The sequence below is a fragment of the Ischnura elegans genome, chromosome 2 (genome assembly GCF_921293095.1).
Source record: "Ischnura elegans chromosome 2, ioIscEleg1.1, whole genome shotgun sequence".
Taxonomy (NCBI): domain Eukaryota; kingdom Metazoa; phylum Arthropoda; class Insecta; order Odonata; family Coenagrionidae; genus Ischnura; species Ischnura elegans.
The window spans coordinates 112,653,518-112,721,390 of record NC_060247.1 but is presented as its reverse complement, the minus strand read 5'-3'; the positions used below and the strand labels follow the sequence as shown (position 1 = coordinate 112,721,390).

Below are 67,873 nucleotides of genomic sequence, written 5' to 3'. Positions count from 1 at the left end.
ATACGTACGAGTTGACGACCAAATGTCAGTATAGGCAACCCACATACCGCACAAACTCCCTACGAAGTAAACTTCGGGGTAGGTGACTATGAGATGGTAGGAACTGGGATGTGTCATGATTGTAGAAATGAATTTTAAAGTCAGGTTAGAGTCTAACCATTAGACTCAGGGTAAAATGAGGACGGATTAAACCGTACAAGTTCATTTAAAATTTTGTTCCCTCAGGGTTTCTTTGTGATTAAATTTCGTTTTTTTCTCAAAAACATCAAGCATTGTACGTACCTTTGATATTATTGTTTTGTCGGGATTAAATTAAGGTTTATAGGCTTACAACTTTTTCTCATATCACCATTCGAAAAAGTGATATTAATAAAAATTGTAAACAAATGGAGTACCAAAAAGTAGAAGAACTAGTGAGTAATATAGATAAAATTTCTACTTCAAAATTGTACGAATGGTTTAATCCAGATGGGTGGGATGAAAGTGCTAACTTTTTGTCACCGCGTGTAAAAGAATAAAAATTCTCTTAACGCTTAAAATTCTACTCGTCTCACAACCAGGCCAGTGGCGGGCCGCCGGGACACCGGGACGCATCCCGGTGCGCCCTCCGGCCTGGAAATCTTTGGCGACCTCCTGTTCCGAAACTGACAAATTTCACCGTCAGAATACCAAAATTGAGCAGTTGCCTTGATTTCAATGTATCATTAATTATTTTTTTCTTCCTCATAGGAAAATCCACTAAAATCGTTGGCACATTAATGGCTTTGCCTGGTTTCGCTAATTAGTAGTGCCCTCTTCGCTTCTATAGCGTTGGGGTGTTTTTCCCTCGTCCCGTCCCTTCCGCACCTATCCTACCCCAGAGGCGTCGACGGACTCCTATCGCGGCGGCGCCTCTTTTCCTTTTCCCTTCCTCTCCTCCCCCTCCCCGGGTGATCGGGCGTATAAGCCACTGGCTTGGTTCCCGGCCCCGGTGTGTTGTACCCTCGAAGGGTTCGCCCAGAACCCTCATACTTTCTTTCTGTCTCATTAAATAACACCGTCTTGAGTAAAAATAATAATTTAAATTAATATATTTAAATCTGGCCAGATTCAATTCAATCTCAAGAGGGTAAGGATTAAAATTTAAAAATTTATTTATTATATGCCCCACCCCCAGATCCGGTAGTCCTATCCCTCCGTATTTTTGGCGCCCTCTGGCCACGGCCGTCCACCGTAGGAAGGGGTCCAACCATGACCACCTAGATACTCATATGCTCAGTCAGTACGAGTATCATCTAGGTGGTCATGGCATTGATACATGAGTATCTAGGTGGTCATGGTTCAGCACGAGCCTACTCACAATGGGACAGAATCTCAAAAATCTGACTAAAAAATGTAAGTGCTCGCTTGGTAAGACACTTATTGTTAGTATTCTTTTTCGTAAATATAGATCATATTAGGCACGTATAGTGAAATGATGATGGCATCTCGTATTAGAGGTCCTTCCTCAGTATGGAAAGCATTTCTGCTGCCATAGCGAGTGTGAATAAAGATTTGACTTACAGTTTCTCAGTATTTTGTAAGCCATTCCATGTAAATAGTGGAAGCTTCAATCCTTGCGTTTCACTGTTCGTAATTAAATCGAAAAAAAAGTTACTGTGCTGAATAAACACCCTTAAATGAGGCCAAAATCCTTTTATAGTGCTCATAATTGTAATTTATATTTGTATCAGACTCCACACTGGAGCCGACTGAATGCCAATAGCTTGAACAGATTATCAAATTACCTAGAATCAAACATTTCGCACGGAAATCGGAAAGGTGGCTCCTCCTACTTGCTAAGTTATTTTGTTAGATATAACAACCAGAGTTACTTTCATAAGAACACTATGCGGAACTGATAAATATTTTAAGTATTTTTAACATTTTAAATAATGTCAAATTTCTATAAAATTATCACCTTGGATATTTTTGGAACTTTTGATTTTCTTTCTTTTTACATAATACTTAATTATTACAGAAAATTTCCATTTTAATAATCTAAAAAATTTAATGAATGTGTAAGGTTCCGCGTGGATTCAAAATTACTTAAAACGATAAAAAATGATCCACCAAAACTAATTTTGCACTGCATAATTGAACACTTTTCCGGCGAATGGAATGAATAAACAATTTTCTCGGATATCCGCGCGGATAAGAAAATATAACACAATAGGGTAATTTCCTTCATCAAAGAAAACGAAAGGCATCGATTGCGACTCGTTACCCACCATTAGTGTAGTCATAATAAACAAATTATTTGGCTTAAGAAATCCCAGTTTAGACGAATGGCAATGGCCAATTTTAACCGCATTCGAAAAAGGCCAGATTGGCGCCCATGCGATACCACTCCACGTGACGTCAGAGGGACCTAGTTTCTATACGAGTAGATAGGAGTTTTAAATCGTCTGAGATTACCAATGCATGCATGAGGCACAGAGCTCAGGGAAACATGTCTTAATAATCACCTATCAAAATTACCTATGGTCGGAAAGTTTCCATCGTTTGATAGGGTATTAATAATCCTTATCGCTACCTGCTAACAGGGTACTCTGCTACCTACTTGCAGCCTGCGTCGCAGCGGCGCACATGTCCTAGCCCCAAGGTCACCTCACTTTGCGGCAGCGGGAACCAGAATGACATCACACGGGCTTTTCCCAGCATTCATACTTACCCGTCGCGATTTCGCGCGCTTGAAATTTTTCACTTTACATTTAATCGCGAGAAATAGATATCGTCATTTAAAAATCTAAGTGCGTGAAATACGTACTCCAGGAGTAGTAATCTTTCCATTTAGGCAATAAGAAATAATAGGAAACCACCCTATTTGATCAGCAGCTCCACGGTCCTCCGCCATAAGAATCGGGACTCGACGAATCCCGGCCCTCCTGATGCCGGGCATCAACGGTCGCTTCAAATTTTTTTATCAGTAGCCTTGAGAATGGGTAACGAGACGGAACTCACGGCTATCTTAGATTTTCTTTTCCGCGGGGGAACCCTTGCAAAGTTTATTAATTTCGTACTCCTTAAAAGTAGCTGCAATTTCTACAAAGGCTTTCGCCCTCCGTCTTTCTTGCGAGTGTTTCATTCCTGGAATGATGCAGAAAGGTGAGTTTTCGTAAATATCTACCTCCGTTATTAGAACTGTTTAGGTACTTTGAACATCCTATTATCAAAGTAAATGTTCAAATTAAGGTGATCCTTTAAGAATTGATTTGGTGAAATAACGGAATTTAAACAATGATAAAACTGGAAACTTTCCACAAATAAAAATCTAGTACACTTTTACATTTCATTTTGTACAAATTTATATCTCTGGATTTAAAAAAATTGCTATTTTTATTCTGAATTACCGACACATAATTTTCATTTTTTCACTTTTTGGTCGCGTCCTACCGTCATGCGCAGTGGCGCCGACGCCATGGGGCCTGAGGAGGACCGTGCCCCCTCAAAAATTCGTTATGGGCGTGAGGAAAAAATGTTTTAGGCTTGTCAATTTTCCTCGGATTGTTCAAATATCGAGATTTGAGTTATCAGGGCTCTAATGTTGATCATATATATCTTCTAAAATGTCTAAAAAACTACAAACTCACTACTTGTAAAATTTCCTGGGGCAAGATCCCCGGTTACGGCCCCCCAATATTTCTTGTAAGTCGGCATCCCTGGTCATGCGTAAAAACAATTTCAAACACGCCGAAATGAATGATTACGCTCCACTTTTCTCTACAGTACTAAACATTCCTTTGCTATTATGGGGTAAATTTCCAAACTGTCTACAAGGTCTTAGAGAGCGGGGAGGGTTCAAAACTCCGCAATATATTTTGGCGATACAGTCGTAACCCCTCCAACTAAAAAGTCTCCCCCGCCAATCCCCTCGAACTCTCTCGTAGTAATCCCCATTTTTCCTCATTTTTTTCTGTCCATGGGTGTTGTGGAGAAATACGTACTTACTTGGAGTCTTACGATGCGTCAATTTCCCGCACTGTACTCAAGCATTTAGGAACTGCATTAAATTGCTTACGAAAAACCTGATAAGGTAGGGCCGAATTTCTGGTGCGAATGTTTTCTTGTTACCAATTATTAAAATGCTTAGAATCAGGGGCTGAGTAAGAGGGGGGGCGGGACGGTCGCCCTCATACATTCGTAATTTTTGGATAAATTGAAAAGATGGTAATCGTTAAGGTTGGCCATCCAGAGTAAAAGATTTAATTTCACCAGATGAAGAAACTATATTTACAAGTAAGTGATGAATTTTTAAAGCTACTTGCCTATGCGAAGCAGACCTCAGACACGGTGCAGATGAAAGGTGTTGCAAACCACCAAGGCGCTGCGGAAAGTAATGAACCAGGGTCCTCCGGATTGCAACATGATAACTTACGACTGCGGGATTCGTGTTGAGAGTAAAATCCAGAGGACTCTGAAAAGATCCGCGCTATCGCACTCCCCAAAACAAAGAGCTTAATCTGCCCCAGCTTAGAATGTACTCCATTTCCCACCGTTCCCTCGTGAGTTAGTGTTTGCGCTTATTGATAAAACTAAACATATCTCTAGAAAGTAATTGTTTACAAAAGAATTCATTTAGAGAAAAATCATTACTTTGCACTCTGTCAACATTAGTGATAAGAAGGCGAACATTTTAACAAAAGCCTTGAGCAAGAGGAAACAAAAGTTTCTATGCAAGAAAATAGGATTTGGTGAAGTTCAGTGACCCGACATTAAGGAGGGGTGTTGGTTTTTGTAATCCCGACCCATTTCATCTCCGGTTACCAGCAGGGTGTTTCAGAGTCTCCGTTTCCGAGCGGATCGGGAGACTTAACGCGGATTCTGCGTCACTTACCTACTATCGGCCAGGCAATCCGTGCGTTTCAGACTGGCTTCCTATCGACTCAAGGCCGGCTTTCCTATCGGATAGAAGTCGAGTGGGCTAGAGGTGACGGAAACTCATTCCGGTTGCGAGTGAAGATATGTTATAATGCTGTTTTTTATTAAGTATTTGGCTATAATAAAATCATACAACATTATTTCATGAGTGCTGATATACGTGGATATTCTGATAGAGTAATATAAGTGTAAGTGACTTTAATTCTCGTGTATATTAGGCGATAAATAGGCAGACTGTATCATTGACGGTACAAGTTCGTTTGCGTTGTTATTTGGACGAGTAATTTGGCAAAAAGAACGTGAAACAAGTTGGAATGCATGGCGTAATGACTTACAAATATGCAGGTAGCATAACGCATTGAATACGTGTCCGTGGGTTTGGAAGCATAACAATTTGTCTAGTTTGAAATGATTGTGTGTGTGACTTGGCATCGTAGTTACATCGAAATTAATTTCATTTTACCGTTTACGTTTATGTATATATTTTCTATATTCGTTTCTTAAAAAAAAGGAAAAGGAGAACCTTTATTCTGTCAAATGGAGGTTGTTTTCTTATTGCCCTAAAAACCTATTCCACCCAGTCAAATAAAATCACCAAAACATTTGAGGTGATTCAGCTACGGTAGTGTTCCCTTCGGCGCTTAAAAAATACGTTCAATCCATCTTTGAAAAACCGTCTTTAACATAAATCTCAGCTCATTTGAAATAACATAATAAATAACCGAAGTCGTGCTAAATTGCTCGCTCGAAATTTTGTTTGTTGGTTAGTTACTGACGCAGAGGATTCAATAACCTTCAGTAAAAAATATTGAGTACCTCGAAATGTAGAGCACGCCGCCGTACTTATAGTTTTTAAAAACTATACCACTCAGCCAGAATTGAGATGAAAATGTTGCTAAAGGTGGAAGGTATATAGCTCTTCCGTTGTATGTGTATGCATATTTGCATAAGGACTGAAAATGGATCAATTTCAAATCTATACATTCATTAAATCAAATTCACAGTATCAAAATTGAATGCCCCATAGCATGAAGACATATGTTTACGATTCGATAAAAAAAAATTAGGTACCATTAATCCTGCGTTCGCGTTTGCATACGCGTGGAAAATATCGACGCTTTCGTTGCCGATGGAGCCACTGAACTTGAGTTCAGTGACAGGAGCGAGTGTTTACACCTCGAGAAAGAGCGATTCATTATCGTTTCTCAAGAAGAATATTTGAGAGCGCGCCAACCGGTGTGTCATCATTACCATTTGAATGAATTCTCTATGTCGGTGGGCGGATATTAGAAGCGTGCGTCGCAACTAAATACGTATGACACACTTAATGCTACCTGCGAACAGGGGCGGATTAAGGGGGGGGGGCGGAGTTCCAGAAGTTACGGAGGAGAGGGCCGCCCTCTTCCCATACCTTCTGGAAAAATTGAAAAGAGGTAGGTAGTCTTTAAGGTCACTTTCTAAAGAAAGTTTTTAATTCACCAGATTGTCAAAATGCGTTGAAAATATTTTTAATGCATATATAAAAGCCACTTTTCTGCGCATATCAGACATCGAACGCATTCTCCAAGAGAGGGTTTGCAAACCACCAAGGCACAGCGGAAAGTAATGAACTGCCCCCCCAAAATAACGAACGTAATACGCCCCTGCCTCCGTGACTCCATAATGGGCATGAAATGAACCACAGAGCGGTGGACGGATGATCAATTGTATCCAAAAAAGCACAAAGATATCCATTGGACATAAAATGAATATTCATGGTAGATATCCGTGACATTCATTGGATATCCATAGATGTCTTATGTATATAAAGTGGATATACAAATGTCCTCCTTCTGGACATACTGTGGATACACATGTGACATCGTATAGAAACCAATTACCCATCGAGACAATGGGCATCGAATGGATATGCATCGAGAATCCGGTGGACATATTGTAGGTATTGGATATCATGTGGACATCACGGGATGTCCAGTAAATATCCATTGGATTTCCACAATACTAATTCGTCGGATTTCCAGTATTGGATATCCAATGTATATACATAGGAACAGTAAATTCTTCTAGGGATTTCATGAGGGTAATCTCCTCAATCTCCATCGCTGCCGACGCTTCAACGAAATCCTTTCCCATCGTCATCAGGGCCGACACATTTACATAAGATATCTTCCATGGATATTGATACGTGGTGGGCATTATGGATATCCATTAGAATTCCGAAGGATATTTTTTGGTGTGTGGGAGAATATTAAGAGTCATTTTATGATTGATTTTGGAAGAGAACCTACTCTAGTACAGCACTAATTGGACTGACTATGCAAAAAGAATGAGGAAGGAGAAATGCTGTTGTGCGAAATTGATACAGATTGCAGAAGACGAAGAAATGTTGACGAACCGAGAGGTGACAACCCCCAAAACAAGGCTCTCTTGCGTACCATTTAAAAATCTACCAAGGAATTTAGTCGCAGTTCATGTGTGGCCACAACTGTAACCCTGAGAGCACACGAATCACATGGTAAAAATATTCGGTGAGAACATCTATTCACCTGCAGCGTGGAAACTGAAAACCCAGCACATATCACAGAAAAATGGAATCATAAAACCATACTCACATGCGTTTTTTTAAATTTATTATCAGTTTGCCCCGAAAATAGCAATTTTATCCTTTAATGACGGGGAAAATGCAACAATTAACAATTCAGGATCACAAACACCTGGATAGGGGCTACGAACCCAGGCGGGACTCGAATCCGCGACCTTCGGTTTGGCTGTCGAGGACTCTACCCCGCCCCCACCGATGCCATTAAAGAAATAAAATGACTACATACATCGCATGAAAGTAATAAATTAAATTCTACCGAGTAGAGCTCACGATTTTTCACACCGACGATTCAGGAAGCAATCGGGAATTGTGATCCTACGCTCACTAGCCGTACGCGTAGAGAGTTCATGGACAAATAGGAAGTGTCGTTGCCAAGGGGATGAACAGAATCAACAACCCCCTCCCAATTGTTGCGTTTGCGCGACGGAGTGAGTGTCGCCGCCACGCGAGCAACAATGGGCCGGGCGTGCAGTAAGTGGGGCCGTTGAGGTGCAGAAGTGGGTTGAAGGAAGAAGGTACAGTTATCTGGAGTGTCAAGGGGGTCAAGGGGACACGCGGGGCTAGCGGGCGGCTCCTGCTCGTGAGCCGGCAGACGGAAGAAGCGAAGCAGTGCAGCATGAAGGCCTTGTTCCTCTTGGCGGTGATCGCGTGCTGCGTGGCGTTCGCCGACCCGGCCGGCTATGTGCCCAAGTGGAAGAAGCAGGTGAGTGGCCGATCTCCGTCGGGGTGGACCCCCGCTCTTCATCTGCACATCTAGCCATGTGTTCTCCGCGAGTTTAAAATACTACTCATCTAAATTTTAAATACGATCACATCACTCGTTGCCTCCAAATGATGCAGTGCAGCACGCGAAGCTTATTCTGATGGTCGTAGATGCGATTATCTTCGTCGGAATCGCCGTACATACTTGAGTGGTGGAAGAAGCGTTGATTAAGTACATACTCGATGACTATAATTGGAATCAGATAGTTTTTCCCCTTTTTTGGATTTCCATGTTTGGAAATTTTAAAATTATTTTTGTATTTTTTGTTGAAGGCAGGGGCGGACCGGGCGGGAATTCCCGCCCAGGGCCCGGGACATTTACTTGTGTAATATATTTGTGCTGGCCATACCGTGGACCCGAGTATCTAGCTAGCGAGTGTTCTTTAAATTAAAGGTACAATAACTTCCGGGTTGAATAGCACTTGTCTCAAGAAAATTTTGGGATTTTTTTACGCTTTGAAAGTGTTAGCTTTCGCGGTAGATAAGACAACTGTCGGTATTTTTACCTAGACATAAGAAGAGCTGAAAACGGTGCTACTTTAAATTTCAGTTCTTATCATTAAAAAAATCTCTCACGTAAATGTTTTCTTTCAGTTTTTTAAGGGGGAATTTCCTTTTTGGGAACCTCGACCAATTTAGGTAACCACTTCGGTTTTGATTTGAAGTCGCTACATGTTCGGCGCGTCTTTTACGTATACCTTTACCTTATGTGTAACCATAGCGTAATAGTGTAAGTCAAGAATTAGTCTGTGGTATAACTTATACGCTCTTTAATCTCCTAGATGCACAGTAGGGTTTCTTGGTCATAAAACACTATTTTCTTCTCTGTAACTCACTCTAAACGTGAAATGTTACAACCTCGCACCCATTTGTCATTCTCACGTCTTATGAAAATTACGTATTGCGTTATTTTAACGATTAACGAACAAGGTGCATCAAAAAATGGCTGAGAATGGTTCGGAGACCCCAGTGTGGAGTGAGTGCTGAGTGAGGAACGGAGGGGAAGATGTTTAGAAGGAAATCCTGACCTTGATGGGAGTCAATGACTCACGAGAAGCATTCCGTACTTTCCAATGACAACACGAGTTTATAGAATGAATTAAAATACAGCATTCTCATAATAATTACTTTATATTTCCACGGTTATATATTTATGGCTAATACTATTTTTTTCGCTGATCACCGAATCATCAGGTACTATTAAAGTTGATATTTTAATATTAAGTTTAATAACACCCCAATATCAATTTTAATAGTGCATACCTTATAGAAATAATGTAATACTAAGCCATTATTATGAATACATTATCATTCCACAGGTGTATCCTAAACTAATCCACTATACAAATACTGCAAATTACTACAGTGTTAACTCTTATGGAAGATATAAACGAAATTATGAAGAATATTTCAAAGTGTGTGTGCGAATCGAAATCCGAGTAGAAGAGAAAAACTCGACCACTTTCAAGTCTTGGTTTCAGTCGAGTTTCGAAAAAGGCGTCTTGTATTACAAAACAGTACATTGATTTTGTATATTAGAATAGTTTATTCCCAGTGAATAAGAGTGGCTTTTAATGCATTTATATTTAATTTTTAATGGCTGTATTTCACTGAAAAGTATTTTATTTTTGCAAATTTTCTTGAGGATAATAATAGCGATGGATATATACTAGGGCGGAACCAGGATTATATTCTGTAGTGGGCACAAGGGACTGATGGGCAAACGGTCTTCTCATATTTGAGATTCTTTTCAAATTTGCCTTATTGACTTGGGCTCAAATTTCAAATGATTGAGGCTCCGTAATACGAAAAACAAAACGAACGTAATGATAACCGTATTAAAACTCTTTTCAATTTTTTACAAGTCTGGAGAGGGGGGGCACGTAACCCTGTGCCCACACCCTGAATCCGCCTATGGATATATATCTGAGTACCCTGGACATTGACGGCAGGAAATAAATTTGAGCGAGGTAGACGATAACTTTTGTCTTGTTTTCTTATTTCACTGTTATCAAGATATATTATTTTTAACTAGAAATCACATTAAAAATTTTGCAATTTTTAACCCGGAATCCATCGAATCCAATGAAATAACATCCCAAATACAAAACGTGCGCTGGTGGTTATGTCGATGCTCTTTAATTTTTTCCAGAAAAAGGTCGTTGCCCGCGACCAACATTAGAAAGCTTTTAAGAGTCTGAAATAAAATCATCAATTCAGGTTTACAGAAATAAATAGTAATTGATTTTTAAACCAATCTCGACCACGACTTGACTTCATACCGTTTACGTAAAATAATTGCGGGACTATTGGCAACATCTCACGTTCAATCAGGGAATTAGAATTGACTTTCAGAATGGCATTGATACAATTATGGCCCATAAGTAATTTAACTGTGATCATGACATTTCATAGATCGCTAAATGGGTATAGATTTATGAATTGGGCATCGCCCGTGAAGGCATGAGGAGTGATATAATTTTTGTTTTTTTTTCCCCGGTGAACAATTGCAGTGAAGTTTTCTCGGGTTTCGCACCGGTTCAGGTCCTCCATATCTCCTTCCAACGTTTCGATGAACAACTCGCCCATCGTCATAGGGGATTCGGGTATCCAATGCCATTTCCTCCAAGCCTCGGTGTATATACGGTTACACAAAAATCCGTAGGTTAGAGATCCGTAGTAGAGAGGTTCTTAGCGGAAGACGCTGAAACCGCTCCCACCTACGGATTTTTGCATACATACCCCGAGACTTGGAATCTTTATACATAAGAAAGTAATGAGAATTCCAGGTTTTTCAAGGCTGGCAGTTCATAGTTGACACAAAATGTGCTAACAACGAAGGGCGGATGCAAGATTTTTTACTTGGGGGAGGGTCGGACAGGCAAACCGTCTTCTCATATTTGGGATTAAAAACAACATGAAACAACTTATGAGCGCAGCTAGGAATTGAGGATAGGGGGAGTTTTAGGCGCAAATAATACTGGGGGGTATGGAATACCCGCCAGAGTATGAGGGGGTTGCGGGGGCCCTGCCCCAAAAAAGTTTTCAGATAAATGATTCAAAATACGTTTTTTTTACGAAAAATTTTACGGATTTCTGAGAGATATTTAATTGATATTTGCATTATTCGATAATTCTTATTAATCCAATCAAGTAAAATAAATTTCATTAAAAAATTATCTGACTTCTGGGGGGGAGGGTTCATCCCCCAAAACCCCCCTCGCTGCGCAACTGCTGTACGGAATTTATTTTTATTTTAATCCAAAAGTAATTAATATGAAAGTATTAATAAGTTATACATACACAACAACGACAGTTTTATTTTATGTTTCCTTTAGGCAGCTTATATTAAAAAAAAATATTATTAACTCGCGATCAATAGCGAATAAATCAGTATGGATTATTTTCATGGCATGCTCTCTGTCGCCTTAGTGATTTTCTGACTTTCGCGTCATACCATCTCGGTTCGCTACCTTCTTTTTTTATATTTTCCTTGGGATATAACTTTTGATACTTGAATTTATGTGCGAAAGAAAAGATTTTCAAGTTCCCTCTTAATTAAATTCTACTACTGATTACACAAAATAAAACGAACGTAAATATTACGAGACCGTATTAAAATTTTTTTAAATTATTTAAGCGCCTAGGGGGGCTTGTACCCCTATGCTTATAAAGGCAGTTTGTTCCCGCTGCCCATTTTTATACCTAGAAAAAGGACCGAAAATATTAAATAGACACGCTGAACGATGGATGAAATGCAGAAGCAATATCAATTTTATATCCTTTTCCGAATGAAGTTTTTACTCGAGAGGAAACTTATAATTTAGGTTATAAGTGAATCCAAAAAATAGATAAGAGTGAAATAAAAAATATAAGTGAAAAAAGCTTGACTTTCGAATTTCTGGAATAATAAATGAAGCTCCAAAAATGGGATTACTCTCGGGAGAAGTATACATATCTTGAAAAAAAACAATTTAATATACAATACTTCATCTACTAGTTTATTTTTTGATTCAAAGCGATAATTATTCTTAATACAGATGTCGAACCATATCCTGTTCTCACAGTAGGTAAATATTAGAGATCGATTTTAAAAACCGGACACTCCACCTCATTATCCACTTCTCTACCTCGATGATGACCTCAAATCATCCGGTCAATCAAACAAAATCACAACTCCTCCTTCCGTTTCTTACCCACTGCGAAGAAGCCTATTCCGTAAACTCGCTACATTATCCTCATTATCGTTTTGAGGTCGTCATCACTAATTACAATCCTAAGGTTGGTTTGACGCAGCTCTCCACTCAATCCTCTCATGCTGATCTTTTCAAAGGGGATCGGGTTGGTATAATGGCTATAGTGTAGACTTCCCACCCCGTGAGCTCTCGTTCGAATCCCGACAGAGGCAGAGAATTTTCAGAGACTGCCCGATCCCTACCTGCATGTTTTATGGAGAACATTTCAAGGGTAACACTCCGTCCGTCGGGTGGGACGTTAAACCGTGGTCACCAAGGCGACTATTGTTAAGAGCAGGCTAATGCCGACGCGACGCCAGGTTTCTCTCCACCCTTCCTTCCACACCCTTACCTCATGGCGCAAATGCCCGTAGTCCACGGTCACCTCCTCCAAATACCGAACCAAAAAACCTAATCTTTCCAAACCTTTTACGTTTCTTCTCTTTCACTTCCTCGGCGGGTGAGGCGGCCGTCCTCTGAAATTTCTGGGAATAGTGAAAAGATGATTATATTTAAGTTGATTCTCCAATTAAAGTTAGTAATTAAAAGCTGAACAAACCAGATTTATAAATATTTTTTGAATATCTAAAATCCGCTTGTCTACGCATCACAGACCTAAGGCGAATTTTCGCCCAGAGGTATAGCATACCACCAAGGAGCAGAGGAAATTACTGAACTGCCGAGAGCAACGAACTCAATCCGCCCCTGCGTGTCTTGTAATTCCGTCACCTGTTTTCTCCGACGCTGATACCGTTGGGTGCCTAAAATCCGATAATAAGGCATGCTGCTTGAATTTCAGGCATGCGAGGTGCCTGCCACTCAAAATGTGAACAGCCACTACACGTGCGATGACAACGGCGAAGTGCAGTGCCTTCCCGGCTGGATGGGCGACTTGTGTGACGTCCCGGCATGCAGGAAAGGCTGCGACCCGCTCCAGGGTTACTGCAAGCGACCCGGGGAGTGCAGATGCAAGCTGGGCAAGTACACTTTAAAAGGACAATAGCTTCATTTCATCTTCACTGGGTGCTTTCCATTCATGCGACTCACAGAAACTGGTTATAACTCTCCAATTCCTGCGTGTAATCGTTTGTTGACTTGAGTCACAACAGCCGGCGATACAAACAGAATGGAACACGAAATCCGCGACGCAAGTCGACTTGTGTCAACGTGCCGCGATTTTCGTGTTCAATTGGAAAGCACCCACTGTAGTCTCCACAGTGGCAGACTAAAGGGGGGGTGGGAAAGGGCCCCCACGTAATTTCTGGAAAAATCGGAAAGATTGTTATATTTAAGGTGAAACTCTCCAATGAAAAATTTTTGTTCACCCGCTTAACAAAAAATGTTTAAAAATAATAGATGAATACCAAACAGACGCATCATCGCAGAGAAAACCACCTAGGAAAATAATGAACCCCAACAACGAAGACTAAAGGCCGTAATACATGGTGAATGACTATGTGAATAAAATCATTTGTCGTTCGAAAGTTCTGGGATGTGACGGAAAAATTCCCGAATGAACTGTCATGCGCATTATCATTCAGTGAAAATTAGAACATATTCTATTTTGCTCGCATGATCCTGTGAAAGATCACGCGATCATTCAGTATGACCATTCATTGTGTATAGCGGCCTATATAGGGTATAGATTCGCCTCTGGACCATGACTGGAATGATAGATTTTTTACATTAATTATTCATAAAAAAATGTAAAAGCCACGTCGATGAGCCACTATCATGCTCGCCATTGGCCTAGTTATATACATATTGGAAGCTCCGGTGAATCAAATTTCAACTGAAAAACTGACAAAGTTTTCCGTTATTTGTGAGTATGATTATAAATTATACCTCTAGTTTACACCAACGCCGTTTATAGATGGAGTGGATTCAGTGTTACACAGCCTTTGTTGACTAGACAAGAATGCCACTTATTGTAGGCACGAAGCCAGAGGAGGATTTTCTTGGCTTCAGCCTTCCGAAATGTTTTCCTTGTGGCGGCGACCCGCGATACATCTGCAGAGACCACTTGCCCAAGGGTATTCCATTTTCAGATTGTGTTACATTTCACAATTTCTGCCAATAACGAACGATGACTTTAACTTTCATCACTATGCAAGCAAAATATGTAGGTAGCTGATTTAATGGAAGGTATTGTTTTCCGAAGGGTGCGAATCGACAACGAAATATCAATATATGCAACCCTCACACCATCAAAGTCCCTCCAAATCGAATTTCTGCCTACTTACCTGACTTATGCATGTGGCCAGGGGCAGTGGCGCAGCGTGGGGGCTTTTGGGGGATAATCCCCCCCCCCCAGAGCTCAGAGAAATTTTAGTTAAATCCGTTTTACTTAATTGCAATAATATTAATTATAGTATAGTGTAGGAATTTATTAAATATCCCAAAGAAAGCCGTAAAACTCACTATTTATCCTAAAACTTTTCTGGGGAGGGTCCCGGCACCTCCCGCTTACCCTGGACACCCCAGTATTAGTTGCGCCTAAAATACGCCTAGCCTTAATTCTTAGCTGTGCCCCTGGCCTGGGGAAGTCCCCCTTTAAATTTTTCCTTTGGGAAGATATCTGCTGAGGAGGCCGCTAGCACAGTTAAATTTTGTGACTGTCAATAACTACCAATTCATTTAACTTTCAGCTTTTAACAATAGCACGCAGGAAAATAAGTATGTATCAGTATAGGCAACCCGAATGTCACCCAAGCTCCCCCGTTATTTTAAAACTTAAAGTTAAAAGTTAAGCGAAATTCAGGCTACGTACTTGAGTAATTGAAAAAATAGGTAAGTGAAATTTGAGAGGAAGAGAGGTCACAGCTGAACTTCCTGAATGCATATTTTCATACATTCCTCAAGTAATTAGCGACTGATACAGATGTAAAATTGAAATGTTGCTGGTAAATTTTCAGAGCCAGTAGCTCACTCATTTTACCACCCACTAATAGAAGGAGATTGACAATAGAAAACTTAGTGAGATAAAGAACTTGGAGAACATTAGTAACCCTTTCAATGAGGATTTTATTTCATATGTGTATGTGGTTGACTTGAGGCTAACCATTATTTCGGATCTTTCTTTCATATTCATGACCCTAATGTCCTTCAGCTTAATTTTTCTCATGACTGTGGTCTTTCATTAAAGCATTGTTCTTACTTTTCACAGGGTTCTATGGGGATCGCTGTGAGAAGTGCATAGCCCTCCCGGGATGCCAACATGGATACTGCAATTCAAGTTTTGAGTGCATTTGCCACGAAGGCTGGGATGGCCTTTTCTGCTCTGAGCGTAAGACTTGCATTGCTTCTTTCACTTGAGCAAATCATCATCCCCTCTACGTAAAATGATACATCTTCTTTTCCCCTTCCATCATGTCCAATATGCAGCCATCTGCCGGAGCGACTGCCACCCAACAAGAGGCTATTGCGAGTGGCCAGGGGAATGCAGGTAAATATTCTCAAATGTAATCATGTACCTAACCACAAGTACATATCAAGGCACTTGGCCAGTCCGATTTTGAATCACATAAAAATGGATTTAATATGAACCATATTCTCTTTGATCTCATTACAAGTTAATCTCACTTCCATGTCATTCATTTATGCAGGCCAATTCAAAACAATTTTTTGGCACTCACATCTAGTAAATACAGTTTATAAGGGCCGGGTATCAGGGTAGGACATGAAAAGGAGCATTAATTGCTTCATGGGGACACGACACCTTACTCTCTGCATGATGAAAACACAAATATAATGCGAGATGCATTCTGTGGTGACATAGGAAACTGTTCCTTATATTTCCAAATAAATTTATTCCCATCATCCTGACTATCCACTAACCATATATCTGTCAGAATAGCAGAGGTGTATTCCTAATTAAATTTTATTGCCGACTGAAGACTCACAGCACTTGCTGAGACCTATACTCCAGGATGTCTGCATTGTCATGCTAGGTGCTATATTCACCAGTCAACCCAGGCTATTCCTGCTGAGGTTCTTACATCCTTTGCCCCCTTCTGAAATGGCACAACCGTCTCAGTAATCAAGGAAGACTTTGCCTCCCACATTGGGTACCCACTCACAACTTCCCACATCCCCTGCGTCCTTATGAAATAGCTTGGCTGCCCCAGTTGCCAGTTGCAAATTACCATTCTTCCCACATCTTCCGCCTCCTCCTGGAACAGCTCCGCTGTCCCTTTGCCTCCTTTGCTTACATAAATAGACTTATTCCCATTATCCTGACTGACCAATAAGTCTGACATCAATCATGGAATAACAATAAGTATAGGTTTATTCCCTATGGAATTTTCTTCCCAAGTATACAATAAGCTCCCAAGTTCTTTAAAGTCTATCTCTTCTCCGGCCATTTTCAAAAGCAGATTATGTAAAATTCTTTATAACAAACGGTATTACAACTTGACTGAATACCTGGAAGATATTCTCTAATTGATTTTTTGTGTATTGCATATATGTATTGTAAATTTGTGTATTGTATTAGCATTGTATACAGTATTTATGTTTCCAATTTGACGAGTTCTATGTCACATGACCAGCGGAACAATAAATTTTTTTATTATTATTATTATTATTGACGACGGCAGGCTCACTGCACATGCTCAGACCAAGGGCCCCCAATGCCATTGGATCCCCTAAATGGCTGAACTGCCATGCTGGGCCACTGACTTACAGACTCGAGACAGACTAATCTGAATTTCTAACATAATAGAATAAGAATTAGCACAGGTCAGTGGCATAGCGAGGGTGGGGGTCTGGATCCCACCCGAAATATTAAAAAAACAATGATTTTCCTTCATAAAAGAAAACAAAATATGCATTGAAAAATCATGAATTTACAAAATATTTCATTAACAAATGAAGTTTTTTCGACTACAGAAAGTGTTAAATTATTTTAAAACCCTCTACTTAGTACCCTGTTTTTCCAAAAATTTCCCCCCCTGGTTTTGGACCCCGCCGAACGAAATACCTGGCTACGACACTGGCACAGGTTAAATGTCATGGAATTTAATTGCCAACTGCTGGCCTTTTTTGACTGGATCTTTCTTTTGTATACTGTACTTTTGTTCCATACATTTGACCTCACTGAAGAGCTTTGCCATCCACTGAGGGGAGCCTTTCAAGTCCAGTCTTTCAAAGGTCCTCTTGCTACAAAAGCTTTGAGCAACGGCTATAAATGATAAACCTCTGATGCCACAGTTGTACATAAATTGATTTTCATCTAATGTTAACGTTAAATCTCTCTCCTCCTTTCTTCCTGCCCTTTCTAGACTGGATGTTTCTGCTACACACTGAGTGCTTTTGTTCCACACATGTGACCTAATTTATTCCAGTAGCTTCTGAAAAATTCACCATCTTCATCAACTATCTTCTTAACCCTTTTGCTGCTGTGAATGTACCTGGTGTGTTTGCACGGCAGGCTGCTGATAACATACTTTTATATCCTCCCTGCCATGCGCTCAGTACTTTCGCCGCATGTGGTGGGTAAGTTTCCGGAGGGTGGGCTGCAGCAAAAGGGTTAAAAGTCTTCTTCGACATGACTTGGAAGCCCCTCAAGTCAAATGGCCTTTTTTGCATGCATACAGTTATGTACAATTCAGAATCAAGCTGTTAAGCAACTACTAGTGATTGACTGTTGGTCTCTCCACCAGGTGCCGCTTAGGGTGGGCAGGCGAGACATGCAAGGAATGCCAGGTGCTGCCAGGGTGCCAACACGGCTACTGTACCAAGCCCCTTGAATGCCGTTGTAACGAAGGCTGGACGGGACTCATCTGCCAAACACGTGAGATGTTCCAAACAATCAGTGTGCATCATGATGATGAGATGAACCTATCTAATGATGTGGTTGTCAAACACATATTTAGAGTTTATTAGGATTCCCCATAGAAATTGTCCAAGCCAGCTATCAATCAATTTCTCCCAATGGTATTCTACCTCATGAGCACAATAAACATTACCAATGCTGCTAAGCAGCTAGTTTTTCATGGGCTATCAGTTCAGTGGTTAAGTCATGGTTCAGGCACATTCTTGCCACACACTCACATATTTTTTAAATTTTTCCTGAAACTGAGGCTTCAAAATTAGGGGGGGGACTATATTCAGAGGGGGACTATAGAGAGAGACTATATTCGGAGAAATATGGTACTATAGGTTTTTGGGGTTGAATGAATTGAAAAAGAGGGTTTTAAAGTGGCACATGAAACAATACATACAAGAATTTATTGGTAAGTATACTTATCTATTTGAAACCATTGTATAATGTATTTGATGATGGCTCTCAAATGTGGGTGCAGTTGTTAGAAATTTCTGAATTTCACCCGTGATAAACTTTTTTTTAACCTTTTTTCATAAGATATTATTGCAATTAATGTAACTTATGCTGATGATATATACATAAAAATTTAAGAATGTATTTTCATAATACAAGTCTATCCTTTTCTAGTAACAAATATTTTGACTACACATTTACGTAGGAAAATTTAAAATCACAAAGGAAAGAAAATACCTGGGTCACATTTCAATGTTGCTAAAAATAAGTTCTCTCTAATGAAAAAAATTCTCATACAAATTTTGAAGAGATATTTTTTGTTGTTATGTTAACACTTTAAGTGGGTCAAGTGCCTGTATTTGTAAATCATTATATCATCCACAGTACATACATATTGTAACTGTAGTGGTGCAATGGATGTAGCATAATGTGTGTGTAATTGTTTACCTCCTGCTTAGATATAAAAAATAGTTCCCCAACAAATGAGTCAAACAGATATATACATACCTTTTCCCTGATATTAATCCAAGCATTATCTTCCATCTTGCATCACCGAACAGCAATTTGTGCCACGAACTGTCACAGAGAAAGGGGATATTGCAGGAAACCTGGGGAGTGCAGGTATGTGTGGATGGCTTGAGAGAGCAAATATTTTTTGTATTCCTCGCAAATTTCTTTGAGCTAAAATCATTTGTCTCCACAGGTGCAAAGTTGGATGGTGGGGTAAGAACTGCGATCAGTGCTATCCGTATCCAGGGTGTAACCACGGGACGTGCAATCGGCCTTGGGAATGTAACTGTGAGGCTGGGTGGGGAGGAATGCTCTGCGATCAAGGTGAGTGCGTTGCAATCGCAATTGACTCTAAGCTCCAAACACCAGAGTGAATGAAAACCATAATTTTTTTCAGTGAAATTATTCAGATTGAATTTTTATCTGCGTCAGCCTTTTATCCAAATTATATATTTTTATACATATTTAGCAATTCCTACTTCTGCAATTAGGATTTCTCAATTCGAAAATTTATTATTCCATCCTCCTTTCTGATTAAATAAACAATTTTTTTTCATGATAAGGGATTTTTCTTGACATTAATAATCAATTTAGTCCCAGGCAATTTTAACATATGATAAATTCATTTCATCACGTATACTGTATACATCATACATAAATACTGTATACAATATATTCATGAAGTATGCCCACACTCCTGTCACTTAAGATCCCTCTACAGCTAGTTCACTAACGTACATACTCGCTCTAATCTAATACATATTATTAATCAATAATCACTATTGTGTTCCTGAGAATGATTTTCTTACCAAACTGCACTCATTGCTATGTTAAAAATTTCTATTTCGAAGATAGTCTGAATTTTTTGGGTGAAAGGTAATTTTCACAGTTTTTGGGTATGGAAATAGCAATGAATTCACTTTTATTTATAAATAATGCAACCGTGACCCCTTCAAGGTCACAGAGGTGGTCACAGTCTAGGTCAAAGCAATATTATTTTCCTTGAGTGAGTGTAGTCCCTTGCAAGCCTCTTCACCCCATTGCTCCTATTACATCCTGTGTGTCTGTGCGTTTATCCTATTTCAAATCCACAACTCATATAAAAATTGCATGACACTCAATTTAATTAAACGTCATTTTTCTGCAGAGCTCACATACTGCGAGAACAACAAGGGTCTTTGTGAGAACGGGGCTACTTGCGTCAGTTTGACTGAAGAAGATGGCAATTACCGATGCTTGTGCAAGGAAGGTTTCACCGGGAGGAACTGTGAGGTGACAACAGTGGTGCCCTCTGAAAATGGGAGCTCACCATCAGAAAGCACTTCCAGTCTTGCTCCTTCCTCTAATGTGACGACGGCATCAACTGCCCCAACTAATGCCACCACTCCACTCAAGAATGTAAAGAAGCCCTCAAGGGTATAACGGATTATAAGCGCAAAACATCTCATTAATGCTTTCAGCCTTGTGGCATCATCATGGCTGAGAAATATGAGTGAACAAAGCAAAAAGCTAACTTATCAATTCTGCCCTGCTTGATATTGTGTCAAGTACATACATATTATGGATGATATATGTACAGTAAATTATTGAGAATTCCTTTTTATTATTTATGCTATTTATTTATGCTTTTCTTGACACAAATTTTTGTATGAAAAATAAATTGAAAATAAAAGAGAGAAAATCCTATTTTCTATTGCTATTGATGATATATACGTACCTCATAAACCAATTAATCAAATGACAAATCACTATCATACGTCAACAATCCTTACATAGGTTTGATGTAGGTGACTATTAAGCTCTTCTATCAGCTAACCATTTTGTAATACCTACATACATCTTCTCTTCAATTACAATTTATTTCATTCAACTTTTTTAGTTTTGGGTACAGCAACTATCTATGTAGTTATCCCCAGGCAACAGTAGCCTTGGTATGCTATGGCCATCTTCGAAAAGGTGCATTCACAGGCCTTCTCTTTTACATTTAGAATGCTTATTCTTGAACCTTACAGTGCTAACACTTTCCTGCCGGCGCCTAGAATAGGAAAAGGTTTTTCTTCTACGAGTGGCATGAGAATATTTAAAACCTCTCTGTACGGAGCTTTTTTTTGGGGATGAGTAGCCTGGGAATTTTCGTCCCTTACCCCAGCCACTGGACTACACCCTCTAACCCTATCATAACACGAATCCACAGTTAACGTACATATTACGTAACCAGTGTTTTTTCAACCAAACATTGTATTTGATTTTCAATAATTTACTCTTCTAAAAGAATAACTAAAATTTTTTTAAGCATCGTGGAATTTTAAACCGGTTTCTAGCGGTAATAACAACAAAGTTAGTAAATACAAGGTAATACGGCCATAAGTCCGTTATTTTTAACACTAAAATTTCTTTTAAAAATTGCTAACGGGCAGAAAAAAAAGAAGAATTCATTTCAAAGTAAAACAAAATTGTAGTATGCACAAAGCATATCATTGAAAAAACTATTGACCACCAAGCAATGGATTGCTGCGGTGAGGATGACGATAAATGAGTGGGAGGGTCGGGCTTGATTGCCGAGAAGTGGCTCTAAGGACTCGCTAAGCTGCGTCTCAGGCCGGGCCTGAATGCATCCGACAATTGCTACCTCAGCCGTTACTTCCTTTCTCTCGCGTCGGCCAGAGCTGATGTCCAGTTCCTTGCATTGAAAAATTTGTGACAGCTATAGCCAATGTCAGGTCTTCTACATATGAAAATGCCCATCGGCTCCACCCAACGTCTGGCGCGAAAGAGTTAAACTTTTTCGATTAATAATGGACACAAATAAGTATACTAACTGGCTCTTAGAACTTAATGGAGTCTGGGACATAGTCATCTAAGAGTTAAGAAACCATTTTCACCAGCGTGAAATATCACTTTATAAGAATGTTATTAATTTTTGTAACAAAATTACTTCAGTATTCAAAGTTGGTCAGTTTTGATAATACTGGACAGACATATTGAATGAATCAGTAACCTGTAGACCAAGGAGGAAATAATCAGGAAAATGGAGAGCATAAGGAAAATGAAGAAATGTTGATACAGAGCACGGCAGAAGAAGGGACAGGAAAATAAGTAGAACTGTGGAGGGCAAGTAACCACTACAGCAAAACAAAAGAAGCTTGGTGGAGGAGAGGGCAAACATGTGATACACATTGAGGTCAAAGCATTACTGAATGGTATAAGAAGGAAAACAAGCGATAAAATGCAGAGTAACTCTGGCAGGATGGTAATGGAACAAGAAGAATTTCATGTTGTACTTATTTATACTCAAAGGTGCGGCAGATCAACCATTCACCCCACCCAGAAACATAGGTAAGAGGAGAGGTCAAAACATATCACTTCACCAAGACACTAATCCAAGAAATTCTTTTTAAAACATCACTTTTTATATTTGAGGATCCCTAAAACCAAGGTGCATCCAATTTGTCAGTCATTGCTAGCACAAGAAAAAGTTTTTGTGATTTTGCCATATTCAGGTAAAACAAAAACACAATCCTCATTAATGACAAGACTTAGTGTTGGTAACTTAAGGAAGTAGCTTTGAAAATGAATAGGAAGATGGTAAAAAGAGTGGGAGGCACATACATTAGCTAACGGATAGAACTCTGGGGAAAAAACTGAAGCATGTCCCAGTTTCCTTGAATCAATATGGAGGAGGAACTGGATGGAGATGCAAGGCTGAAGAGAAATACCAGAGATTGAGAATACCCTAGATGACTTAAGAAAAACAACGCTTATTAACTTTACCATCAATTTTATGTTTTTTGAGAGAGCTAAGCAATATTGACTCAACATTTCCATGCAACACATTGTACTTAAGTGTTGTGAGATTTGGGTTACCCAAACAATCATATGGTGCACACCCTGCCGCCAATGCATGCTTTCATCCAACTACACATGATTCTCGAGCACCAAGAAAAAAAGGATTGTAAAAGCTATCTCTAAGGAAAATAGAATAATCTGTTGAGGAGAAGTCTATTGAATGCTTAACAGGTAAACAGCACCGTCATCTGAAAAGCCCAATCTGCATCATTGAATGTGAGTATGCTATATTTTATTCACATGATTCAAACCAGTATGTATTTAGTAAAATATCAATGTACATCGAATTTAATAGGTAACATTATAAAAAAAGAAATAATAGCCTTCAAATATATTGCATCACCTTCAGGTGGAACTGGAAATTATATGACACCATTGGTTGTTTTCTGATAGGTCAGGTATAATCTTGTTAACTTCTGTTTAAGTTGACTGGTGCACAAAAGACTAGAAACGCTGGAGTCAGGATAATATCTAGCAGATGTTACAATAATTTCACAGCACAGTAGTGAAATCACAGAAGAGGAAAGTAGTGATGAAGTAGACTGTGATATGAACCATCTTCCCAATCCACTCCTCAGAATCATTTTCGAGGAGAAAGTGTGAAAAAGAAGGAAGTGCCTCAGAGGACAAGGAATTACCCACAGATGAAGGTACAAACAATTACGCATCTTGGCATCTTTACTTCATCCAATAAAAAATTTAGGCTTAATTTTACTACAAAAATGGAGCTAGAAATCAATTTATTTCCCATTAGGTGTGGCAGAGACATTGACAACAAGGTGATGTATGTTGGATAAAACTTGGAATTTACTCCAGCAGTGTTTCGAACGTTTCTTCCAGAAGATATTTTTTCCTCATTACAGACATGCCAAACTCATATGCAATGCAAAGGAATCATGAATTGAACATCACCGGTGAAGTAAAGGTTTACATTGCTACTCTGTAACTTTCCAGTTAAATTACTAGTAAGTATTTTCTTACGTTTTGGGAAACAAAACAAGACACTCACAATGAATTAGTATCCAAGTCAAGTAGATGCAATCATTTCTTGGAGATTCACAAATACGTACTGGCATGTCAGTAATAATTTGGACTTATCTTCTAAAGAGAAGTATGAAAGTATTTTGATTTAAAGTGCAATAATTTTGTGCAACTTATAAAAAAAAAAATTTCTAGCCATATTTTCATTGATAAAATGATGGTACCCGCCTACAACTGTCATGTCTGCAAACATCAATGTTAAGGGAAACCCCTGAAGTTTGGATATAAGTGGTGGTCTGCAGCCACCTGCACATGGTATCTACTGACCAGAGTATGCCTGAAACTATGGTGGGTGATTACCCATGGTCAACCTATGCTCTACATTCCGTGGAGGGTAGGACTACTCTTCGTCTACCCTTCCTGAGAGCTCCTTTGCTTACCATCCGTCTACCCTTAGTGTATCCTCCATTGAGGGTAAGTGAAGGGTAGGATTATCCTTCGTCTACCCTTCCATGGAACTACTTCGCTTAACATCTGTCTACCCTTTGTCTACATTCCACGAAGGGTAGGACTACCCTTTCTGGGAACTCCTTCATTGACCATCTGTCTTTCCTTTGCTACCATCTATTGAGGGTAAGGGAAGAGTAGGACTAACCTTCATCTACGCTTCCTCGGAACTCCTTTGTTTACCATCCGTCTATCCTTCGTCTACCCTGCATTAAGGGTAAGGAAAGGGTAGGCCTACCCTTCCCCTACCCTCAAGAAACCTACCCTCCAATGTTGCTGAAGGGTAGCCCTACCCTTCCTGGAGGCTAGAGTTCGAGGGTACCCTTCCTCTATCCTCGAGGTAGGGGAGGGCCTACCCTCCGATGTTCTAAAATAAGCTCAATCTACCCCTGCTGAAGGGTATTCCTACCCTTCCCTTACCCTCAATGGAGGGTAGGCCTACCCGCCATGGAGGAGTTTACTTTTATCAGGGATGTAATCTTTGCTAATGACTTTTGGATCACACCACGGAGCAAAAGCTGCTCAGCTTCCCTACCCACAAGCATCAAGTTTGGGTGCCTCTGTTGTACTTGTTGTGGAAACGAGAATGCCAAGTCTTTGCACTGATGAATGGCCAATGAAGGTTCAATGAAATTTTCAAGGGGAATATATGATACAGGGTGCATAACTGCGGGAAATGCTAGCGAGCCATTGTAAGGAGCGTAAGGTTATAGATGATTCAATATATGCTCAGGATTTCAATATAAAGCACCTTCTATGAGGTTTTTGTAACTAAAATCCGCTCAAATTAAGTACGTCGGGTGCAGTGATAAAAAAATGAGAATCTGCCGCAATTAAATGGGCTTGAAAGCTCGAAGTAATCAAAACTAACATGTCTTTGATACCCGCAAAGTCGCATTGCAAGAGCTCTTTTGCCTCCATGAACAGAATAGGGATTCATTATTAAAAATATGAATTTTCATTAGAATAAATTTTTCTAATGAGAAGTGCACAAAAATGACATGGAAGAAGGGAGGGTCTCCTCCTTCCTCCACGGTTCTGGTTTAAAATAAAATGTCCGTGCTTAAAACCACGAATATTACAATAGTAATGGAATCCCCTTGTTAAAACATTACAAGAATGGAACATTTTCGACGACACATAGATGGGTTGCAATTCATTACACCAGAAATATTTGGCAAATTGGTAAAATTAGGAATAATATCTGAAAGCGATTTTATGGAAATATTCATCAATACACCATGGAAAATGACAGACGAGAAAACGCAGCTACGATAGAACTTTCCCTCAAGGTCAAACGATAACTCCATCATACTACACACATCACATTTAAGATTGACAAAACTTGGCGATATGACTGCAGTACCACAGCGTGTAATGCACAATAAAAAATTACAACATGCCAAAACGAAAAAGCCTAGCTACGTGTCTGTTTTTATCCATTTCCCACCCCGGCCGTCACGCACGCCGAATCACAGTCACGTGCGACGTAATTGGAGATGGTCATGCACGCTTTTTATTTTAATTTGATACTTACCTGCTTAGTGAATTTTGACGCAATTTTTAGACTTCATGGATAGACACGAACATCGTTTAACTATAATTAATTGATATAGACTGAGAAACGCGCGAACTTTTAAATAATACTTCTCCAGAACACATTGATGCTCAATTGTTACCGGAGGAATTTGTTGCGCACGTCTTGCGGCTGGCGATGTTGTTTGTTATTATCACGTTGTGGTGTTTGCTGTGATCTGTCGTAATCACTGTTAATGTTGCTAATCATTGTTTTCCTCCTCTCGTCAGAACTGGACAGCCATCAGTCCCTGTGATTTATTATGCTGTAGTATAACCATATGTTTCTTAGATTTTCTTCATGGATATCCCGTTCAATGGAGCCCAGAGTTCATTTTGGGGCCCAAGCAGTCCCACCAGTTCTGTTAACAGCTGGGTAAATCGTTCTCACGATCTCCACGAAGATCCTCCAGCAATTATGGAATCGATTGACAGTATCGCTTTACATCACAACGGATATACGAATGACATTCATTCCGATGGAAGTTATGTGAGTCAGCCGTCTAGTCTCCCTGATGTGACTTTGAATGCCAACATGGTTAATTTAACATTGGAAACGAAATCAGAGGGACCCGATGATCGCAGTTTTCACCTCCTCGATGAAAAGGAATCCTTAAAAGTAATTGAAAAGATTGGCTGTTTTCACGTTAAGCTTGCATTGTCGAAAGTAGCTTTAGGTTTCCATGTGTTTGTGTGTTGTAAATTGGGCCTATACGGTTGTGTGTATTTTATTTTCAGGTATCCTGTGCGGAAAAATTCATTTCCCGGCTAAAGTGTGATTCTTCTACCAGGGTGAAGGTCGTGTCAATATTTGGAAACACTGGTGACGGCAAATCCCACACACTCAATCATACATTCTTTGGAGGAAATGACGTTTTTAGTACTTCATCAGCTCAAGATTCTTGCACGATTGGTGTGTGGGCAGCGTTTGATCCTGTTCTTAAGGTCATAGTACTTGATACTGAGGGTCTTCTTGGTTGCACAAGCCACGAAATTCGACGTACGAGACTGTTGTTAAAGGTTAATACGATGCTCATTATTTTCTTAGAAGATATACATTCTTAAATCATTGTATTTTATTTAAATTGATGTTTGACTTTACACAGCAGAATTATATGTTGTTTGATGGTGCCACTGTCAGCTAAATTCAATAGTGACAAAGGACGGTATTTGTAATGCTTAATTATTCAATATTCTTGTTTTGTTCTGAAATAGTCACAAGAAAATTTCTGACAGTTCTTTGTTTGGTTAAACATTTGTTTTTATAATTATGTCTTTATCATTTTGCTAAGTGGGTGAGAGACTGATTTTTCCTCCAGCTGCTGAAATAGTATTATACCAATTTTGTTATTCGTTTCTTCATCCCTTTGTCCAGTGGAGTTGCTCACTCACTCTGATCCAGCTGCAGGCATGCCCTGGTTTCAGCCACCCATTATGTTTGGGTAGACAGACTCATTGCAGTACTTGTGGAATGTCTTAAAAGTCCCCTTGTTGCAGCAACATTGTCCCCTATTTGTTTTTTGAACATCTCTTGAAATGCCAATAGTTCCAAATACGTATCAGTTCTTGTGCCCTATTCAGATACTGTATCTTGGGTCCTACTGTATATTTGGCTTTTCTCTTGGCACCCAGTTCTTCTTATACATACACAGCCACAACATCTGTTGTCCTTAATGAACATTCTGTTGTAAGTTTGTATCATTGTTTCACTTTTGGAGAATTGGGTTGGTGTGGTGGCTTGGTGTTGGCTTCCCATGCTGTGGGCCTGGTTTCAAATCCTGGCAGTGGCAGAGAGTTTTCTGAGACTTCCTCATCCCTACTTGAGTTCTCTGTGGAGGGTACTTTAGGTACAGTACTCCATCCATCTGATGGGACATTAGGGTGTGGTAGCCTTGGTGCCTTTCTTTTAGAGTAGGCTTATGCAGACAACAGATTTCTCTCTACCCTACCTTCCCTATGGCAAGAATGACTGTGGTTGTTAGTCGCCTCCTCTAAAATACCATACCTGTTTCACTTGTCCTATTTTATTTCTTATCGTTACAATTATAGGCTCTTCTAGAATGTTACTTGCACCACCACAGTTGTTTTTTTTGTGTGTACTTATAACATCTGTTTCTTCATCTTCATCTTTCTCTGCAGCTTAATTTCCTTTATGGGTCGCTGTTCTTAACCCTCTTAGTGCTATCCTTTTTCCTGGGGAACTGGCGAGAATTGTGGAGGGTATTTTAACCCTTAAGCTGAGGGAGCGTTAAAATTTTGCTGCCACTGTGTGCGGTACATGAGCGGCGAAAATTTTTTCCGTCGACCCTAGGCATGTGTCTAGCAGGTAGTGGACCCTCATAATCCGGGACTGCCCACCCTACCCCCTGAAGACAGACCATGAATATAATATGTCCTTGGTAATTACGCAGGGATGGAAGACCCACCACCAAAAGTTTAAGAAAGGGAGACCAATGCTTTCAAATAAGTTTCCCTGGATATTGGACAATGACGAGGTAAATAAATTCTTAGGAAACGCAAGGATTCGGATTCATTGGAATTGTTTTCATCGTAAATGCACCGTGGAGAGCAGGGAACTCTCTCTCGGATAAGGGATAATCCAGGTTGCGCTCCCCATGGTGAGGGGTGCCCAGTCCGCGAAAGACACCTGTGTGATCTTTGCCACTAGGTTGGGTCGAGTTCAAGCCACTGCATAAAGGATGGCAATTAAGTGTTAACCCTTTGAGTGCGGATGGCATAGCATTGATGCCCAGCGTAGGTCCTGCCAACGGGCGGGTGGCATCACATTGATGCCACGCTGGTCTATGTCCTTCAATCGCTCCCTTCACTCCTCCGCTCTGTTCTGTCTACTCTAATGATGGTTTCCCGCACACACATTGGATTAGGCTACCTGGATATGCCTTCCGTTTTAGAAAAAAAGTTAATATTTTTTTAGTACATTTTTTTACATTTATGGAGTACTTTTTATTTTGTAAGATTTTTCGCCATCACAAAAAAATTAAAATGTGATATTTTCTTTACTCTTATGAATATTTTGTACTAAGTGTTGCCACATTTGAAGATTATTCTCCCCGTTTTAGTCGTATTAAAATTTTTGTAGACAATATTTAGTCATAATCTTTCTTCCATCTCATAGACGAAAAATATTTTCGTATTTCAAAATACGGTCACTATACCCACGCTAAACACAGTTGAATAATCTGTTGCTGTTTTTATTATTATTTAAGCTTAATATTTACATAATACCATTATAACTCATAACATTTTTCCATAATATATTTGCAACTCATTTTCCGAACGAGCCTGTCAGTAGGGATTTGATTATATTGTTTTCGTAAAAAGAAATAGGTATTTCGACTTTTTCTCATTTATTTCGTATTAGTTTGTTAAAGTTACTAAGCGGGAATAATTACGACCACCAATTCGTTATTCACAGGAAATATTGCAGGTTCTAGGAAAACTTCTATATTTTTTTCATTTCGAATGAGAAACTAGAATTGGGGAAATCCTTGGGGAAAAAATGATCAAATTTCGGGGCTCAAAATAAAAGTCGTTTTACGTCACCGCGGAGTAGACTACAAGTCACTATGTATCGCCTGCTATCTCTATTTTTACAAGTATTTTAGCCATTCTTATGAGAAATGCATGCAAGTATTCTGTTGTGAACGTGTCGTGGAGAAGGTGAGCTCTTCCTACTGAGTTTTTACGACTCTCGCCATTAGTACAGTCTCTCCTTTGGACATCTTTCGATTTCGTGCATTTTCACCTCTCTTTAGAGATTTTACTTTTTTTCTTATCTTATCGTATGGCCTTTTTCTATTGGAAATTTCAGTATTTTACATATATATAGCCACTTACGTGGAATATGGGAGAAACCTTTATTTTCAATTTTATTCCTATTTTCAAACCCCAAGGACCGTTTATGTATCAGCCTTGGTTGAACTAGGCTTAGAATATCTCCTTGCAATAAAACTACATCTGGCAGAATTTACTCAAATATATACATTGAACACTGCATTGGGTCTTCTCCGCGAAGGTTTTTTTTAACTTTGAAGCAATTTACATATTTTACTTCGACTAAATAGAGCTATTATAATTAGAAAATAATGACAGCAAAATTTCTATGCGCAAAGAAACCATTATATTTGGATTATTATACGTTGCCGTTTTATCTGCAGCATACACGTTTAGATATTTCTTGTCCGTCGGTTCTATATGCTTTCTGAGCCTGATGGCCTTGTGCAAGATGCTATAATTTACACGGGGGCGAAGGATCCTGATGATAGAGGCAGGGGACATGCAAACAAAGTCGTGCGAAAACTAATCGATAGATTTCTTCTCTGTGGGCACAGTTTATACAGTCGCGAAGCCACGATTTTGAAATGGGGGGTTTTTGCCAGAGATTTGAGGGCCCTTCTGGAGGGTGCGGGGGCCATTTTACCCGTTTTTGGCACCTCAACGGGGGTTGTAACCCATAACTCCCCCTTCCGTGGCAACTGAGAGGCTGACTGAGTTTATGCATGGAAAATTATAATAATCTGTAGAAATGTCTATTGAGTTACTCAAAAAAGACAAACCACTGACACTCTGATGACAAACAGGAGAAATAATCCTCCTCACGTCCTAAGAACGACTTAAAAGTGGCGAATCGGTATACCTCTGATAGTATATGATGTGCATAAGATCCAGGGCTGTTTTTGAACCCTTTTTTCAAAAACTTTAACAATCATTAGTTAGTTTTTACAGCATTAAATCAAAAAAATGTCATAAAGATAAAATAACTTTCATATGTTTGCATGCAAGTCTAAGTTACTGGTAAATTTAAAAATTTAGAGATGTGGAAATTAAAATTCCAAAACTTTTCTTTGCCCAAAATTTGATGCATGGATAGTGGATGACATCTGAAAAAATATTCATCTTATTTTATAATTCAATTCCGCCATCATTTCACAAATTATTCCATGCTTCTTAGTTGCTACGTAAAGATATGTTGTCCGTCGTCACCTAATGTTTGTGTAACGGGTTGCATAAATATCCGGAGCATTTATCACATGGGTGCGGATGGCATCACTGTGATGCCATTAACAAATTGTTTAATAAATAGTAAAATAAATACACAAATCCTTTTTTTATTGAAATTGTTTTCATATTTTCGAAAAACAAAGTGAATGCAGTGAAAAAAAATTCTCCGCCAATGTGAAACAATTCTGAGAAAATGTGATGCAATGAAAGGGTTAACACACTCAATGCTGAGAAAATTTATCATAACACACCGCCACGCGGAAAAAATATTTTGCAATAATATCAGATATTATGTCTTCCTTAATCGTATACAATCATACATAGGTCAAAATTATTAAAATTTGCGCTATTAATAAAGAAAATATTAAATATTATAATAAAATTATAATAAATATATAATAATAAAAAGAAGGCAAAAAATCTGCTGAAAGCAAACGACTTGTATCCAGTCACAGGAGAAGACACACTGAGACGCTGGGCACAATTGCAGGGTCTAGTAGAAGACGCGGAGGCAGATGGCGGGCCGAGAAACCTAATGGGACCGATGCCTTGTATTCAAGGCATCCGCGTCCTAGGCTAGCGCGGGATGCCTTGAATTCAAGGCATCCGCATTGAGTGTGTTAAGGAAAGGCTGCCAGTGGTAAGAAAATCTGGTCAAACATTGAAAAACGTTTTCCCTGCACTCACCATGCAGACCATTCAAAAACGTTCCCGCAGTCTAAGGGTTAATAAAATGTAGCATCAAGGAAAAAAAACTGCAGCAGCTGTGTGATGGGTAAACATATTTTTGTGACTTGCCTTCTTAAATTTCAATGTTGTTTTTTCAGGTTTTAGCTGTCTCGGACTTGATTATATATCGCACCAGGGCGGAGAGACTTCACAATGACTTGTTCACTTTTCTTGGAGAGGCGTCGAGAGCCTACTCTCAGCATTTTCAGTCTGCACTTCAGGCGATAGGTTCGAGAGTTGACTTTGGGGGGCCTCTATCAGCACTTGGCCCGGCGGTGATCCTCTTCCATGAAACAAATCACACATCACCGTTGAAGTCAAGTATGTGTCTCAAAAGGCTGTGTTTGACTTTATATACATACTGTGCTTTGCAATGGTCACTCAGTAATGCTCTTTCTTTTTTTTCCTTCAGCTCCAACTGAAAGTCCAGAGGATGTTATCAGAAGCCGGTTTGCTCAGCTGAAGTTGGAGTTTGAAGCTTTCAGCTCTTTGAGTTACTTGGGGGTACAAACTGTTTCACCGCCAACTGATTTCTCACAGTTGCGCTCATCTGTATATGAAGTCCTTAAAAATTCATCGGTTCGATCTCCACGCCACCCTCAAGTTGTGTATCATACTCTTAAGGTATGTGGTTTGTAGTGAATGTTTGTATAAAATGTTTGAATCATTTGAAGGCCCTCCATCATATGTTTGGTTAATTGAATACCAGAGATAGGAGTGAACATTGATATTTTTTTAGCTCTGCAAAACTATCACTATACTAGAAATAGTCACAGGAATTATTATCTAATAAATCACTCTTTTTGTTTTCATTTGACTGACTGGTTCAAACCAGTGCAAGGTTAGAAGTGCTGAAAGGTTGTGTGAAGATTGATGTGGGCCACTGAATTTAAGTATGGACTACTTCGTAGTGAATATATGTATTTCGTTCGTCATTGTCATGAGTCAGCAATCCTAAGATTGACTTGATGCAGCTCTCCACTCAATTCTCTTATCGGCTAATCTTTTAACATTTGCATTATTCTTCTGCTCCATATCCTTCATCACCTGCTGTATATTTTTCACCATTGGCCTACCTATGCTGGTCTTCCCTTCTGCTTATCCTTCAATGATTCTCTTCATCAGCCCATCGCATCTCAAGAGGTGGCTGATTAAGTTGTGCCTTCTACTTCCCAAGTTTTTCAAGAGACTTCCCTCCTATTTTTCTTAAAACTTTCTCATTACTCACACGATCCATCCATTTGACGTATATCATTCTTTTGTTGCACCACATTTTGGATGGTTCCCAGTTTGAATTCTATGCTGCTGTTATTGTCCTTGCCTTACTGCCAAAAAGAATCATACTCCAAATGTATGGCCTACTAATTTTTTCCTTACCTTAATAAGTACTTATAATCCCAATTCTTCTTCTTGTGGGGTGCCCTCTTTGCTATGGCTTCTACTGCATATTTCTTTTTTTTGTTTTGTCCATTGCTGGCCTCTTGGGTGCCCAGATAGCAGAAATCCTTCCCCTTCTCATGTTTTTAGTTTCCTAATTTTGAGATGCTCTCAGTCTCTTCCCTATCTTCCCAAAGTCCAAACCAATATTTTGGTTTTCTTAGTTGATTATCATTCTCTACCTAGCTATTTTCTTTTCACATTTAGAGAACCTCTTAATGTTCAAAGTTGAATGGACCCAAATTCTTTACATTGTTAATTAAAGGGTTTGTAAAAGGGAGTTTGTCTTGTGGGTTGCATGAATTTTTCACCAGGCTGGTGTGTGATTGCCCTTGAAAAAGCCACTTTTGCCAGCAATGCCAAAGTGCAAGTTTTGCCAGCAATGTGGGAAAGAATTACTAAATGCTATTGTTCTTCCTGCAGAGATGGTAAATACTGTGAACAACCATGATTTAATTTTGAGCTGACCATCTGTGCATTGACCAAGCCATGGAGGATGTAGCTGATTCAAATGCGTGGTAGCAATGACTATTTGACATTAAATTAACTTACTGTGGGAGTAACTTGGATGGTACCCTTTAACAAATACCTCGGCCCTTTTCCCTATCACCATCGCCAGCTTCCCCCTCCCCATGCTATCACTTTGGCCAACAGTGATTCCTTTCTGCTTCAAATAGCATCTCTCTGTTTACACTGTAGTTTCAATGCATCTGAAAAAAATAAGTCTCAAGATCTGAAGAACTTGTCTGGAGAACTAGTTTACCTCCGGAATATTTTACTTGAAAGAATCCTATCATGTCTTATAATATGGTCGGGTGGAGTATCTGTGACTCCTCAGGATAATTATTTGGTGGTTTCTCTTTGCCTCCCACATTGCAGTGCTTCAACCTTTAAAATAAATGTTATCATGCCTGCAATGAGTTTTGCTCTAATGATCGCTGTGGTGCCCACCTTCACTCGCACGAGGAAATGTGGCTGCCCTCTGCTCAGGTTGTTGGGAAGCTTAATTTTTGGTGGCCACCTGTCACCAAGTCATAGCGTCTTAACAGGTTTAGGCATCAATTAAGTGGCCTTCTTTGCCCAAGGATTAACCAGTGCCTCCTCGGAATGCTGTTGCTTTTTGTCCATGACTACTTTTATCTCCCCTCTATATCTAGATGCCGACACACCATCCACAACCTGGTGGAGGCACCTTTTGGTGAATGCATGTTATGGCTTTTAGCTCAGCTGCGAATAAATTATTGAAAATTCTCTATCTAAATATGATCAGGCATATTATCCTAAACTCTTTCTAGCAGTTTTCATGGCCATGAGTTTTGTCTACGTAGGGAAAATGACATTGGGCTGAGGGTTTTTATTGAAAAAACCTGGCTAGTGCTAATAAATGCATTTGAATACACCATTTATCTGCTCATTCCACTTTCAGGTTCTCAACGAGAAATTCAATGGAGAGATAAAGGACTCTGCTCCCGTGCTCTTCTCTGATGAGTACTTCACATGTCCTAGCAAGTGCCTCTCGTGTGGTTACCGCTGCCAAGGCAGCATGGGACACCTGCGAGATGGCCAACCTCACTCCTGTGATGTACTCTGCAGGTACGAGCTTGGAATGGGTTAGCCAAATTCTGCTCTTGTTGAAAACCTTTCGAGAACATTCGGGCACACAAATGCTTATAGCTATCTTTATAATTATTATTTATAATTATTACTTCAGTCAATATCTTCTGACATCTGTTGAGAAAGTATTCATGAAAAAATGAGGTAGCATTTGAAAAGTTCCCAATTTTTGGCTAACTAATTCATTTATAGAGATACATATTTCTTTAGGGTGAGGGTTAGGTCAAGACTATAATCTACCATGCAACCTCATTAAAATGAGACTTCTTTGTGCTCAAATGCTTGTCATAGTGAAATGTTGTCCTACCAGGGGCAGAAAAATGATTTCCATAAAATCTTTTGCTTACATTTATTTAGGAGTGGAGTTAGTATTGGGACGGAGATATTTCTTTCTGGGAAACTTAATCATTACCCCTGAAAGACTGGATTATTTTTTCAGCACTTTTTCTTCATTAAAAAAACTAACCATTCTATATACACGAAATGTACCTCATCAAAAGTATTGCGTTGTTGGTCATTATCTCAAAGGAGGGTTTGACTGTGAAAAAGGGTTTTGGGGAAGGAGAGTGAGTAAGTGTAATGGAATGGGAGGAAAAGGAATGATGAAGTGCTAGATATGGTGGGCAAGGCGAGAAAACTTCAAGAGGAGATGACGGAAAGGAAAAAGATTTGGTGTAGCGAATGATAAGTAGGGAGGGGATACTGAAAACCAAGTTAGAGGGAAGAATGTTAAGGAAGCGGAGAGAGTGTATGGAGTGAAAGCAAGTAGGCCTCATTTTGAATTGAAAAGGGGTGTTAATTGTGGGGAGAGGGAAATGCTGATTTGTAAAAGATTCTGATGGTAAACCTAGCTTAACTGTTAATTACCTTTAATAATTATAATGTGCTACATTGATAATATTGATGATTGCAAATTGTCATTCTAGTTACCAGCATCAGTATGACAATTGTGTGTACATCTGCAAAAGCTGCCACAGCAATGGCAGGGAGGTGGTTGTCCTCCCGAAAACATCCTCATCCTCGGACACCTCCTGGTATGGACTCGCCATGTATGCCTGGTCTGGGTTAGTATTCTTACTTAACGTATGACAACAGACTTTCCGTGGCTTTTTTTTATGGAATTAACATATCAGCACCGAATGAAAAAAGATACATTTTAGCTTGAAGTGATTTTGTTGTTGGAGCTGGGAATACTTAATGAGATTTTCATTTTTGGAATTTATCTAGTTTTTTGAGCAAGTCATGGGGTTGATGATGTAAATAGGGGAGCATGATTTTGAGTTTTTATGTTTGAATGATTTTCTGTCAGTTTTGAGCTATGGAAAGTCCTTCATCATAAAGTGAAAACCCCAAATTTATTAATCCTGCTTGAAGGTATGATTTATTCAAGCACTGTGTTGCTAATTACAACTGCTGCCCTTGTCAAAGTATATTGTTATAGAGTTTAAAACTATTCTAGTCTCGGTAAATAGTTTATTGACTGCAGTCAAGTATTCAGGAATGCGAAGCAAAGTATTTCTACATTTTTTTTAACCTTTTGTCCCAAATGTTGATTTCACCTGGAAATTGTCTCTTTGAAATCAAGATTTCTATGGTTTACTATTTATTAATAAAGTGTTGTAAGATTTCTCCTATACTGTATTTCTCCGAATATAGTCCCCCTCTGAATATAATCCCCCCCCTAATTTTGAGGCTTCAGTTTCAGGAAAAGTTAAAAAATGCGTTTGAATATAGTCCCCCCCTTCACTTTTACCACAGGCATTTTTGGAAAAAAAGGGGGGACTATATTCAGGCATATAGGGTAATTTTGTTACTACTAGAGTTCAGGAAATAATGGCACGTTTGGCATGCATTTATATCTTTTAAGGATTTGGAGGTGAGTGTTTATGGTCTTTGTCTTTCTCTCTTCAGCTATGTCTTGGAGTGCTCTCACTGCGGAGTGATCTATCGGAGTCGTCAGTATTGGTATGGCAATAAGAATCCCGAGGATGCCGCGGTCAGGACAGAGATTAGGCATGTTTGGCCTGGGGTATGTACTCTTCGATGAGCTTTGTTGCTCTTTTGCTGCACCACCACCGCGGTACACCGCACTACCCTCCATGCAGCCCCACTCTGTTAGCTGATGATATTAAAGTGGTTGGTTGAGCAAAAAGAACCCACCTTACTGTGGAATAAATTCCTCCGTGGCCTCCAATGAAGAAGTGAGGCCACTTTAAGCATCAAAGTACAAATCTTGCCTTTTTCCGTACAGCATCTTGATCTGCAGGAGAGTCTTCATAGTTACATAATCGGTGTAATAATTAGTTACTGGCAGGGCCACAAAATTTTCAGTTCGGCCATTGTCTAGACCAAATCCTTGGATGTTTTTTTATTTTGGGCCAGAATTAGGCTTGGTTGGAAAATGTTCCATGGCAATAGCATTGTTGTGTCAAAGGAGTTGCCAGCAACATCATGATTGAATTACGAAAGCAATAAATTCTTGAAATTGCCCAGTTAATTGCCTACTTTCTCTTTGCCTACTTTCTCTTTGCTACCTCTCCTTCAATAAATTGTGCCTTTTTATATTCTTTCAGTCTAAAAGGGATATCCAATGTGTTTTCTAGACTTATCTAAAAAAGATATTACTTTTTCTTGGATTTATGCTTTTTAAAATTGTTAAAAAGCCTTAATTTTAGTGATGGGTCAGTTCGATTCCTCGATTCTTCGATTCCTCGATTCTTCGATTCCTTGATTCTCGGCCAAGAACCGGAATCGAAAACGAGTACTTGCCAAGGCGAAAAATCGATTCCGATTCCAGTAGTACTTCAAACAACAAAATAAACTACCGCGTTTCCAACAGTCATTTGAAATTTTGCTCCACGTAATCGTAATAACAAAACACATATCTTCTTGGGATGTGAGAGTACTCGAAAATTCAAGTCGATCGAGTAGTTGGTACTCGACTCGAGCGTTTCGAGTCGCATTACGAATGTCGAGTCGAGTAGTTAAGGTTACAGTGCTTTCGAGGCTAGTAGGTCCAGCAATCTGCCGACAGGAAGCGCTATCATGAAACTCATGTAATAATGCAGTTTTTAAAGCCGATAAGTCATTCTAATGCCTTGGCCTGGTAGCTTCAGCTTGCCGAATACACTGTAGTTGTCGACATGGGCGCCGAATACCTTTATGCCAGCCGCAGCGGCCGATCGTCTTCCTACCCGGCGCACACTAGTCTGAAATCGGAAAAAGCTGGAATAAAGTCCAAAATGACCTTTTTGGGGATAGAGACTTGAAACTCAGCGTAAATACTCATAAATCATTACCAAATATTGCTTTATATGCCATTTCACATAAGTACGAATCTTTAGTGAGATACAGAGGCCCAAGCATGACCAATTTTTCAATGCCCCGCGAGATATCGTTTTTCCTCAAAAAATCTTTGAATTTATCCAAGTGGTTTTGCGTTGGTGTGAGTTTATGGAATATAAAACGCAATATTCCTTTGATCTGGTGCTTTGCCTGTACTTTCAATGACTTTTGAAGATTTTGGCTCTCATCTGTCGGGTTTTACAACGCAAAATGGCCGACCCGTTTTTCACGTGAAATTTGACATAAAGTAGACATTATCTTTCGTTTACGAAACATATAACTCGGAAAATTTGAACCACAATATAAAGTAGAGATTTCTAAAGAGTACTAATAAGAAATCTTGAAAAAAAAGTTTGCGACTAAGGAAATAAGAGCGATTTTTCAATCGCGCGTCAACGCTGCGGAACTTGAAGGCTCGGTAACTGAGGCCGATTTTTCAAGTTTTTTAAAACATTAGTCTTGAATATCATCATTTAAAGCATAGATAATCGTCTTCATTGACTTAAAACACTAAACTGAGGATGTTAAAAAGGATTATGTATAGATCGACTTGACCATTTAGCGCATTACTCGAGTGAAAATACTAAGGATTGGATATTTTTTGGAACCATCCCACGCATAAGAAATATGCCTCGGGTATTGAAGTAAAGTGAAGAGATTAAGTCAGCATGCTTAAGAGAGAGAAGAAAGAACTATTTCCGTGAAAGGCAGCAACCGATACCCTTTTTCCCTTTCCACCTTCGCCGAGGTGAGTCGCGCGATAGGGGGAGTTTTCACACCACAAGGCTCTTTTAGCCTTTTTTATTACTGCGACCGTTCGATGTGATATTCATTGGTAGCATTTAGTTTCTTTCTTGAACATAAAAAAAGCAAGAGATTTTAAGGTTGATTAAATGACGTGAGAAGTATAGCATTTTATTTGGCTCTACAAAACTAAAGTTTAGTTCTATAGTTGTTCGCTTCAACAACTTGAATTCCATGAAGATTCAAGATCCAAAAAAATCGTTGATATAATTTGTAATAAAAATTCCAAAGTCTCCGAAATCTTGCAATTTTGGTGGGAAAGTACTTGCCCAATAACACACATGTGTAGCAAAAGGCAATTTTCTGCAGGCAGTAATACTGTAACATGGAGACGTCAAAACCTGCTGGCTGAGCATGTAGAATAATTGGTTTTTCTGCTTGAGAATTTGAAAGGACCAAATATTACATGATTCATATACGTAGTATGTAATCTTTATTACAGCTATGAAAATTTCTGTACTCAGGTATGTTCTGTTTTGAAATTTAGCTATTATATTTTAATTACATAGTAAATATTTGAAAGATGCTTTTGTCAACTGACTCTTTCACAGAGTAATATTTTTTAAAGTGGTTTTCTTGTTGCCTGGAATTAAGTGATATTTTTCTTGGAGCCTATGGCATCAGAATCGATGGAAGTGGTATCGGTAGAATCGGAATCGAAATGTCAGAATCGGAATCGGGATCGGAATCGATAAAATTTTGGAATCGACCCATCACTACTTAATTTCTAAGAAGTAAAACACCAATACAGTGGAACCCCGATTTATCGTTCCCGCATTCATCGTTTTCCTGCATTCATCGTTCGCCGCTCCTGGTCCCAAATTAAGTTCCATAAAGAAAATGTAATTTTTTCCCGCATCTATCGTTCCCCGAAGTATCGTTTTCCCGCATTGATCGTTCGAAGATCGCGGTCCCGTTGTATAATTTTCCCGCATCCTCGTTTGACAAAAATAAGACGAAGTGTTTACAACGTGGTTTTTATGGCTAATAAGGAGAGACACAAAGTTTGAATCTTCCCCAGGAGATTGAAATACGATAGGGAGAAGCTGAGTGCCGTGGGATAGTTACATTATCACATTTCCCAAGATCCGGTATCCCCCTCCATTCAGCACTCGCCTCTCCCCGTCTGAAGTTTTCCTCTTCTCCGAAATAAAAAAAGGTCCCAGCTCGAGCAGGGATCGTATTACGAAGACCTTAGCTTCGAAAGAAAATATCAAGTTACTCGAAAACAAAAGAAACCTTTTTCACGCTTCCCCCTTTCTCGACCTCTGACTTTTTTTTGGCTGACTCGCTTCAAAGATCCCCACCTCTGGAGGTCAACTGCTGCATGAATCACCGATTAGCCCGAAAGGTGTGTAAAAATGAATTTCGGCAATTGGTATTATATTTTTATTAGATTGAGATATTAGTGATGTGCACGAAATTCAAAAAAGAATGATACCAAACACGATGTATTTCTAACGTTATTTAACCATTTTAAGCAAGGAAATAGTTGGAATAATACGATGGTGATTTCTGGCGAATATCGATATCCTCGCAGCTGATAGTGAGCTTCACGGCAGTTGATGCGGATTATTTTGGAAAACAGGGCGTCTGGTTACAATTTACGAGTTATGCTACAAGTCTCACTTGTCTGAGGTGCTAACGAAGCGATGTCTTCTCAGGATATTTTGTTTCTCCCTACTAGCAATCTGAATTCATCTGCTCATCTAGAGCTACGCGACTTATTGTTAGAAATGAGTGGGTAAGTTGCCTTCTCTGTAGGATAAAAAATTTGCGCAGTCTTATGGTCATGCTTCACCCTCTGCAGTAAGCTCTGCTTATGCCGTACGCGATGGCATTAGTGCCGAAACTCACCTCGTACGAGTGGTTCTGTACTTTCCAGGGTGGGTTGACTTAAAACCGGCGAGTGTTTTTTGTGTGGGTTCTATAGAGTCCGGTTTCATTTTTATTAGTTTTATTCTTATTCGTCTTCGGACCATGGCCCTTTCGAAGACACGAGTGAGAAATTTAAAAGATAGACTGAAAATAATTGAAGATGAAGAAAAGAATCCGGGCTAGAAATGCGTGAATATTACAGCACGCCTCGGTATGTCCGCTAGCGCATGACGGCAGGGGTAGGGGTAGAGCGAGATCCCTGGTGAAAACAAGAAGTGGGATGAAGCCGAGGATCAGTTGGGCGTGCCGCTGACGATTAACGCCACATTGCCTCAATCATATTAAAAATTTAATTGCAAGAAAGGAACATTTCAATTAATAAACTATTTTTGGCCTTCTTGATCCATCTCATAACCAATCACTGCGATGGCGAAATCGGTTGTTTGAGGCATAACACGCACATTTCTCTCGCAAATACGTGTACTTGAAATGGCATTTGATGGATAAGAATTTTTACATGGGACAGAAATGCATAATAGCAGTGAAAATTCCGAGTGGAGTGAAACATTTTTTAGCAAGAGATATAATCCGAATCAACAATATGACCTAAGTGTTTCAATAAAGGAATAATATTCCTGTAATCAGCTAAAATCTTCATTAAATCCATTAATGAATGTCATAATTCGCAAAAATTCCGGCGTTTCCTGGGACATAGGCAACCCGGACAAACAATGCCGCATCGATCGTTTTCCCGCATTCATCGTTTTTTTCATCCATCCCCCTGAAAAACGATAAATCGAGGTTCCACTGTATTTTAATAGCCACTTTTACAGTGAGAATTTTAATTTCTTATGACTACTTAGAGTTCATGCTGTAAAACCATTAGCTAAAATTGACTGATTTATTTGACGAAATTTGAAGATTTCATTCCCAGTAAATCCTTTCCTCTGAAAGTTAGGGTTTGTGTTCTTTTGAGTTTATCTATGTGGCAAATATTTTTCCATGCTTCCAGAGTGCCATAGCTGCACGAGGGGCCCAGAATGCAGCGCAAAAAGTGCTTGATGGGGTGACTTACATCTCGGAGGCGGTGGCCAGTGTCAGTTCTCCTCCGACAAGAATTGTTTCCTCTTGGGTTGCTGATCAAATAGCCCCCAAGTATTGGAGACCAAACCATGAAATAAAGGTGAGCCATGAGTGTGCCTAGTGAGCTAAATCTCCTATCCAATGTGACTGAGCCACCCACTCATTTTCCTAGTACAACCTTCTTCAACATCTTGCTGAAATCAAATAACCTGGAATCTGTGTTTGAATCTGTTATTTTGGCTAATGATTAATTAGCAGTAAACGTCAGCCACAGCCAGGGATGGCAAGTGAAAAGAAATGAAAGTCTAAACCAGTAAAATTTCAATAGCTTCATCCCCGGGAGCGAAATGTAGATATAATATGAAATGGATTTAAACCTGGGGAGCTAAACTTGGGGTTGAAACGAAATCGGAGTCAAAACTACTTAGGGTCGAAACTAAGTTAAACCTCTGGGACAAAACGAAACGCAGATAATGTTCCGCAAAGGTTGACTTTGGGAGTATTTGTTTCACCGTGATGTATTATTAGTGTACTTGAGCGGTGATTAACAATCAGAGCTCATATTTTTGTATCGTCTCTCAAAATTAATCAAATCTCTGCAAAAATTTGAAATTTGAGGATACATAAGTGTTTGTGTAGATTGACTTTTCAATTTTTTTTTTCTTCCAACCCAAAACCTCAGTAATTGGCAGTCTGTAATTAACATGAATTGTGTATTTTCCCCTCTTTGCACTAATGACACTCTTGTCCTTTCTCCTCATCCAGGAATGCTGTGTCTGCAAAAGAGGCTTTGATTCAGGTGACACCAAGCACCATTGTCGGTCGTGTGGCGAAGGTGTTTGTGCCGACTGCTCTGCCAACGCCATGCCAGTGCCTAAGTGGGGATGGAAGTCCCCCGTGAGGGTGTGTGACCTATGCTTCAAACAGGGTACGTGCCGCTCTCATATCGACGGATGCATTGCCATGTGTTTGTGGTGCTCACAAGGTGGATTGTTTCCCTTGCAGATGCGGAGACGACTGTTGCTGATGACAGTGGGCAAGTTGACGAGGCTGAAGTGCTGGTGAGAAAGTGTGGGGAAGCTGTGGCGAGCACACTGAGCACGGTGGCATCTGTCCTCGATATTCCGAGGGGTAAGTTTGTGCGAGTGTGATGGAATGTATTGGCAGCAGCACTGAATCCACTGATCTGGAAAACATGGGGTACTCTGGGTATATCGATCTTCTGGGAAAACTCCGAGGGAAGGAAAGGGAAATCAGTGAGTGCCCTGGGAAATGGGCATTTTCATATTTTGCATATGGTAAGACCCAGCCCAGTGTGTGAAATTCTCTCGTCCCACCCGAAAGTGTGAATCACACAATAGTTTTTTCCATCCCTCTGATTGATAGCTCCAGCTATAGCATTTAAAGGATGACAAATGTGATAGCTTGACCCATCATTTTCTGATTCATGCTGTTGATCTGCCATCCCTTTTACCATTACGTTCACTGTCGCTTTCCCTAATTGTAACTGTCATTCCACTTATAGCCTAATGCGGCCTTATAGTTGCTGTACGGTATACAATTTGCTGGAGTCTTTGGAGAAGTGGGAATGCCAGTTCAATCATGTTATCACCACTTAAAGGATCAAGGTCAATGGAGGGAAGCTCTTAATGAGTCCAGGAAGTTATCTAAAATAGCAGACTATGAGCATAAACAATAGTACATTTTTTGACTCTCATAAATTTTGAAAATTGCGAGAAATCAAAGTGAAAGTTTGGATTACCCATGTTTTCTGATTATTCATGCCACCTCTCCCCATCATCATCCCGGGTAATTGGGAGTTTGCTATAAAGCAATATTTGTGGTAGAATACGAAATGTTGCAGAGAAAAAAGATGGCAAATTAAATTTATAAATGGATGTATAAATACGAGGGCCATTTTATTTTCAACCTCCGATGGGTCATGTACAGAAGGAGAAGTGACTGATTAAATATTATTTCATTAGCAAATACATATTGAGCAGACTTGTGGTGTACTTCGACATAATTGCCTCGGCGATTGAGGAATTTGTCTTGCCTGTGGACGAGCTTGACTATACCTTCTTCTTAGGATGTTGCCGCCAATGACTTCCATTGAATTTCGTCTTTGTCGCCTGTTTGAAAATGCTTTCATCCTTGCCACATCTTCATTTCAGCGTAAAGATGGAAGCCGTATGGCACTAGGTTGGCATTGTACGGCGGGTGATCTAAAATGTCCCATTGAAATTGCTCAAGGAGCAGTTGGGCTGCATCAGTGCTGAGATGATGGGCATTTTCATGGATCAGAACACTTCCAGAAGTCAGCATGTCTCTTCTTTGTTTTGAATGGGAATGGACATAATCAACTTAAGGCTGGAAGGCGATACTTGGTGGAACTTGGTGACAGGAAACATAATGAAGATACACTTTTGTATGTTCCACAGGAGTTTTAATTACCGACCCAGGTTTCGACAGTTCACCTTGATAAGGACACAGTGTACTGTCGAAACCTGCGTCGGTAAATAAAACTCCTGTGGAACATACAAAAGTGTATCTTCATTATGTTCCCAATGGACATAATGTTTCACACACTAGCCACATTGCATTTAAAAAAATTCTTTTTTATTGGCATTAAGGTCAAGACATATCAATGCTGGAGCCATTCAGCAAGTTTTCTGGCTGTCGCTCCTCAGTGCACACTTAGCGGGAGAATAAATTGAGGTAGTGTAGTTAATGAGATTGCTACTAACCTTAAACTAACAACTTACAGTCAGAAATGACTTGAGGGTGTGGCATGGAGTTCGCGTAATTGCCCTACCTTCGCAGTACCCGCCTGTTTCTTGTATGGTGCTTTAGATGAGCAATTGGAGGCTTAAAAAAAACTGCCCTCGGCAATCAATCTTTGTGATTGTATTTTTGATACCCTACGATATTGCATTCACCCACTCTTTCCTCCCTCTTCTAGGATTAATAAAGGATTCTGCGAGGCCATCATACTGGGTGCCTGACAGTGAGATCAAGGGCTGTTGTGTGTGCGGACATGAGTTTGGACCACGGCTCGCCCTGCACCACTGCCGGGACTGCGGGGAGGGCGTGTGCGATGGCTGCTCGAGGGGTCGCCGAGCCGTGTGCAGGAGGGGCTGGGATGCCCCTGTCCGCGTGTGCGACCTGTGCATGAAGCAGGATTGATTGCTCACGTTTTGCGATGTGAATTGTGTGCATGTGTATATAATACTGGCTGTGTTGCTACATTCCTAAGTAATGGTAGGTGTTCATGTAAATACTTATATTGTCTGTTAATATCGTAAACTGAATCTTAAAACTTTTCAGAATTTTTAGATTTGTCTTGTTGAGTTTTCTTTCTAATCGAAACATTCTATGATTTTGCTTTATAATGATGTGGTTTATGTTGTTTTTTTCTCATCTGTGTTGAATTGAGTGGCTTTAAAAGTACAGCAAATGTCTTGGGTTTTTACACACCACTAAACTGTGGAACACGGTGGAATTTTTCCTCCAGTTTGTCAGAATGTGTTGACATGTGATTCCTCATTGTGAGCTCCTTCATGTTTTCTCCTAAAATGAGAGTATAAGAACTTTAATACATATATTCAAGGAGCAGATAGGTTTCATTTATGTCAAGCCAGTTGAAGCCCAACAAGGTCTCTCTTTTAAATCCATTCCTATTCCACTGCCTTTTCTTGGAGAGGCTACACAGGGAAACAAAATTCCTGACCCCTGTGATTGTTGGAGAGAATGGGATTTATTCTTAAATTAGGCCAAGAGGTAACATATATGCTATATCTTTGGAAATAATTAATTTTGTTTTAATTGCTCTGTTTTGTGGTGGCTTACTTAATCTATCTTTTGGCAACTTATGTAAGGCTGCTTGCTTTTCCAGTTTTCAAGAGACAGGCAGAGTATTCTTTTAAGTATTTGAAACATATATTTTTGAGATGCCATTTTTTTCTGATGTAGTAGTTACACTTCCACTGGACAATGTTCGTGTGTGACGTGAATTGTCATGCTAAATCATTCAGTGGCTGATCGGTCAAATATTAAGCAGATGTCCTGAGCATTTTAATATTTGATGAGGAAAAACTTTTTGAAATACATTTGCACTTGATCATTATTTTAAATTCTTCTTAACTCTCTTAAGCCCTAGGGACTTACGTCTGATGTCCCTCGGTTTAATGTCACTTTTGAAAATTTTTGAGACGTGGCCCTTAGGTCAAATATGATTTTTTTAGTAGTGTTAAAAGTTTATCATGTTATTGTGGCATTTACTATGAATGAAATAAGCAGCCATTTAGCTGCTCTCTCTGAAAGCATTGCATTTTGGAGTTGTTTGAACCATGGGCAATCAATTATATATTTATGCATCTAGTAAGGTTTTACTGTTGAAGAGAAAAGAGAACACATTTGGCTATTGGGAAAGAGGAGCATTGGAAGGGAATTTTAGAGCTAAGTTAGCGAGCCAACATCATGATTGTTGACTACTTATTTTCTCTGAGGTTTGTTTAGTACTCCTCCAATACCCTACCTTTACTTTTGGCCTTTATTTTTTTTATTGTTGACTCAGTGTCTTGCAGTATAGGTCTTGAAGAATTTTAAACGGAAATTTTTGCCAACATTTAGGTTTACATATTTATACTCCTTCAGAGCTATGGATGAATATGAGTACAAATTGGACTGGTATTTAAAATTTCAATCTGATCACTCTCTGAAGCCAAAATAAGTAGAGCTAGTCCACTAAAATTTAGAGTTCTAAAAAATTCATGAAATGAAATAGATCTATCAAATGCGTCACATTTCCTCTTGTCTTCAAACAAGATATTAGAGACAATAAGCATCCTCTTGAATGGAAGTATCAGGTCGGGAAATAAGGAGTCATTCTAACCCAAAATATCGTGAGATTTATTCCCTTTAACAGGAACATTCCTCAGTCCTTGGCTGTGACCATCCCAGGCAGTCGCCACCCAGCTACTCAGTTCCCAGCCAAGCTAGGCATGTCCTTATAATCTCCCCCAGGGGAAGGTCCAAAAAACCCTCTTTATCAACCTCCGGACCGACTTCCGCCAATCACTTGTGGGTCATCTCGTGGACTCACACTTTGGACTGACATGCCTATATGACAGCTCTCACATAGCAATGGCCGATGGATGCTACACCTCCCCCCTTAAAAAGAGGGAAACACGACAAATTGTTTCTCTTGAACCCATAATATGTTAAATTAGTGCAAGTACACAATACACAAAGTAATTACACAAATTTGCCTTTTTGAAAAATACATAAAAGTACAATTTCCAATAATATAAAAGTCCTTTAGCAGTTTACATAATATCAAAGTATTTAACAATGCACACACACTTCAGCAATTAATTGTCTTTTTAAGTTTTTCACTATCAACAGTTTGAATTGGACAAGTACTACTAATATTCGTAAAAACATCAGAAAGCAATCGAGTGTTTATCTCTTGATAACCCCTTGCGCTGTAACGACGAGTCTAGCTCATCATGAACTTTCGACGCCAAACCGCGCAATGACAAGTGTATCTCATCATCGGATTTCCATAATTTTAGCACTATTTAGAGGAACAATATAATTATTTTGAAAAATGTTAAAACACACATAGTATACATAAATAACTATTTCATGAAACATGATGCATTGGAAGGATTAAAATAATTTTATTCGAGTAGCGATAGCAAAGTTCTCCATGTTTAATAATCACATTTTATTTCACGGTTCTTAGTTTATTACAAAATACAATATATCATTTCATTACCTACCGTTTGAAAGAGAATCACAGAAAAAAATAAATAGAATAAGAGCATGATATTCGGAACGTTAATCGAATTGGAAGGGGTCAAGTGAAGGCTCTCCTGACTCATAACTGTGCAGTTTAAATTCATTTTGACTCAGGTTCATCATTTCGGCACGTTCACCATTAGCACAGTCTTTAGCCCTATTTGAGGTTGTGATCTGTTCCACTGACCCTCGAATGTTACTCACAATCTTGGGTTTGAAAATTATGTACAAGACCTTGCAACTTTCACCTCTTCGTCCTCTTGCATTTCATTCACAGCGAGTGGGGATTATAATCTTTCGCTTGGCGATTGGATCACATTCCAGCTTCTTTTTCTTATCCATCTCAAGTTGCAACCCTCTCATGAAAACCTTTCTTTGCTCAACATAGATTACAGCTCCTAATTCTCTCAGTAAATCCCATACAATAATTCCATCAAAACTCAGAGAAACGGGAGCTATCAATTAGTTGAAAATCAGAAATGGGCTCTTTATTTTGGTCTTGAAGCATTATGGTCACTCTTCCTTCTGTGGCAAGGAGATCCTCTGTGATACCTTTCACCCTCACTTTCTCTGCGGGATAGTAATTAGCCCCTCTTTTCAAGACTGGCGATTTTGTTAAACTTACGTCAGCACCTGTGTCCAGCAAAAGGCACAGCTTTCCACTTTTACTTTCGGGACAGTGCAGTGTTATCGAATCTCCTTCGCTGATTCCAGATACACTGCCGACGTGTATCTGCATAGGCCTTTTCGGGGTGAAACCTCTCTGGCCGTCTTTAATCTCTTCTTTATCTCCAGGGGAGGAGGGTCCTTGTGTGCTCACTTTATAACATCACTCTCTTGCCATATGCCCCTGTTTCCCGCACTGTAAACATTTCATTCCCTTTATTTTCCTTATTCCTTTTTCCTCAAATGGTTTCTTATTTTTATATTAGCACTTGCTAGCTAGGTGGCCCCGCTTTTCACAATTATCACAGTGTAACTGACTTCGAGCTTCATATGACTTTCCTCTCTTAATGGCTGACAGTATAACGCTCTCTTCCTCTAGAGCTACTTCTACAGTTGTTGGCAGTAGCAGTGCCACCCCTTTACTCCAGACTATGGTTTAAATATGCTCATTCTCCAGCCCCTGAATGTAACAGGCCTTGGCTAAATGATTCACCAATGCTACGGCACCAGCGTCTTCGCTCTCATTTGACACTCAGCGAGCCGCATTACGCAGTTTAGTTTGCATAGCATGGATGTGCGAGCCCCAAGATGCAATACTCTCCCCCTTGAGCTGCTTTGCTTACCATTAACTTTGACCTCGCGTCACCGGTTATTCTCGCCTTCACAAATTTTAGAAGTCTATCATGCTGAGAGGTATATACTAATTTTCCACAGACTCTCGTAATTTACTTTTGTTTCCATCAAAGGGTTGACTAGCAATTTTCATCGCTAAAAAAAATATGATATAAAATTGCACTCAAAAATCATAGCACTCAAAACACGCTTCTTCATACAAAAATAAACTCTGTAATCCCTAAAAATCTAATAAGTTTTGTAATATATAGAATTTCATGCCTCGAGTGTAATAGTTGCTGCTTAGTTCAGATATTGCTGTATTTAAAGAAAATGATTTCCCAACTCAAATCATTCATAAAAATAAAATTCAACTATGATCCCTTCCAAACCACAGTCTAAACAATTGCCATACTTTCGGCCAAGAAATCACTGTATTTTTAATCTGAAATTTTAGAAAAAACAATACGACAAAAAGATTATTTAAAGAAAAAATGCATATTTACGAAAACAAAAATATGTAGTCGTACTTAAAGGTCAGACATCAACAGTTCAAGAAAAAATTATTATTATTTAATTAATCAAAATTGACAGATATATAACTATTACTGAATTAGCTTATGTTACCATCAATGAACAAATCCAATTAATTGCGAAAAAGGTATGTCAAAATTCTAGTCTCTTCTTTTTAATAAATTTGCAACTGAATTCTTTTCCTTTTTTATTTTATTATTGTAAAAAAACATTTAAATTACCATTTATACCTTTTATGTATTAAAACTATGCACTCATATTAGTTCATAGCCCTGATGAAGGTGTATAAATATACCAAAAAATTGGCATAAATTTGCATTTAAAATTCTTTAAGACTTCTATTCCAAGACTATAAATCAACATGCAACATAAGAGGTCAATCGTCATCATCATCATCACTGGTCAACAATCCTAGGATTGGTTTGACGCAGCTCTCCACTCAGTTCTCCTATCAGCTAATCTTTTCACTCCTACGTATTTCTTCTCTTTCACATCTCTCTTTACTTGTTCCATATAGTTTGTTCGAGGTCTTCCTTTTCCATTCTTGCCTTCCACTTGTCCTTCGACGATTGTCTTCATCAGGCCATCATGTCTCAAGATGTGGCCTATAAGGTTGTTCCGTCTTCTTATTAAGGTGTTCATGAGGCTTCTCTTCTCTCCTACCCTTCTTAGGACTTCCTCGTTACTAACTCGGTCAATCCATTTGATTTTCATCATTCTTCTGTAGCACCGCATTTCAAAGGCCTCTATCCTTTCTGTCTCCGCTGCGGTCATTGTCCATGCCTCACTTCCGTATAGGAGCATACTCTAGATGTAGGTTCTTATGAATTTTTTCTTCACTTCCATATTTAAGTTTCCCGCTGTAAGCAGGTCTCTCTTTTGGTGGAATGCTCTCTTCGCCTGGGCTATTCTGCTGATAATTTCTTTCTTGCTTCTCCCGTCACTAGTTATCTTGCTTCCCAAATAACAGAATTCATCCACCTCTATCAGTTTTTGCCTCCCTATTTTAATGTTGGTCTTGACTTCTTCTCTTCTGCTGCATACTAAGATCTTGGTTTTCTTCGTGCTTATTTTCAGTTGATATCTACTCAATACCCTACCCATATTAGCCAGAATATTTTTCAAATCCTTCTCTGTTTCTGCTATAACGGCTATGTCATCGGCAAATCTTAGCAAGCTAATTTTTTCTCCATGGATATTCATTCCCAATTCCTTTTCTTTGATTTCATTAATGGCTTTCTCAATGTAAACGTTGAAAATTACGGGTGACAATGTACAGCCTTGTCGCACTCCTTTCTTAATTCTTGCTTCTTCACAGCTGGGCCCTGATTTTATCACGGCTACTTGGTTTTTGTATAAACTGTGAATGATTCTTCTGTCATTATAAAGAACCCCAATTTCCTTTAGGATTCCAAGCATTGTGCTCCAATCCACGTTGTCAAATGATTTCTCTAAGTCCACAAACGCAACGAATGTTGGCTTGTTCTTTTCCATTCTCTTTTCTATGAGCAGTCTTAGGGCCAATATTGCTTCCCTTGTGCCTTTGTTTTTTCTGAATCCAAATTGGTCCTCATCCAAGTACTCTTCTGCTTTTCGTTCTATTCTTCTATAGATGATCCTTGTCAGTATCTTTGACGCATGCGTAGTAAGGCTTATGGTCCTAAAATCTTCGCACTTCTCCGCTCTTTTCTTCTTAGGAATAGGGATTATAATGTTCCTCTCGAAATCCTTTGGTATCTCACCTGTCGTATACATTTCACTTATGATTTTGTATAGCTGGTTCAACGTCTTCTCTCCTGAATTTTTAATTAGCTCTGCAGGAATGTCATCAATGCCAGACGCTTTATTTATCCTGAGGTCTCTTACAGCCGCATCAAATTCTGATCTTAAAATTGGGGCTCCCATGTCATCGGTATCCACTTCCCTCTCGTTTTCGATAGCATTCGTTCTGAGGCGACTTCCTTTGTACAAATCTTCCAGATATTCCTTCCATCTCTTCCCTTTTTCTTCGTTTTCAATCAATAGTTCTCCGTTTTTGTCCCTTAGGGTATTACATCTTACGCCCCTTTCCTTCAAGTGGTTCCTCACTATCCTATAAGCGGCCTCTACTTTTCCATGTTTAAGATTGTTTTGCACGTCTTCGCAAATGCTTTTCATCCACGTTTCTCTAGCCTTCCGCGCTTTACGACATATTTCGTTCCTTATTCTCTTGTAACGATTCTGTCCTTCCTCTGTTTTCGCAGCCTTGTATTTTCTTCTTTCTTCAATGAGATCTAATACTTCCTGCGTGATCCATGGTTTTTTCATAACGACTCTTCTTTTACCAAGAACTTCCTCAGCTGCCGCCTGCAGACCACTTCTAATAGTTTTCCAACTCTCTTCCATTGGTTTGTTGGTCGTATCCTCCCCTATTTTATTTTCTACAGTCTCTTTAAAAGCCAGTTGATGCTGAACCTCCCTCAATTTTTCAGCCTGCCATATGTTTTTCACGGCTTTCTTCAACTTTTTAAATTTAAGGTGGCATTTCATCATAACTAAATTATGGTCTCTATCGATATCTGCCCCTGGATAACTTTTGCAGTCCTTCACCTGAAGAGGTCAAGTGAAAGAAAAAAAAACTAAACATTTTTATTGCGATATGAAGTATCCCACTGGCTTAGATACGCACTGGTAACACAGTCACTAAGGAAGGCTCTTTTGGAATTTTTTTGCATCAGTTTCAACACTGGTTGTGTCATTTTTGAGATAATTATGGTATGGTATATGGAGGCGGCAAACAACTGCTAAGGTCATTCACATCAGTGAGAAGGATAGGGAAGTAAGGGAGGGTGGAGAGAAATGTGACATCAGCATTAGCCTGTCAAGGGGACCGATGCTCAACGTCTTATCCAATGGACGGAGTGCTATGCTTGAAGTATCCTCTGAGCAACGCTCATTTTTGAGTCACTTGAATCATGGGCGAGCGTGGTCTCTGAAAATTCTCTGTTAATGCAGGGATTCTAACCTGAACCTACGAGATGTGTAACCAACTCCTTAGCCACCACACCAACCGTGGTAATTATTATGATGACACAGGGCCGGTTTTAGTGGTACGCAAAGTAGGCCGCGTAGGGTGCCAAGCAAATGGTTGTGCCTAAGCACTCGTTTTTGAGCACTAAAAATATCACATTTAATATATAAGAGCAGGAACGTTTTAAGTTCATGCTGATATTTAAGTCTCCGCCCTTATTCCTAAAGTATTTGCATTTATTTTAAAATGTATTCAGAGAGAATACCTACCACCTCTCAGGTTATTTTTAGGGGAGGGGGCAGCACGTTGTCCAGTTATGCTAGAAACATGTCTAAAACCGGCCCTGTACACGTGACAACATGAATTGTAAGAGTGTGGGTCAACCAAATCGATGGCTAAGTTCTAAGAATGTGTATCTCAAAATTTGGTCGGTCTGAGTTAATACTGTTAATAAAAGAATAAAATTCAAGCAAAAAACAAGTCTTTGTTTGCAAATGTATGCCTCTTTTTCAGTTTTATGTATTTTTAGTTTTTAATTTCAATTAAAATTATATGCAATTAAAAAAATAAATAGTTTTTTTGTTCTCCTGAAAAGTGTCTATTTTTGAGATACGTGTCGTTAGAACTTAGCCATCGTAATAGGCTGTGTAGGTAGGAGATGCTTGCCTTCCATTGTGACTTAGTTTCCGCTGGATATTGCATAGTGAGTGAATTACATGAAAAGTTGGACTCACCTGAAAGTTAACTTCCTGATATTCTCCAATTCTCTCATCTCCCTTCATGCAATCGTGCATTCTGTTGTTCCTCCTCTGGTCAAATTCGATGTCTGCACTTGTCCGGTCCAACCACATCATCATTACCCCTTGCCTAATCACTCCCACAGTTATTTTCCCCTGCACCTTAATTCTTTTCCTTTGCCTCTTTCCCTCCCATTTCTTGAACTCACAGCTTTCCTTCCCGTGCCCATTCTCGGTTCTACGTTTCCTCACCATGCTAGAATATGCTACTCACTCTTAGCCATTATATTGCCTAACTGGATGCACCATGAGAGATGTTCACACTCCAGTTGTCAAAAATGCACTATTATAGAATTTCTAATGCTGCATCTGATGATTATGTGCTGTGCATCTTGGCTCTGGGTTTTATTTCTTGATATTATTTTACATGAATTTTGCTTTTATGTGAAACTACTACTTAATGATACTCTTATTTCTCTGGTTACTGTATTTAATTAGTTTTTTTTCGGTTGATTATTCTTCTTAGAGTTTCAAGAGCACATGAGGGGGGGGAGAAGCCAAGGGGTACAAGTGATATCTTTTTCTAAACAGAGTTAGAAGCAGAAATCAGGTAATGAAAACAAACAAGATCAACTATGTAGTTATTTAGTAGTGTATGTACATATTTGATTTTTCACTCGACGTCAGCACAGTATAGAGACTTTTTGGTATCCGTTGCCTACCAAGTTTTTTAATATTTCTTTTATAAATTTCTATACCTCTGTTTAGGAAGAAAATCGCATCTACCCCTTGGCTTGTCACCTCCTCATATATATTTTGTTTCCTGGCCTGGGATCCGACAAATATGTAATCTTTATTATATTTTCCATCCTGTTTGAGGAACTGGTAAAGTCTGTAAGGTTTGACGAAAGGTTTCTGGTCACTCCCAACATCTTATCTAACCAAAGAATTTACGTGAACAAGGCTCTTGATATTGCCTCTGTTTGGATGTCATTGTTGTTGGAATCATACATGTATGTATGTATTTGAAGACCCTTTGATAAAAGTTTTGTGTTTGCACTGTGATTGCAAGTTTTTAATACTCAAAATGACAAATATAAATCTTGAATAGGAATTTTACTTTAGTTTGGCCTTGATTGTGTTGAATTTTATTGTTTAATTTGTCATATTTTAGTCAATCTTTCATTGTGAGTTACATTAAAAATTTCAATTTCTGATGAAAGTTGTACCTGAATGGAATTTTATTATTTTTAATTTTTCAAGACTGTGACAAAAAGGAGATGGCATTGCCTTTTCCTATTCAATCCTTCTCAATACCCATTTCCTGTTCTTGCCCACTAAAGAGTATGGTTTTGGGAAATTCCTTTATTCTACTGCTACGAGACCATGGAACGTTCATTAATTGATACCCTTTTCTGGCACAATAAGTATATCCCTCTACAGATTAATGTGCTCTTTGTGCCAGCATCATTGGGGGCCTATGTTATGTTATCTTCCTTCTCTCTTGGTTGCATCCTCACATTCATATTGAGATTTTTATCCTCGTTGATATTTTATCCCATCCTTGATTTGTACGCAATTAATTAAACCTCATTTGAGCTAAAACATCTCTTGCAATTTAATGCTAGGGGGCTATTTTACAAGAATTTTTAGTGTTGACCTAATACTTTTTACTTTTTAATTGTCATGCAAATAATCTGTGAATTTGGTACTGTAAATAAGCTGTAATTGTTAACTGGAGAAACATGTCTATTTTAAGGGTAGCATCAGAAAAAAATCAGAACCCATTTTTTGTGGTTTGTACAGTCTTTGTAATGTGTTTTCACATTTACATATTTTTCTCTATACTTAATGCTAATACATACATATTTTGGTTGACTTAAGGAAATTAATCATGAGAAACTTGGATGTGTGTTCATCAATAAGACACATGCACTTCCATTGATGTGACCCATTTTGTGAGGCTGGAGTTCAATGTATGTAGTCTCGTGTGTAGTATGTGTAGATTCATGCATAGATAACAAAAAAGACTCAATGTCAAAGCAAATTGTGCACCCTTTTAATGGAAAACAATTTAATATCCCGAAAAAAATGCAAAATACAAGGGTCAAATTAAAAGAATAATAATTTTAAGTACCACAATGTATGTCTGAAACTCTGATAAAAAAGAAGGATGGGGAATATGATTTTGCTGTTTAATGGTGGAAAATTTAAAAAAATAGAAATTTTTGTATAATATTAGCGCTACACCAATCCGCTAAAAAACCAATAGTCCTGCAAAACGAAGAGACTTATTGGAAAGTATTTTGAAGAAAAGAAGGAATTTTGTTGGGAAAAAGCTCCTACTGTAGTAAGTTTACCACTTATTCTTACTATGAAAAAGGCCACTAATCTATAGAAGGCCTGTGGATGTGGGGAAGGACCATTGTCCTGCTAAGTTGAGTCATAATATGGGCGGTGATCATACCTGCACAATCCTATGACACCAGAAATCTCTGTATTTGCAAGAAAGAAGTTAGCATGGTGTTCATTATTGAGAAAGCACTTTCCTCAGTAAGGCTCAGGAAAAGGGTTAAAATTGCCATGTTTTGCTGCAGCAAAGTTGGAAAAAAATGGATATTGGGAAAAAAATTTGTTATTTCCGAAAATATTTTTAAGTGAAGACCCCTGGCTGTAATAAAATCATTATAAAATGACTAATGCTTGTGGCTATGACGCCAATTGGATGTGTGGGATTGCATAACACAAGGAGAGCGTCGCTCACTTGAATGTTGCCTGACCATTTGTGGTGGTCATAATTTTTATGTTGATTTATGGTGTTCTCTCATTGAAATCCATTTTCAATGAACAAAAAACACTAACTTTAAATTAGTATAGTTCTTGCACTTGCCTCTGATTAGTTGTTCTATGCCCTGTGAAGTGTTTTTCATGTTTTGCTTGGAATCAAACTTTGACTTGACGGTCAGGCTGCTTTTTGTATTTGCTTTGTTCCCCACGCACCTGCATAGACTTAAAAGAAGAAGCAAGCAATGTGCGTTTTGTTGTGCACAGTGCAAAATTATGTCACACTTTGAGGTTGTTTTGAGCGTTTCTTTCTTCAGTAGGCATAGTTGGACATGCTGTGGAATTGTTGATAAAGTAATGATATTGTGAAAGACTTGAAAATATTTGAGTTCCAACTTAAGCCAATGTTTCACGAGGAGTCCAACGTCATATGGAATATTATTATATGCTCCATAGATTGTACATTTTGTGGTCAAATATGTGTCAAGGAACTCATTGATTGTGAGTAGCTAGAGTATTTAATTTTTAGTGACTTTCAGAATCCAAGTTTATACTTATGTATGGAAATCGTAGCCATTATGAATTGACTGCTACATATCTCAGTCACTGACATATTATTACATGTTTTGGCGTTAACCTGCCCGTGTTTAAATACCTACTGCTGCTCAATTTTCATTGAGTGGAAAGGACTCTGTGATGATGTAAATTGCTCATTTTTAAGGTTCATGTTGTTTGTACATACCATTAAAATTGTAATTACATTGGAAAGTGTGTGTGTGAACTGTTGAAAATAAAATTCATGTTACAATTTTGGAATTAAAAAAATATTGAGTATGGAAACCTTTGGGAGTATGTTATGGTAACCATTGTTTTTCGTCACTCTGATTTTCACGGGGAGAGTGCATTAAATTTTGGATTTAGGTTTGTTGTACTTCCTTGGGTGCAATAGTCATTGAGAGCCTTGCTTTGAATTTTTGAAGGTTTACAGGGATACTGTTGAGGTAAAATGCTATACACCCATGTCTCGTATAGCGCAATTTCGATTAGCGCAATTTCGATATAGCGCAAATTCGTTCCTCGGGGAAACATTGCAACGCAGTGTAGCCTAATCAAAAATTTTAAACGCTCTCGTGATAAAACTTGAACTTGCGCTAAGTACACACGTAATTTCTATCAATTTACGCATATTAATATTATTTCTTGCCTCAAATCTTCTTTTTTGTTTTATATATTAATCGAAATTCATTGCTGTGCATTGCCAAAAGTATTACTCGTCATTGGGTCCAGATAGCCGGCCTACCGAAGATTTATCTCTTCTCCTTAACAGAATGATAATAAATAATTTAGATCGTTAATTAAGCGTGGGGCTAGTGGAAATGAGTTTTTTTTTCAGCAATACGGTTTGAGACGAATTTTTGCCGTCGTAGGTTACCGGGCGATTGACTTCCAGGTAGAGGGTCGCTAAAGCCTTCAAGGTCATCGGTATTCACGGGGGAGAAATGGAGCGGTGGCCGAGTTGCGCATGAATAGCATCAACACATAAAAGGGTCCGCTATAGAGTCTCAAACACAATGGCTTCGTTCCCTCCCCGCAGTCATAGGCCTTCTGCGTCTCAGGAATACAGTTCAGCAGAAGAAGGTGATTTAGATAGAGCCATACAGAGTAAAAACCAAGAGAATATGGCAAAAAATAGGAATACGTGTAGAAAAATCAAGAATTTATCAAGAAAAACCATAAACCTAGAAGAGGACTTGAGAGAGGTCAATTGCTTTGAAAATGGAGAGCGTCAAAGCGATATTGCGTGGAAGTTTAAACTCACGATGCCTTATTCTGAATAAAGACGAAGCTAAAATATCAGTGACCTCAGCCGCACCAACTTCAACCAAGCGGTCTACACATACGGAAAGTTCATGGTGAATCAGTACAAAAAGACGAGAGTGGTAATCGCTCCGAGACATTTAGTGAAAGCGGTTGGTTCCAGAATTTAAACGGCAAGCAGGTATTTTCAGTGCGGCGATATCAGGTGAATCTGTAAGTGTTGATAGCGCAGCCACCACAACATTTTCTGATGAACTCCAAGCTGTTATTGAAAGTGGCTCCTTTCCCCCTCAACTAGATCTAGTGTTGACGAGACGATATTCTTTTGGAAAAGAATGCATTCTCGTTCATTCATTTTCAGGGAAGGAAAACCTGGGTCAGGTTTCAAGGCATTTAAAGACTGTTTCACGTAGCTGCTAATGACTCGGAGGACTTCAAATTAAAATGATTTATCATTCATAAACTCCGCTAGCTGTGAAATGGCATTTAAAGTAGCATTTTCCTGTCATTTCGATGAGCTACAAAAGGGCCTGGGTGACACAACAGTTGTTTTTAGACTAGTTTTAAAAATCGTCAACTGCCGGCAACGCATTACGATCCCCTGAGATAGCAGATGTTAGCCCACCCGCACGACAGGATGGAATTTCGAAAGCACGTAAGAATTTTTTTTAACGTGAATAAAAGTCTTTGAATGCGTGAATACTATATTTAAAGATGTTTTAAACTATAAATATTTATAGAAATAATGTTTTCTAAGGCTTTTTATGGGAATATAGATGTTTTAGAGGAAATTCAATACCAAAGACCTATGCTACCAGGAACGCATCCCTATCTTCCCTATGTTAAAACGCTCTCGTATAACGCAAATTCGTATAGCGCAAAGACCCCAAGGAACGCATCCCTTGCGCTATACGAGACATGGGTGTACTTATACCATGACATTCTTAAAGATCTCATGTCTGGTATTTTTATGCTAAGTTGGAGGCAGGCACTTTGCCAAAAATTGAATTTGTTTGTATTCAGTTGGCCTATCTGATATCAGTGGCGTAGCCAGGAATTTTGTTTGGGGGGTCCAAAACCAGGGGGGAAAATTTTTGAAAAACAGGGTATTAAGTACATAATGGATTTTAAACTAATTTTATCACTATTCGTAATCAGAAAACTTCATTTGTTGAAGAAATATTTTGTAAATTCATGATTTTTCAATATCTTATTTTCTTCTATGAAGGAAAATAATAGTGTTTTTAAATTTTGGGAGAGGGGGGGGGGGGTGCGGACCCCCCCCCACTGGCTGATACGTATTTTGTTGTCAAATTGCACTCATCAGAAAACCATACTTTTCATTAAGTCAGGAATATTTTGTTTGCATGAATCTGAACGTTAAATTCATCATTAGCCTGAATATGTTGAACTCATTCATCATTTGTTATTGGCAGAAATTATGAAATAACCTAATTTCACTGAAAAATGAAGTGTCTGAAGATTGTGTCAAGTGCCTCTGGGCCAATGCCTTATTTTGGCAGATGTGTCAAGGGTAGTCCCCACAAGGGAAAAAAAACATTCAGTATAGTAGGGGTCTGAAGACTCCAAAGACCTCCCCCTGACTAGGTGTCTGGTTGGAGATCTCATCAATAATATCTACCTTCAGATGTGGGGAGTTATTTGAATCCAGCTATTCATATCAATTTTGTTGGATTTGCATGTGGTGAATGAGTGAATATATTATTATTTTAGTTAATCTTGAGGCTTGGTCAGTAAAAGTTTGTATTCAGTTTGTACATCAACTAATTTATGTTTATCTTCAGGGCTATTTACTACTGAAATATTGAAGCAATAGTAAAATGAAAGGGAATGATAGTTTTAAAATACTGTAATATCAAATTTTCTCTTCTTGTTTTGAACACATACTTTATATGTATACCATGGAAATGCATTTTAAAAGTCATGGATAAAAGCAGAAAAGTAATTTTCCACCATTTATCTAACAGTAGCCTACCCCCCCTTCATCCCTCAACCATTAAGTCATTTAAAATGATAGCCATGCATTAGTTATTTTTGCTAGTTTTAGTCTGTTGTGACTAGATAATGTGTTTGACGGCAAAATTTGAACTACATACTATCGGCACAGTATCCTGTGCCCTAATGTATGATGAAGATGATATGATTGAGCACAGAGCAATGTTCCTATATTTTGGGGAAAATGACTCTAAACATTTCTTCATGTCATTTAGATCAAATGTTTCATACTTCTCACTTGAAAGCAGTAGCGGGTCCAGGATAGGTAGAATGGGGGGGATAGGACAGGGGCCTGGGGAGTAACCTCCCAGCAGTCTTGGAGTCTGAACAAAATTAAAATTTTATCTTGTATAAATTAGATACCCCAGGTGGTGGCTATAGCGATTTAATATGAAGCTATAGCAACATAGAAAGGAATTGGCTTAACTGTAGAAACTGCTGAGTTCAGCTGAAGTCAGTAGGCTATAGTTGCTCTGTATAAAAACAGTAGGATTCATTGAGTTCTGTCTATGACATTAAAAGTCATAAGGAAAACTGTACTGAAATCAGTAGACATTTTATGCAGTAGGTTATCATCTTATAGAAGAAGACATTTGCCAATTTGAAATAGTACTAATCTTCCATTTTCAGCTGCTCTTCTCGGATTCTTCACTGCTTTCCATGGCCGATATTTTGTTCCTCGACTCTTGTGTCGTCATCAGAGCAGATGAGTGTCGAACTGAGGTTCCGGTTGTCTTATATATCCTTCTCCTGGAGCAAAATATTAAATTTTCTGGCCCTAATTAATTAATATTGTAAGTTTATTCCACACTTAGCTTCTATTTTATTAACATCATTTTACTTAAATGAAGTTTCCTTTTTTGACAGGAGTTTCCCGAAAGCTTAAAATGCCATAAAAGTGAATTTGCAACATTAGTAGCTCATTTTGGTCCACCCATTTTGTCATTGTTATCTTGTGATACTCCATCCTCTTACAGGGGCGGATCAAGGATACATATTTTTCTGGGGGGGGGCACAAGGGTCTGACTGGCTAATGATCTTCTCATACTTGAGATTAAAGACAAGATACAACAATTACTGTGCGAAATAACCTCTTTAATTCCACATGGAATTTATTAATATGAAATTAAACGATTGAGGCCCCGTAATTCACAAAACAAAACGAACGTAATGAAAATAGTATTGAAAAATTGTCTACTACTTATCAAGCGCCCGGGGGGGGGGGGGAGGGCACGTGCCCCCGTCCACCCCCCCAAATCCACCCTTGTCCTCTTATGGGATTGGTAGCACGTATTTTCAAAGATTCTCCTCTCTGGAATGATCTAACAATCGTAATGGTTATTCAATGCATGTTACACGCACCTTAATCTCTTTCGCTTGCTGAGAAATGTTGATCACGAGTTGAAAAGACTAGGGCATGTTTGTTTTGAATCGTGAATGAGAAAATATTTTTTTCTGACCTACGGGTTCAAACGCCGAAAAAGTGAGTCGCGCTTTTGCGTCGTTAGCCGTGCTAGTTCGGTATTCGGAGGAGGCGACCGATATCTGAGCGAGCAGGGATTGATTGAGGTCGTTGTTATGGGAGTGGGAAGCGGTTCATAATTTCCCTTGGCGCCTTGCTGGTATACATCGCCTGTCGTCAATAATGCGTCAGAGAAGGAACAGGTAAGGTGAGCTCTATCAGGATCGCAGCTAGGAATTAAGGCTGGGGGAGGGGGGGTTAGGTGCAAGTAATACCGGGGTGTGTGGGGGTATGGAACCACCAGGATAGGCGGTAGGTGCGAGATTAATAAATTGCGGAATTTTAAGATAAATGGTTCAAAATGGTGAGTTTTACGGCTTCTGATGGATATTTTATTAATCCTTACACTATTCTATTAGTAACATCAATCCAATTAATTAAAATGGATTAAGCTTAAAAATTTCTCTGAGCTCTGGGGAGGGGGGTTTATCCCCCAAAACCCCCCCTCGCTGCGCCACTGAGCTCTACGGCCTCAAAGTGAAACAGAAAACTACAATAAACCTATATACCTATGCATATTAAGTTATAGTAGCTTATCTGTCTGTCTGTATTTTGCGCAGTCACACTTAAGGGTCTATCTCAGTCGTACCAAGTGCCGCAGAGGAAGGGTTTGGTGCGTTCGATGAAGAATATTTGCACCCACAGTTTAGACTCAGTCCCAGCGCTGTAGCTTGACATTGCGTAATGTTACGGGCAAAAAACGTGCAAAAACGGATCAAAAACAGCCTTCCCACAAAACGGGAGACAAACAATGGCAAGCCATAATTAATTTCTGTCTCCCCGCTGCAGTGGTTCTCGATACCTCCACTGCACAAACGCTCAAAAATCGCCCACCGAATCAAATCCGCTCATATAGTAGCCCAACAATACGAATGCGCTCAGCTGGCAGTAGGCGGAGCGTAAATGCTCACCTCTAATTCTCCAAGCTTCGGAGGTGAGCATTTGCGCTCCGGCTAATGCCAGCTGAGCGCATTCGTATTGTGGGGCTACTATATATATATGCTACCATATAGCAGTGCTGTAGCTGGGCCGGTACAACGTACCCCCTAAAATCCAAACTCGTTATAAGGTTATATCCAAACCGGTTAAAATACCTTCGCAGCCGGATGCTTAATACATGTTCAGCTGTTGGAATTTTCGGTGAGTACCGCCTAAAGTTTTTCTTCCATCTACAGCACTGGCTACTAGACGAGGGATTTGATCGGTGGGCGATTGTTGAGCGTTTTTTCTGTGGAGGTATCGTTCTCCTTCGCAAAACGCTAGCAGAGGAGAGCCAGGTGCTGGCATGTCGCAATTAATTCCATGTACCCAAAATCCCCCGTGACCCAGCGGCGCAGCGAGAGGGACAAGCTCAGAGAAATATTTACCCCCCCCAGAGCTCAGAGAAATATTTAAGTTTAATCCATTTTACTTAATTGGATTGATAATACTAAAGAATAGTGTAAGGATTAATAAAATATCCCTCAGAAAGCCGTAAAACTCACAATTTTGAACCGTTTATCTTAAAATCCCGCAATTTATTAATCTCGCATCTACCGCTTATCTAGTTGGGTATTCCATACCACCACACACCCCGGTATTAGTTGCACCTTAAACCCCCCCCCCCCCCCCCACAGCCTTAATTCTTGGCTGCGCCCCTGCCGTGAACATTCCTCGCAATTGGCCCATGATTCTCGCGATTGGGCCATGATTGCCCCATGACAAGCAACGAGTTAACAACCGGTAGCCCAGCAAGGCCAACGTGGGAACAGGGCCCACAAATAAGCACTAGACACTACTAGTCCCTCTACTTTTATATTCATATCGATGTCCACCGTTTACTAACTCTAAAAATTTTTGTTGAATTGTAGAACCGACCATCAACTGTGTTGAGAAGGAAATCTTTGATTTCGAAATCGGGGCAGATCCCCGACCCATTCGGGTGCGGTGTCTGCCTCGTGTGTCATGCGCCGTCCGTCCGATAGGCCGTCGACCCTGTGCCAGTTTCACTGGCGCCGCCATTGTCTCGAGAGCGCATTGAACGGGGGAGTGGAGACGCGTGCCTGCGGTCGCAGCGTGTGCGATGGATTCCATTAAAGGACTAATATCGATCAGGGAAATAGAAATCTAAACTGGAAGTCATTGGAATGTTAGGAAAATTAAATTATGGCCGGAGAAAATGTCCAGAGGCCCAGCGAAAAGATGAAATCGTGGTTGTAACGCACGGAGTCTTTGGAGGTTGTAACATAATGTAAACAAGCCACCATGTTGTTTGTTTAAATAATTTAAAATTAACAATGGTAGTGAGGGACGCGGAAAGGAGATACACAAGCGGGAGTCGTGGATTGAAAGAGCTACGTATAAAGGCCGGGACACACATGACCGCACCGAGCCCGCGCCGACACACGGCCGAGTGTTGGACGTGCTACGGCGAGAAAGGAAAACAATGCATTCAAACGCGTAGGGACACACACCACCGCACCGTGCCCGCACCGTCATCGTGCTTGGTGACCGCGCCGAGCCCGCACCGTCACCGACTAGTTCAGTTTACTTTTTGACGGTGACGGTGCGGGCTCGTGCAATATGGAGAGCGAGAAACTTATTGAAGAAGTGCGGAAATTCCTAGTTCTTGATTGATTTTCTCTGAATGTAACCATGGACTACAAAATAATCATTGTTACCATAAACAAACACCACAAATTAAGTTACGTTGAACTCCTGTGTTTCCCTTTTCTCAATTACTTAATACTGAATTTGTCATTTCATTTTATTATATACTAAAAACAGTATTGTAACTTTTTATATTTATGCTTCCAAATTTTACTATCATATTATATTTAATTCATCCATATGTTTATCTCATTTTCTTTTTCATAACCAAGCCCTTTAGATGATATACAATTATATCGAAGCGTTGGCTAAATTTGGTTTTTATTTATTTGGACTTAAACCCCAAGAACTCACAAAAATATAAATAAATAAGTTTAAGAAGAGGTAAAGAAAGAATAAAAATTTAATATGTATAATTAACGCAATAACACAGTTGAATTTTCCACAGTTGAAAGTTGAAGTTCAAAATATTATCTCTACTTGTACGTTAAAGTCCAATGTCATTTGGCGTTAAATCTTGGGCGTATTATATTCCCAGTGCAGCCCTCGCTTGCCACTCTACACTTCCAACTGGAGAGTTAAAGAAATCCTTGAGTTTTTCTCGAACAGCAAACGCTTCTCCTGTTGACCCTCCTCGTAGACGGGGTAGGTCTTGAAGATTGCAGGCCCTGCAACGGAGTCTGGTGCTCTCAGTCCCATCATTGCTTTCATTTAATGCTGACATGTTACTTCCTTCATTTTGTCTTATTAAATTGCGGAGAACGCAAGCAGCTAGTACTAAAGTCGTAATGTTTTCAGGATTTCCTTGCAACCGTCGGGAGAAAATGCGAAACTTCTGTACCAAAATTCCAAACGCATTTTCAGAAATACTCCTAGCTCGGCTTAGACGGTAGTTAAATATCCTTTTGTCATCTGTAAAACTTTTTCCAGGATAAGGTCTCATCATATACCTTTTAAGAGGAAAGGCTTCATCACCTACAATGACCATTGGCAGTTCGAAATTTGTTCCAGGTAGTGCTCCACCCCTGGGAACATTGAGCTGGCCATGCTCCAGAGCTCTTCCAAAATTCGAGTTTAAAAAAATGCCTCCATCCGAGTTTTTCCCGTTAGCTCCGACGTCTACCACAATGAAGTTGTAGCATAGGTCAACTAAGGCTATTAGTACAATGGAGTATGAGTGCTTGTAATTCCAGTATAAACTGCCTGATAACTTCGGAGCTTGAATTGTAACATGCTTCCCATCCAAGGCTCCAATACAGTTGGGGAACTGCCACTTTTCCTAAAACTCAGATGCCACAGTGTTCTATTTCGCTTCATCTGGCACAGGCATGACCTCGTTTTGAATAACGTCCACTATTGCTTTACATGTACTGTGAATGATAGCAGCTACAGTCGATCTGCCCAGCCTATAGCTGAATGAAATTGTCTTGAAAGTATCCCCAGTTGCAAGAAACCTGAAAAAAGATATTTTGATAGATTTTAACATAAAATTATTATTCTAAAAGAATATTTTTTAGGAGGGCCGGAAGAGTGCAGGAAAAGGTGGGCCTCGTTTTGAGATCAGTTCCGTCGAACTCTACAGAAGACGAAGACAAAATCAGGAAAAGCTGCAGCCAAAAAACAAAAGTACAAGTACGAAGACATTTTGGAATTTTTGCTCCATCATATTGTGGAAAGAGAAGCCCTCTTAAATGTGCCATCAGTAGAATACCAAAGGGATGATTCTGAATTTGACCCAAGAGTGGAAGAGCCTGAACATGATCCCGAAAGTGAGCTTGAAAGCCAAAATGATGTTCCTCAATATCCTGGTACAAGTTCACAGATTACAGTTCAGCCTACCTCTCTGGTTCCTCCTGCTGAGTGCACGCAAGCCATTTCTGGGAAAAGAAACCACTTTATTAGGCCATTGAATGCTAAACGAAGGGGATCAAATTATAAAAAACCGGCGCAAGAGTCTCCTTCGAGCCAACTTATGGCGTACATATTAGCCGAAAAAGAGGCAGAAAAAACCAGAGTTAATACTTAATTGGACCCCGTATTACAAAACCAGGTAAAAACTTCAATTTTCACCACTGTGCAAGACTTTGAGTTGAAGCAGTTATCAAAAAATGAAAGCGTCGCAGGCAGCAATGATTCCTCCACACGTTCATCATTCACCAATGAATCACCTCATTACAGTTCCCTTAACGAAAGCAACCAACAAATAACGAATCCACTTTCCGTGCATACGGTGAACCACGCCTCGTTTTTTAAATTGTAAAAATAATAATATTAACATGTTGAGTATTAAAAATTTGGATATTAAAGTACTGATTTTTTGAAATTGTGTTTCTATTACCACTGATGACTCTCTTATACAATTATGCAAAACTACAGAAATTAGAAAAGAAGAATATTTGGTCATGTGTGTGTGTGTTATATATATACACACACACACATATATGTACACCTCCTAAAAACGCACAAATATGGGCACATACCTTAAGCTCACAGCCAGACGTTCTCTTAGTGGAATACATCTCCTCCAAAAAGTATCGTTCTTCTTCAGATGTTCTTGGAGCTTGTTGAGGAGAAGATGGAGAAGAAGGTATTTTTTGTCATTCGAAAATATCCGAAGAACTTGATTTCATCATCCATGAGACGATGAAACAGGGTATTAAATTCTCCCTCAATGGGTCTTGATTTCTATGCACTGTCCACCCAAGTTCTCTTTCTTCGCCTCCTCAAAGTTTCCTCTTTTTCCTCTTCATCTAGAGCCAAGGCAATCACCGCTAGATCACTGTCCCGAAAGTTTGAAAACATGATCGAGATCAGAAAAACACACCACGCTAGGAACAGAAATGAGACAATACTGACGGCCGTCGCACGGGGCAGTGACGGGCCAGTGTGTTCTCCTACCACCGTCACCAACAATCGTCCGTGCCGCGGCCGTGTGTCGGCGCGGGCTCGGTGCGGTTATGTGTGTCCCGGCCTTAAGACGTGTTTTATGAGATCGGCAGAATAAGAAAAAAAGAGAGGACGCATAGAAAAAGGAAGCGCCCACAAGAGAGAGAACCGATAGAAGGAAGGACGCGTGAATAAAAAAAAGGTGGAGAAAGATCGAGAGAGGGGTCGTGGAGGAAGATATCCGGCAGAGAGTGGAGTTGTGGAGTACTGTACCATCCGGCAGTGTTTGAGTGGAGACGCGAGCAGTGAACCCGATAAGTGGGCTTGAATGATTATTTTAAATACACAAGGGGAAGAGTTAAAAGCCCATTGAAATATAAATGGAAGCTATGCAATCTGTTTGTTATAATGATCGATTGTAAATTGGGCCCAATTAGTCTTATTTCATGATATTCTGAATATAAAAGTGTAAAAGTGATATTTTGTGCATGTTATTTTATAATTGTGTTTCTATACCCTAAGATAACACGAAACCAAACAAATAGTAGGTGAGTATTGATACATTAATTGGTAGTGTTACAAGGTGGACGTTTTATTGTCCTCCTGGCTGTGCGGCAAGGGGTATCGCCGACTCAGCTCCACTTGACTTTATTTCTGCTACTTAACTTCAGTTCGCTGTACACACTGCCTCACCAAGTTACTCTTCTATGAGTATTTTCTAAGTCTTTCTTTCTTCTAGTATTTAATTGGTCAATTATTGTGAATATTTATTGTTGTAGTATATT

At 39.4% G+C, this 67,873-nt stretch overlaps 2 protein-coding genes across 2 annotated transcripts; both read left to right on the top strand.

Annotated features, from left to right (window-relative positions):
- Positions 1–7,996: 7,996 nt before the first annotated feature.
- On the top strand, positions 7,997–20,953 carry LOC124154428 (neurogenic locus protein delta-like). The gene is made up of 8 exons (XM_046528135.1): positions 7,997–8,204; positions 13,298–13,475; positions 15,665–15,784; positions 15,883–15,943; positions 18,162–18,292; positions 19,339–19,399; positions 19,482–19,612; positions 20,436–20,953. The coding sequence occupies exons 1-8, from the start codon at positions 8,118–8,120 to the stop codon at positions 20,708–20,710; spliced, it is 1,044 nt and encodes a 347-aa protein (XP_046384091.1). The 5' UTR covers positions 7,997–8,117; the 3' UTR covers positions 20,711–20,953.
- A 5,184-nt stretch (positions 20,954–26,137) lies between these two features.
- On the top strand, positions 26,138–47,273 carry LOC124154427 (zinc finger FYVE domain-containing protein 1-like). Its single transcript, XM_046528134.1, has 11 exons — positions 26,138–26,816; positions 26,936–27,217; positions 32,047–32,269; positions 32,361–32,572; positions 34,812–34,978; positions 35,926–36,063; positions 36,911–37,028; positions 42,039–42,209; positions 42,875–43,037; positions 43,115–43,240; positions 45,072–47,273. The coding sequence occupies exons 1-11, from the start codon at positions 26,499–26,501 to the stop codon at positions 45,293–45,295; spliced, it is 2,142 nt and encodes a 713-aa protein (XP_046384090.1). The 5' UTR covers positions 26,138–26,498; the 3' UTR covers positions 45,296–47,273.
- Positions 47,274–67,873: the final 20,600 nt, after the last annotated feature.

Bases quoted from the DNA above. Each gene is read 5' to 3' on its own strand.
- LOC124154428 (XM_046528135.1), top strand. From the start codon at position 8,118: ATGAAGGCCTTGTTCCTCTTGGCGGTGATCGCGTGCTGCGTGGCGTTC. The intron at 15,944-18,161 runs GTAAATATTCTC...TCTCTCCACCAG, and splicing joins GAGTGGCCAGGGGAATGCAG to GTGCCGCTTAGGGTGGGCAG. The intron at 18,293-19,338 runs GTGAGATGTTCC...ATCACCGAACAG, and splicing joins GGGACTCATCTGCCAAACAC to CAATTTGTGCCACGAACTGT.
- LOC124154427 (XM_046528134.1), top strand. From the start codon at position 26,499: ATGGATATCCCGTTCAATGGAGCCCAGAGTTCATTTTGGGGCCCAAGC. The intron at 32,270-32,360 runs GTATGTGTCTCA...TTTTTCCTTCAG, and splicing joins CACATCACCGTTGAAGTCAA to CTCCAACTGAAAGTCCAGAG. The intron at 42,210-42,874 runs GTGAGCCATGAG...CTCCTCATCCAG, and splicing joins GACCAAACCATGAAATAAAG to GAATGCTGTGTCTGCAAAAG.